Source organism: Cupressus sempervirens, chromosome 11, assembly GCF_028749045.1.
Source record: "Cupressus sempervirens isolate cs-2001-9-10 chromosome 11, ASM2874904v1, whole genome shotgun sequence".
NCBI classification, from domain to species: Eukaryota; Viridiplantae; Streptophyta; class Pinopsida; order Cupressales; family Cupressaceae; genus Cupressus; species Cupressus sempervirens.
Window position 1 is genome coordinate 801,844,482 of NC_143128.1, and position 72,089 is coordinate 801,916,570.

A 72,089-nucleotide genomic window follows, 5' to 3' on the forward strand; every position below is an offset into this window, starting at 1 on the left:
ACAAAGATTCCCAAATTGAATCGATACAATTTTTCAACATGGCAAGGAATTATGAGGTTACATTTGGCTACCATCAATAATTTAGGTTTAAAATATCTTGATACTGAATAGAATACTCCCACTGGATCATCATCATTTGAAGATATTTCTGGAAAGAAGAATGATAACATCATGATGATTGATATTGCATCTGCTCTCAGTTATGCAGAATTTGATGAAGTAGAATATTATAAAATTGCTCATGAAATGTGGACCAAAGTAAAAGAAATTTATGGAGGAAATGAAAATGTAAGAAGATATAAGGCTGAAATTCTTAAAGGTCATTTTGATCAGATGAAAAAGAGATAAGATGAGAGCATTGCAAAATATGTGGAAAGAATCATCAAAGCATCTGGAGGAGACATTCAAGAAAAAATAGTTGTAAGAAAGGTATTTAGAAATTTTCTTCCTATTTATACAATTAGATTGTCTAATATTCAAGAGATGAGATGTGATCCAAACAATAAAATATATTTGGATGCTCTAGTTGGAAGATTGACAACTTTGGAGTTAGATAAATTTGATAACTATGTTCCTAGCTCAAAAGGTATTGAGTCTACATTTGAAGCTAAACTCTCACTCAAGAAAAAGAGTAAGAAATAAAAGTCCAATAAATTAGGAAGTGAAGAAGAAGAAACAAAAAAATATCAAATAATGCTCTTGAAGTTGTTGAAGCCCTACTTACAAGAATGTATTCCAAAAGTAGAGGAAAGTACAAAGGTAATGTTCCTCTAAATTTTTTTTCTTGTGAAGAAGTTGGTCACATTGTTGCAAGGACTCCAAAAAAAGAAAAAAAAGATGAAAAGAAAATAATAATCAAAAAGGAAATAAGTTTTCCAAGAAATACAAAAACTACAAGGAAAAAGGTAGGAAATCTTGTTTTATGGTGGAGGTAGTGTGAGTTTTGGAAACAATGAACCTTGTAACATAAGAGGAAAAGGATGTATTTCTTTGGAAAAGGAACTTGTATGTGACAATTCTTATTAGGTTAAAGGACTAAAGCATAAACTATTGAGTGTAGCACAATTGAATAACATTGGATTCAAGGTAGAATTAAGGGATGGACAAGTCAAACTATTGGATGGAAAAGGAAATCTAGTTAGATCTGGCAATCAAACAAAAGGTAATCTATTTTATCTTGATCTCAGTGAAAATTCATGTTTTATTGCTCAAGTACAAAAAGGATCATTAGGGAAAAAAATATTATGTCATGCAAATTTTGACAATCTAGTTAAAATAAGAAAATATAAAAGAGTAAGAGTATTCCTAGTTTGAAGAAGCTTGATATGGGTGTATGTAAAAATTGTCAAATTGGTAAGATGGGAAAGACTAGTTTTAAGAGCACGAACTATCAGTCAAAAGAAATCTTAGAACCTATGCATACAAACTTATTTGGATCTATTGGAATAGAGTGTTATAGTGGAGAAAAGCTTTTCATTATTTTTGTTGATGATTATTCTAGAATGATGAGTGTAATGTATCCAAAAGAAAAATATGAAGGTTTTAAAAAATTCAAGTCATATTTGGAAAGAGTAGGAAAATAAACTGGAAAGAGATTGAAATTTTTAAGATTAGATAGAGGTGGAAAATTAATCTCCAATGAATTCAATAATTTCTAGATTGATAGAGGGATCAAAAGACAAGTATTGGCCCCTGGTACTCCATAGAAGAATGGTATAGCTAAAAGAAGAAATATATCCATAATGGATTGTGTAAGAACCTAGGTGATTGAAAAGAATATTGCTATCAAATATTGGAAGGAAGCTATCAACACTACAATTCCTACCTTGAACAAAGTACAATTGAAGAAACATTCAAAAAAATATCCTTATCAACTATGGTATGGCTACAAACCTATGTAAGTTACTTGAAAGTATTTGGCAACAAATATTATATCTTGAAAGAATCTAGAAAAGAAAAATTTGATGTCAAAGCTAATGAAGACATATTCTAAGGATAGTCCTACAAAAGTAAAACATACAAATGTTTGAATCTATTTACTCATAAATTCATAGAAAGTACACATGTGAGAATTGATGAGTTTCTAGATAAGAGTGAAGAAGAAAACAAAAAAGAGCCAGAGGATTACAAAAGATTTATTTACTATGAAACTAATACCCTACCAAATCTATCTAAGAGAAAGGAAGCTTCACTGCTCGCATCTCCAAAATTTCCAATAGTTACTGAGTTGTAAATAGCTCAACAATTTAAAGTAATAGTTCACCAATATAATCAAGAGGGGGGGAGAGGTGAATTAGTTATGTATCAAGCTTAAACAATTATTACTTTACCAACCAAAGTAAATAGAAATAATAAAGAAATGCACATACACACATACAATAGATATGTTGACTAGGGAAACCCTTAATCAAAGAGAAAATCCTGATGGGAATGATGCCCATAGAATAATGTACTAATCTAAATATTCCTTGTTAGAAGATACACCTTGTTAGGAGTCTATTACAATTATTAGTACAAAGAGTCCATATTTGGAGACTTTGAATCCTTCTTTGGAGCTTCCAAACCTATTAAGAGTTGTATAATGTAGCTAAACCCACTATCCAATTGATCTCAGTACTATTAATTTAAAAATAATAGGTGTTGAACAATCTCATTTCTCTTCCTCTATCTAGTATGTCATACTTATTCACCTTTAGATCATGCAAATAGATCTGGAACTCATTAGTAACCCTTAAGGTCACTTACATGGATTAGCAGATTACTCTGCTCTTCTACTTCATAATTCACAAGTCTCCTCTTCTTCTCAACCACACATTATGGTCTCTAGAACTCAAAAAACACCTTTCCTTTATATCATTCTCAATTATTAATCTTTTTAGTCAGCTTCATACACTTAACATTCATTTGAGTTGGCTCCATATTTAATTAAAAGAAATACACATTTAATTAATGACATTGGCTCATAGTTGTTCCCAAACTTCCACATGTGCAACTTTCATACCTGTGCACTTGCTGACATCATCAATTGTTATTGTACTTCCTCTAGTTAAGTGCATAACCTTTCATTCCGAACACAATGTGTTATATTAGTCATATAACAAAGATTTTTTTCCCAATGCTCTATCACCTTATAGATCTCTATAAATCATTAATATATTTCATATGATGTCAATTTAGGTTCTGTGCACTTGACCACATGTCAAATACATGTTGTAGTATATGCTATTAATTATGAGTGGGTAGATATGCAATGTGATGATCTCAATACATAAATCTTAGTCTATTTGATTGTCAGTCTTACTATGTTGTCATCAATGACAAACACAGTCATAACACTATTTTGTGATGTTTTCTCATAGCATCATAATTCATGCTAATGATCTCCTCCTTTTCCATTGATGGAAACATAGATGAAAAACACTAGTTTGAATAATACCAATGATTTTTCTTCATCAATCAAATCTTTCTTCATCTAATCCTTCAACACTACTCCCCCATAGTGCAAGTACTTTTTTTTTTAATATATATTAGTCTCTCTCCTTTTCTAATGTAATATTTTCTCATATCACTTTTTCTCGAATCTAATGTTTTTTATATCACTTTCTCTCCTCCATTGACATCAATTTCAAAGGTAGTACAAAAATTAAACATATAATAACTTATTGTCATGACCACAAGCCAGAATGTTGCTTTACAATTTTTGCATATAATTTTATAAACAAGTATCTAAAGATACTATTGTATACTAATTACCTATTACCAAGAGTCCTTTATTGACTCTATTCATCATAGATACTCTCCCATTGAGGAAGCATCAACATTCAATCTAGTCTAACAATGGTGTTCTATACCTTGGACTAATGTACTTTTGCAGCTTCTACTCTGAGCTAGGTAGGGGCATAACCCCAAGCATACCATTCAAGTATTCAAATGTATCCTTTGGTAAGGCCTTTGTGAAAATGTATACAATTTGTTCCTTAGTGCTGATGTATTCCAATCCGATTTCTTTTTCTGCAACCTTTTCTTTCAGCACATGATATTTAATAGCAATGTGCTTAGTCTTAGAATGCAAAATAGGATTCTTAGACATGTTGATTGTACTTGTGTTATCATAGTAAATGACAACAAGCTCTATGAATGTGATTCCAATATCCTCCATCATCTACTTCATCCATATAACTTGATTATAGTTGTTTGCTACTGCAACATACTCTGCCTTTTTCGTACTTTGTGAGGTACAATCTTGCTTCTTGCTAAGCCAAGAAACTAATCTTCCTCCAAGGAAAAATGCTCCTCTACTAGTGCTTTTACTACCATGCCTGTCTCTTGCCCAATCAACATCTGTATAGGTGCAAAGAGTAAAGTCACAATTTCTATTACACCAAATATCATAATCTATTGTTCTTTTCAAATATCTAAATATTCTTTTCGCTTCTACGTAGTGATATTCCTTAGGGTCAGCTTGAAATATTTCCATAATTCCAACTGCATTGACTATATCTTTTCTACTATGAATCAGATACTACAATACTCCAATCACAGATCTATACATATTTTTTTCAATAGTAAGCATCTCATCTTTGCTAGATAATTTATGACTAGTTACCATAGGAGTTCCAATAGGTTAACAACTTTCTAAACCAAATCTTTTCAACAAAACCTTTAAATACTTGGTTTAATAAATAAAGATAACTTCTTTGTTCTAAACAATCAAAAATCCTAAGAATTTTTTTTTTTTCACCTATCATACTCATTTCAAACTCAATCTTCATATCTTCAAAGAATTTGTTATTGGCTTGATCATTTCCACCAAAAAAGATGCCATCAAAAAATACAATGATCATTAGCAAATCATCTTCTATTTTCTTCAAATAAAAGTTACCATCTATTGCTCCTTTAGTAAATCCAAGCTTTGCTAAGTATTTTTCCAGCCTTGCATACCAAGTTTTTGATGCTTGTTTTAATCCATACAATAGTTTCATTAGTCTAAAAACTATATATTTTTCCTCTGTTAAAGGAAAACCCTCTGATTAATGTAAACTTTTTCTTCAAGCTTTCCCTTTAAGAATGCTTACTTAACATCCATCTGATATACCTTAAAATTCTTGTTTGCTGCATATGCTAGGAACATTCTGACTACTTCCATTCTTGCTACATGTACATATGTATCTTCATTATCAATTCCTTCTTGTTGAGAGTAACCTTTGCATACAAGTCTTCAATTTGTTTCTTATTACTTCTCCCTATTCATTTATTTTATTTCTAAACACCCATTTAGTGCCAATCACATTTATGTCCTTGGGTCTAGGAACCAATTCCCATGTGTCATTCTTGATTATCTATTGGAATTCTTTCTCCATTGATTTTATCCAATGATCATCTTTGATTGCTTCATCTACACTTCTTGGTTCTACTTGAGATATCAGATGTAGTTCTTCATTAATTCTACTCCTTGTCATCACTCCTTTTTCTTTACTCCCTATTATCTGATCTATTGGATGGTTTCTTATCAAGTTCCTATTTAGAGTAGGATTTTTTTCTTCAATTCTTATTTCTAGTGTTTTGTTCTATTCTTCTCTCACATCTTCAATTTACACACTATTCTGCAAGTCATTGTTAGTCTTGAAAAATAACTCATTACTTTTGTTAGCCATTCTAGAGTAATCATCCCCATCAGAGTTATAGTCCATTATCTTTTCTTTGGTACCAAAATTTTCATCAATTTTAACATTTTCACATTGTACTATAGTTTTTGTTCTATAGTTGAAACATTTGTAAGCTTTAATATTCAATGAATAACCAAGAAACATACCTTCATTACACCTTGGATCAAATTTACCAATATCATCATCTATTCTGATGTAAAATTTTCTTCCAAATATCTTAAACTACTTGACTAATGGTGAGTGACCAAATCATAATTCGTAGGATGTTTTTTCCATACCTTTCCTAATATGCACTCTATTAAGTGTGTATATTTTTGTATTGACTACTTCTCTCCAAAGGTCTTTGGTATATCATTGTCAAATAACATAGCTCTTGTTGCTTCAATAATTGATTTTTTTTCTTCTATCAACAATCCCATTCTACTCAGGTGTATCAGCTAAGGATAGTTGTCTCCTGATGCCATGTTCCTCAAAATAGACATTGAATTCTCTAGAGGTGAATTCTCGTCCTCTATTTGATCTTAAGCTTTTGATCTTAACTCGAGATTCCTTTACAACCTTGTTCTTAAATATCCTAAATTTCTCAAATGCTTTTGATTTTTCTTTAAGAAAACCTACCAACATCATTCTAGTAAAATCATCAGCAAAAATCATAAAGTATCTTTCTCCATAGAATCCTCTTGTTCTTGTAGGACCACTCAGATCTATATTTACTAGTTCCAGCTTTTGTGTAGTACAAAACTACTTGCTAGGAAATGAGATTCTTTTCTACTTAGCTAAATACATTCCTTACAAATAGTGTTAGTGGGCTTAGAGATCTTGGGAAAATCTCTCACAAAAAGTGTATTACTAGCCTTCACAATGTTATCAAAGTTAATGTGACAAAATCTTCTATTCCATAACCAACTATTATCAATCTTTACTACTAAACATGTTATTTTAGTGGAGTTTAATTAAAATACATTACCTCTAGTTTTTGTGCCAATTCCAAGTAGTTTCCCTTCCTTGTTCTTGATAATGCATGTATCATTGCTAAACTACAATTGATAGCCTTTGTCCATAAGCTATCCAACACTCAACAAGTTATGCCTTGGTCCATAAAAAAATAAACACCATCTGTATATGTTTTTCCATCAAGTGTTATAGATCTAATTCTTGTAATATGATAGGCTACATTATTCCCTACTCTAACAATTCCTCCATCATGGCTCCCAAATTTGAAAACCTTGCTCATATCACTAGCATGTGATGTGCACAACCATTATCAATGATCCAATATTTCTTTTCAACTTGTGAAATCAATGCACTTTCTTCTCTAATTTCTCTATCAAAATCATCCTCTTTTATAGCTACAAATCCTAATTCATCTTCACGTTTGCTTTGATCAAATTCTTCTTCATCCTCTTCTTCATTAGCACATAACCAATTCCTACGTCTTCTAGATTTCAATACACCATTAAGCTTCCTTTCTCTTTTAGGAGACTTAGATGCATAATGACCATATTCAGTACAAGTCCAACATTTAAAGATATTCTTACCATCTTTTTCTCTTTCCACAAGAAGAGCTACTCCTTCTTGGATCTTTTCTTCAATGGATTTGCTACTACTAGAAATGTCTCCTTGTGTTTTTGTGCTCCTTACTAAATCAAGTTTTGATATTTAATTCACTAAATATTGTCTCAACTTTTTCCAATTCTCTAGACTATTTCAAATCAAATTCTACAACTTTAATCTACCAAGTAATGTCTTTTTGGTGAAATTAGTAGTGCAAGGTATCATTAGTTGAACCATTTGTGCTATTGACTTGAAAGGTGGTGTCAAACTTTTCATGATCTTCCATATCACTTCATCATCAAATTTATTTCCATCAAGAGATGTGATTCCTATAAAAATCTCAGATATTCTCCCAACATAGCTTCTCACATATTCATCTTCCATCATTCTAGCATCTTGAAGTGTGCAATACAAATTTTGCAATCTTACTCTTTTTGCATGTGTATCACCTTCATAATTAGCCTCTATAGCTTTCCAAATTTCATGAGATGTTTTAAGTAGTTTTACCTAGCTATACTCACATTTAGGTAATGCTGACAGTATTGCTTCTATTTCCCTTATGTTGCACATAAACAGTTCTCTCTATTCTTCAATGTAAGTTTCAAGATCGTTTTCTTCTAAATTTTTTTTAGATATCTTGGTCAATAGCAATATCCTAGATGCATGCACAAGAGATGAGTCTTCATTTTATCCTTCCAGCTATTTTATTTTGTGCCATCAAATCTAGGACTTTCCTTTCCTAACATATTTTCCATGGATCTCCTAAGGTTGTTAAACTTTTTTTTAAGGACTTGACACTTTGATACTAATTTTTAGAAGTAATAGTTAACCAATATAACTTAGACTGGGGGGGGGGGGGAAGGGGGGCGAATCAATTATGTATCAATCTTAAACAATTCTTACTTTACTAACCAATGTAAACAACAATCATAAAGAATTGTGCATACACACATACACTGGATATGTTGACTAGGGAAACCCTACTGGGAATGATGCAAATAGAATAACGTACTAATCTAAATATTTCTTGTTAGAGGATAGACCCTGTTAGGAGTCTATTACAATAATTAGTACAAAGAGTCCCTATTAGGAGACTTTGAATCCCTATTAAGAGATTCCAACCCTGCTAGGAGTTGTAGAAGGTAGCTAAACCCACTGTCCTAACAACTTCAGGATCAGATCAATGAACCAACTATCCAATTGATCTTAGTACTATTCCTTTTAGAATAATAGATATCAAACAATTTCTTTTATCTTCTATCCAATACATTGGACCTCTTCACCTTTAGATCATGCAAATAGATGTGGAACTCATCAGTAACCCTTAAGGTCACTTGCACAAATTGGAAAATTACTCTACTCTTCTACTTCACAATTTGCAAGTCTTTTATGCTTCTTGATCACACATGATGGTCTCTAGAACTTGGAAAACAAATTTCCTTTATACCATACTCAATTATTAATATTTTGTGTCAGCTTCATACACTTAACATGCATTTGAGTTAGCTCTATATTTAATTAAATGAAATACACATTTAATTAATGTTGTTAGCTCATAGTTGTTCCAAAACTTCCACATGTGCAACTTCTATACCTGTGCACTTGCTAATGTCATCAATTGTTAGTTTACTTCCTCCAATTAACTGTGCAACCCTTCATTCCAAACATAATGTGTTATATTAATCATACAACAGAGACTATTTTCCCAATGCTCCATTTCCTTGTAGATCTCTATAAATCATTAATATCTTCCTTACAATGTCAATTTAGGTTTTGTGCACTTGACCACATGTCAAATACATGCTATAGTATATGCTATTAACTATACATGGGTAGATATGCAATGTGATGAACTCAATATATAAATCTTAGTGTGCTACTTTGTCAGTCTTACTATATTGTCATTAATAAAAAATAAAGTAATAACATTATTCTATGATATTTTCTCATAGCATCAACATTCTTGCTAACAACAACCTGCTTCATAGTCTAAAGGACCCAAGTCATAGTCAAAAGCTAAAATTCATGATGAAATCAATGAAACTCAAGATGAAATTAGTAAAACTCATTCCAAATCCAAAGAACCTATGTTAGCAAGATATGTTAGTAGGAATCATGCACCTACTCAAATCATTAGAGACAAATCTAATGGAATAATGACAAGAAGAAAATTAAAAGGTACATGTTTAATTTCTAAATTTGGGCCTAGAAATGTTAAAGATGCTCTAGCTAATGAAAGTTGGGTTGAAGTAATAAATGAAGAAATAGAACAAATAGAGAAAAACAAAACCTGGATCCTCATTCCTAAACCTAAGGATAAAAATGTAATTGGCACAAAATGGGTATTTAGCAAAAAGTTGAAAGAAGGTGAAAAGGTTTCTAGAAACAAAGAAAGATTATTGTGCAAAAGCTATTCTCAAGAAGAAGGTATTGATTATGGTGAAACTTTTTCTCTTATTGCAAGATTAGAAGGTGTTAGAACTCTACTAGCATATGTAACACACAAAGAATTTAAAGTGTATCAAATGGATGTTAAATCTACATTCTTGAATCAAATTCTTGATGAGGAAGTCTACATTAAACAATCAAATGGTTTTGTAGATTCTAACAAAAGAGGCACGGTCTTCAAATTACACAAAGCATTATATGGTCTCAAGAAAGCTCCTAGAGCTTGGTATGAAAGAATTCATAATTACTTGATATAGATTGACTTTCAAAAACCAAATGATAATAGTATTCTATATATAAAAAAGAATTAGACAAGAAGATTATGTTGGAACAAATATTTGTTGATGATACGTTACAAGAAATGAAGACATATGCAAAGAATTCTCAAAAGAAATGAGAAAAGAATTTGAAATGTCGATATTTGGTGAGATAAAATTCTTTGTTGGGTTGCAAATTCAGTAGAACAAAAATGGTATCTACATCACTCGATCCAAATATATCAAAGAGATACTAAAGAAATTTAGAATGAAAGATTCAAGACCAGTTGGAACCCTATGTCTACTGGACATAAGATTTCCCAAAATGATGATTACAAGGAAGTAGATTAGACCACATAGATATCAATGATTGGAAAATTATAGTATGTAGTACATAGAAGGCTTGATATTACATTAGTAGTTGGTATGGTGGCAAGATTCTCAAGAAATCCTAGAGAAGATCAAATGATGGCAATCAAGAGAATTATGAGATATTTGAAAGGTACTGAAGACTATGGCTTATGGTACAAACTTGGAGGTAATCTAGATTTAAAGGTCTGCACTGATGCTAATTGGGTAGGAAATATTTATGACAAGAAAAGAACTAGTGGTGGAGCATTCTTTCTTGGTAAAAGACTAGTGTCTTTGACAATCAAGAAAAAAAATTGCATCTCTTAATCTAGAATAGAGGTAGAATATGTGGTAGCAATAGTTAATTGTTCTCACATTGTTTGGTTCAAATAACTATTGTAAGGAATGAAGATAGAGATCAAAGATCTAGTAGTCATATACTGTAATAATGCTAGTGTAATCAATATATCAAAGAATTTAGTGATGTATACCAAATCAAAGCACATTCCTATAAAATATCACTTCTTAGGAGAATTGGTGCAAGATAAAGAAGTCAGATTGGAATATGTAAATACAAAAGAATAGATTACAGACATATTTACTAAGCCATTAAATAAGCACAGATTTTTGTATCTAAGAGGTAAGCTAGGGGTCATTCCCCTATTTGAAGCTCACTAAAGTTTAGTGATACATCAACCAAAACCTATTAAAGATCAATCAGTTGGTGCAATATTGAAATGGGCATATTGTAAATGAATTGGTACTTAAGGTACATTTATATTTATGGAGTTGTTGTCTTTGGCATGTGTTGTCAAAGAGGGAGAACTTTACTATTGTATCCGATAAGAAATGTTAATTAGAAAGAGAAGTTTGCTATAAGAGGGAGAAGTATGCTATCATAGAGAAACTAAGGAAACTAAGGATATGTTCCTTACTTTATTCTTATTCCAAAATTTTATTGTTTTATGACATGTTGTGTTGCATCAATGCTAAAGAGGGAGATTGTCAGATAAAATTGAGCAATTGTGTATTGTCTTTGATATTATAAAAAATGTAATATCATTATAAGATAGTGCATGAGAAGCTCACTCAAGTAGTGAAGATAGTCTTTCTGTGTATACTTAGTGTTCTTGTATTTTCCTATTTTAGAAGGAAATGTCTACCAAATTAACTCAGGCATCAAAGGAAAGTCTACAGAAGATGATTGTTAATCAAGCTCACTCAATTAATAAAGGAAATGTTGAATGGAACCAATGTTAACCGAGCTCACTTCACTACCAAAGGATCTTCATGACTACGTAGTGTTAATCAAGTTCACTTGGTTAACATAGGAAAATCATTTCTAAGTTAGTGTCTACTGAGTAAGGTTGGCTAATAAAGGATTTTCTTATTTTGGCATATTGAGTTTAATTGATTTATCGACTAGTTCTAGCTAATTGAGGAGATGAATATTAATTATTCTAAGTTGTACATGAGCTAAATTGATAACATGAATTATATAAGTATAAGGTCAAGTTGAGAATTTGAAAGTGTGTAAGAGTGTGAATGCATGGAAGAATTTCAAGATATAATGATGCAGTAAGGAAGTGAATCAAAAGGATAAGAAGAATATCCTTGTGAAGTTAAAAAGAGATATTTAATTAGGAAGGATTAAGTAAAATCCAGAACATAGATCTATAATTAGCAATTCACTTGCATCTAAAATTAGGTCATCTCATTTTTACTCTCTAACCATTGTAGTAGTAATCTAAATCTCTTGACTGTGTTGGCTTAACAACTATTTGTAAAACCTCTAACAAGGTGGTAATTCTATTGAATTGTCTAGAGATCACTACCAAGGCCACTCCTAATAGGGTGATTAAATATTCTAATATGGTAACACCTAACACTATGTTTTGTAACCTTTAACAAGCTTGGCTCCTAAGAGGGTTCTCTTCATAAGAGTGAAAATAGTAACTAGTTGCAATTGGTGGTTTTCCCAAACTAGGTTTCCACATTAAATCTTGGTGTCAAATGTGTTTATGCTTTTTTTTTTTATGTTTATACATATAAGTTAAAATAATGGTAATCAAACATAACATCTAATATTTGCATGTTAAGTACTTATTGAGCATATTTAGTATTTACTAAGTTACAATATTTTATGTAGGTTTGTGGAGCATCATTAGTGTTTATTTTTTAGACATTGTTTTTTACTAACATCTAAAGGGATCTAGGACTTATTTTAGTGGTAATTGATTCACCCCTCCCCTCTTAGTTAATCCTCTTACATTTCTAATAGGTCAACTCTATCTAAACCTTAGTACCCATAGTCTATGACTTGGGTTCCCCTATCTTAGCTAGAAAATATTTAGTTTCAATAAAATCTAGCTAAAACAAATTACTTTCTATCTGATTTCTAGTTCCAAATAGGTTTCATTTCCCATCCAGAAACTTGGGCCTTTACATTCATAAATTTTGCATTGAATCCAATATTGTTCAACTATGCCACACTAAGTAGATTATATTTAATTCCTTCAATCTAGTAAAAACTATCATATCCAACTTAATTAGTCAATGTAATGCAACCATTTTCTTTTACATAACAAGGTTCATCATTTCCAAATATGACACTCCCACCATTATAGTGTTTCAAGTGCTCAAATTTTGATTTATCACCAGTCATGTGGTGAGAACAACCAGTATAAATAATCCATGTGTCATTGTTGCTAATATGATAAATGAGGGCCATCTTATCATTTGATTCATCTTTAATATCAATGTAAACAATTTCATCTTTATCACTACTAATAGAGTCTTTAATCATGTAAGAAGATTTCTAACCTTTTATCCTTGTAGTCTTTTTATCTTTTGGAATCTTTCTTGGCTTTGTACTTGTCAAGCTTCTTTTCTTCTTTGACTTCTTTGTTTGGACACCTTCTAGCAATGTGACCAATTTCTTCACAAGAAAATAGATTAGGGATATTTTACCTTTGTACTTTCCTTTGTGTTTTAGGGAATCTTCTTGCAAGTAGAACTTCAATGAGTTCAAGGACTTTATTAGAATTATATTCATCTTACATATTAGACTTTTTCCTTTTAGAATTTCCACCTTTCTTCTTGAGTGATTTTTTAGCTTGAAATGCAGACTTAGTGATACCAGAGTTAGGAACATAGTTATCAAATTTATCTAACTTAAAGGTTGTCAACCTTCACATTGGTATATCCAAAGTTATATCATTTTTAGGATCATATCTCATTTCTTCAATAGCTGAAACTCTCATTGCATAAATAGGAAGAAAAAATCTACGTACCCTATTGACCACTGTCACATCATCTATTTTACCTCTTGAGGCTCTGATTGCACTCGCACTTGCTTTGATTATTTTACTATATTATGAAATGTTTTTATCTTCTCTCATCTTCATTTGATTAAACTATCCTCTAAGAATATCTTCCTTATCTCTACTCACATTGGCATCTCCTCCATAGATATCTTTTAGTTTGATCTAGATTTCATGAGTAGTAGGACAATCTTTGACTTCATCAAATTTAGCATAATTAAGAGTAGAGGCAATGTCAATCACCATTATGTTGCGATTCTTATTTTCCATAATTTTACTCATAGTCAAAGGTCTAGAAGGTGAAACATAATTGTTCTCTAGGTATTTAGGCTCATGTATTGAATGGTTTCCAAATGAAGCTTGATGAGTTCCTACCATGGTTGGAAATTATCTATGTTCAACTTACAAATTTCCCTTTTATAAGACCTATTGATATTTAATTTAGGTCCTTGAAACCTTATTTGTAAGTACCAAAATCTTTGATACAAATTTTTGGAAATGGAAAGGTGTAGCTAAGAGGGGAGGGGTGAATTAGTTACTACAAAAACAAAAAAAAGGACCTCATTTAAGATGTCAATGCAATATAAAATCAAATCCTATTGTAACTTGGTTAACATTGAATATTCTTTTGTAACTTGGTTAACACAAAATATACTATTATCACTTGGTTAGGATAGAGATAATTAGATCTTAATATATTAAGGTAATTAGCATTATTAACTTAGTTGCATAAACATAAAGGAAATAAGATGAACACAATAGACACCAAGATTTAACATAGAAACCCAATTTGGAAAAACCACCAATTGCAACTAGTTATTGTTTTCCACTCTTATGAAGTGATCACTGTTAAGAGTCAAACATGTTAAAGGTTAAAAAACACATTGTTCAGTGTGACCCTATTATAGGATTTAATTCATCCAATTTTGAGTGGCCTTGTTGGAGGCGTTTAGACACTTCAATCTACAAACTCTACCTCGTTAGAAGATTTTATGAATAGCTATTATGCTAACACTATTAGAAGTTTTGATTCAATGCTACAACTATTAGTGAGTAACAATGACTATTAGACCCACAAAGAATTTAATCTCTCCAATATGGATATTTTAAATTATTTCCTAATTTCTTTAGCAAATAATTTGCATAACATCTCATATTGTCCAAATATGATATCATGTACAAAAATTTCTATGAGCAATATCATGTCTTATGGTCCTTCTTTAATATATAAATTGTTATTATCCTTTTTCTTTTCAAAACTAATTCATACCAGATATCCATGTAGTCTAACATACCATGCTCTAGGAGCTTCCTCCAATCCATATAAATATGTTTGAAATAATAAAATTGAAATGAACTAAAAATAAAAATTTATAATTTAATCCAAGAGAATTTGTGATGAATATAATTACCTACTTTATAAGAGCTTTCCAATATCAACACACAAAGAAGACAAGGATTTTGAAAGGGGAAAGCAAAGAGAACCCCTTGTGAATTATATGAATGAGGCAAATGCCTAAGAATGAAGAAAGAGAGAAAAGGAGATAATGTGGAGCCATAGGGCTCATTACATGAACTACATTGTGATTGTGTGTTTAGAATGAGAGAGAAATATCTCTTACAAAGAGACAAGAAGAGGATTTATTTGTAACTCCCAAGTGAATGATTTCCACATTGATAAGTGTGTGCATAACAAGTGGCATAATCCTCTTAAGGAGGAATAAACTATTTTCCTTAATAAAGGAATTACAAAAAGACTTGTCTTCACATGTGGACTAGAGGACAAACAACATAAGGGATACCTTGGTTTATCCCACTTAATAAATACAACCAAGAAAAGGTTACAAGTTCTAACACCCCCTTTTAATCTTTACTTGGGGAAATTACATCAAAGGGTACTAAACCCAAATTTTTATAATGAAATTCTAAATAATAACAACTTGATCTTTGAGAATGTCCTCAATTATGCAAAAGGTCTCTTGTGAATGTACGTAGATCTTCGTAGATCTAAGAGATAAGTGGATAGGTAATCTAAATGTACACCAAATAATACTATCTTGTAAGGATTACCTAAAAAACATAGATACAAGAAACAAGACAACTATCCACAAGGAGCATTTCATTTTATATTCAAATTAGAAATCCTTTTGAATAAGGATAAGAAAATTTTCATAGAGAAATAGAGAGAAAAATACAACATGTTACCACAAAGCAATGAACTTAACTTAATATTATATGCTCAAAATATTATCAACAAGGATAAAAAAGGTTGATCAGTGTTCTCAAGAAAAGTATATTATATAAATGTACTAATGACCATATACAAGGCCAACTAATAATACTTGCATCAACATTGCATCAATCACATGGATATAGACAATCCACTAATGAATCATCCTACTACAAGCTAATAGGATGCAACACCATAACTTACATGACTCACAATCTAAGCAATGAAGTATGTAGATCATTATCACATTAATATATTGAAAATAAAGTATAAGGAGAGACATGCTGATCAAATTAGTATTATCATGATTTTTGTTAAGATATTAATAAGGAATGGATTATGAGGATTTAACAACATATTGCCTTCAAATTGGATCAAATAATCTAAATTTGTAGGGAAAACTCCAATAATAACATTCTCTTCATTGAGGAACAAAAATGGAACAACATGGAGGGAAACTCCATAAATATCAACCTTTCAAAGTAGAGCATATAGAATCAAATGGAGGGAAACTCGATATAAATATCAATCTTTCAAAGTAGAACAAATAGGATCAAATGGAGGGAAACTTGATATAAATATAAATCTTTCAAAGTATAACAAATAGGATCAAATGGAGGGAAACTCCATATAAAATGAGTGCACACCAATATAGAATGGAGGGATACTCCTTGGGCCAGATAAGGAGACTATGTATCAGTTATACTGAGGGGACCTACATAGTTAACCTTGAAAAATTGGCTCCCTATGCAACTCAAAAAAGAATATCATATAAATCATGTAAATCAATGGTATAAAACCATAAAGTTCCAACATGTGCATAGAATGATGCTATCAAAGCATAATAGTGCAATTACGTGCACATCAAAATATCACAATAAAGTTGAAGGCAAATGTCTAAGATAACTCATAATCTAACTAGAATTAAGGTAACTACAGAGATCCAAGGATGATCAATGAAAAAAAACTAAAAAAAATATGTATATCAAGTATAAAACTCCATTGAGGGTAAACATGAGTACTTAATTCTCTTTGTGAAGGTATATATCAATTTATGAATCATTATAGTCATAAAATTATATATTTATCTGGGTATATATGTGTGCACCCATATATACTTAAATAAATATATGTAAATGATAAGTCACAATATTCAGAGGATCTTTCTAAAAAGATATATATCAAGTAGAATGAACATTTTGAATAAAGAAAAAATGTCTTAAATGGTAATTTTTGATAAATTGAAATAATAAAATCTAATCACAATTATTAGGAATGGTAGCCAAAGAAAAATAGAGTACTCTTTTTTTGTTAAAAATAAATAACATAACCGAATTTTTAGAATGATGAAAGCCAAAAAAGCATCTTACATGAACAATTAAAAAACCCTTAATTTTGTGCATACATGAATAGAGATGTTAAAGCAATGATAGAAAAGTTTAGAAGTTACAAAAGAATATAACTAGAATAGATAGTTGCAAGTAAGCCAAAAAAGAATCCACTAACATGCATTGGGCAATCAACAATGTAATCGAATAGAAAATGGAAAAAAAATTTATATAAGTTGCAAACAAAGAGAATGAAGATGAGAGAAGCATTTTACTCAAAAAAATTTGTCAAGTTGATTCTAGGTGAAGGTAAAGCATATGAAAGTAGAGTATGCAAAAGTATCTTTTTTTCATGAAAAAAAAAATTATATTTATTATGTATTTTGAATGCAGGTTGTAGAGAGGAAATGGATCACAAAATGTTGAATCTTTGAGTGATGATTCCCATTTTAACATGGGAATTTCCACTAGAGTCAACATACTTGAGGAGAGATTCTGATGAACTATTTCAAGCAATGCCTAGAGAGGTGGAGCATGCAATAAGGAGCATAATAGGAGATGGGATGTTGAGGCCAAGGTCACTATGACCTCTCTATTAGACTCAAGTGTTGTCCATATTGTACTCAAACATATATGATATGTTACCTGAGTACAAGCCATTGATGAAGATTCAAGAGATCTATATTAATCCATCTTTTGTGAATGCAATCGTATTAGATGAAGCAATCAGTGGTTATATGTTGCATGGTTCAAAGGCATGGGTGAGAGGAATTATTCCCATCAAGAAGTTTGATGATGATATGGTAAGAATGACCCTTTTGGATACTATGAGGATAGGGTTGTGGCTAAGGAATCACATGTATTTTGAAAGGGAAATGACTCATATTGTAGGGCTACTACCAATAGATATGGTGGCTAGGACATATGCATTATTTGACACAATCTTAGTAGTGGTTCGATATTGTGAAATTTGAAGGGTTCATCCTCAAATGAGGGCCTCTTCAGGGGATGATAATATAGGGGTTATTGTGGAGTCAGTGGGTTCTACAAACCAGGTGTAGGGAGTTGGGTCTAGAGGAAAGGGTTAAAAGGTTAGGCATTCAATAGGTTTAGATTTTAATTATGATAGAGAGAGAAAGAAAAGAAACATTTATGTACTTATTTTTATTTGAAATAGACTAATGAAAAGATAAAGAGTATTGTATTAATTGCCTACATGAATTCATTTTAACATAGGAAAATATGTTTTAACTTTGTTAATTAGCAATGACTTTTCTTGTTAGTAGTGATTTCTATTCATGTAAGGCAACGTTGCAAATGAAAGCATTGATGATGATAATTATTCTTTCCTCATGAGACTTTGAATAATATTCTATAAAAAGTTAATCTAGAGTTTAAAAAACATTGTCAGAGAATAACTTAGAATAGATGTTGTAGTAGGCAAATAATAATGTAGTCCTACAAGAAAATGTTAGAGGAATAATTCTTTTGCAACACAAGGAAGCATAACTGTTACTAAATCATTAAGGAATCTGCAAAAAAAACCTTAAAAAAGAAACTTAAAAGATTATTTTAAAAGACTTGAAGTCAAATGTATCTAAGTATAAATATGAATTATAAAAGTTAAACATATACGTTATAAATGAATTTTATAACTTGCAACATAATTAACTTATAAAAGAAATGAATTAAACTAAAGTAAATTATAAGTAAAAGCACAAACCTGTGTCACCTTTTATAAAGAAATGTGATATCAGAATGTGACAATTCAACATTAATGACAAAAAAAATGGTATTTGTGTTTAAAATATGAAGATAATGTAAACTGATGAAATGTGTAGAATTGTATGAATTTTATGGCTATAATTTTTATTATTATTTTGACTAAGAATTTATTCATTTTATTTTATTTTGAAGTCCCTTTTTTAACTGTAAAAAATATAGGATGTAGTTCCCGTCAAACAAGTATGTGCAAATCATCTTTTTTTGTTCTGATTTGAAAATATTTTATAGATGACATGTATAGCTAGTGAACAAAAAAAGAAATAATTATTTTTGATGTATATTTTCTTTATTATAAGTACTCAAGTTCGACCTTTTTAAAATCCAACAGTTTTTTCCTCCCGTCAAAACTTCCCTATCAAATCTATACACTCTTGAAAAAAAATTACATATTCATGAAGAGGATTCTCTCCTCTAGTGATAAATATAAATTTTTTATTTTTTTGTATATGATTTAGTATTTTTTTTAATTTTTTGAGAGAGTATCTTCTAAAATGTTGAAATATCAACTTATAATATTTTGATATTATAACATATTATAACTAATCAAAACACTCAAAAATTTATATAATAATGATATTGAATCTAATATCTATAAAAGGACATTTTTAGTTTTTTTTTAAAATTGAGTTTTGATAGAGAAATGAGATTTGCCCAAAACAGGTTTTTGTATCACAAACAGTGACACAGATCTGTGCTTTTACCTACCAAACTTATAAATTAATTTTATAACAGAGTTCTAAATGTCATCAAAGGCCAAGTATCAAGGTTATAAATTAGTTTTATAACCTACTATATGACCATTTGAAATTTAGAAATAATTTAATAAAAGAAAACAAAATATAAGATTAATACTACAACTTGATTAATAAAAGAATTGCTCAAGATTTATTAAAAAAATTATTTCTTTAGAATAAGGAAAAACTAAAAAAGGCTATATAAACCTTACAAGCACATAAAAACTATAACAAAGAACAACTATAAAATAAATGTTATATTAAACTTTGAGAGTTTAAATTAAATCTGACTTAGAAAATTATTTTCATTTTTAAAAATAGATAATTAGAAATATCTAAGAAAAAAAGCTTAAAAGGTCATGTGGAAAACTCATACATGCAAAATATGAGTAGCTCAATTATTAAAAGCAGTCAACAAGGCAAGCTAATGGCATACCCATCTGAATAAAAATAACTGCCAATGTCTAATAGTCTCCATTACAGAGCATAGCAGAGAAGAAGTTTAGTACAAGATAAATAGAAGAATGCCTTCTATCACAAGACCTACTCACCAGATAGATTATGCATTGGAAGGCAAGCTATATTATGAAGTCTTTTTAATCAAGAATAATTAAAAACAAACTACTCTAAATCTATTTAGGTTGCAAGTAAAACAAAAAAAGACATGGGAACTAAATACAAATTACTCTAGACTTGATTATTTATGCTGTGAGTACAACAAAGATCGGTGCCATCTTTAGGAAAATGATTTCCACCCACTAGGCCTTGCTAAAAAAGCTTAGTGACTTTTAGCAAAGGTCACAAAACTTAGTGATGAATTTTCATCGACTTCTCCAGATCCATAAGTATAGCTGGAACAATATATTCCTTCATTGGAAAGGCTAAATAGTTTGAAGGTGAACATCAGGTGTCTCAAGTGTATCAAACTATGAGAAATGGGAATTGAGAGGGCAATAGAAGACCTACAATTTATGTAGGGATTAGTAAGGAAGAGTTTAAAAAAATGCAAGGAATAAGGAACAATACCTACATGTATACTTCAGCTCATACAATACAAAGAGGCAGGACTAGATAGCGATATAGAAACCAGAAAAAAATGAACAAGGGCTCATGATGCTTCCGCTATGCAAAAGGAGAGGGGTAGAAAGAAATTATCTCTACCGATCAATCTAACTCCCATTGAACTCATATTGCAGCAAAATGATAGAAAGAATCAGCTTCAAAATATTGTGAGGTCTTAAAAAGTAAATGAGAGAATCTAAATGTTTATAGAAATCAACATAGAAAACCTAAATAATCTATCCAGTGCAAAAAAAAACAAAGTACTCTTTGAGTGAAAAATAGAGTAGTCTCAAGACTATAACCTACAAAGAAAAAAAGTGAATCGTGGAGAAGTAAAAGAACATTACAAATGCAACCTAAAATCAATCTTTAAAATAAGAATAATTCAGAAGTAAAGTGCATAGTTTTACAGTGAAATTTTTTTTGTTTCCCTTCTCTATTCCCTACCACATATTTTCTTATGGCACAAGAACAATGAAGGTTAGAAAACAAATGAACTCAAATAATAAAACCAAAATACACAAAGAAAAAATGGAGCGAAATGAAGCAACCTAGGAATGGAAGGCAATCGGACCTAAGTAGATGAGAGAAAAGGAAAAAATAGATTTACAGAGAAAGATTCTAAGAAAGCAATGAGAAAATGAGAGGTTCAATTTTGATAGAATATAAATCTAAAGAATTTCAAAAAAAAATATTATAAAGTATTTTAAAAGATATTAAAAAAAAAATGAATAGAAAAGTGAATAAGCATTTAATCAAAAAGGTAAATAGAAATTCAAAGAATTTCTAAAAAATAGATGAATAAGAAGGATTATATATATATATATATATATATATATATATATATATATATATATATATATATATATATATATATATCATAGATGAGAAAGAATTATTATTTTATTAAAAAATAAATTATGAATAGGATTAAACCTAATTGACTATAGTGAAAGACATAAATAACTTTAATTATTATTATTTAAATATTATGTATAATAAAATGTCAATATAATAACATGTCACTATAATATTACTAGTTTGCTCTAATTATGTTATAAAAATCATAATATATATTTTTTATTTTAAATATTTAATGGAAAAATATTAAACTCAAATTAATCAATGCTACTAAGAGTAAAAATAATGATTTATAAATAGAGTTACCTAGGTCGAAATAAGGTGAGCTCTAATCCATCATCACAAAACTCAAAACAAGGATTAGTATGCTCTAATACCATGTTAGAAATAATAAAATTGAAATGAACTAAGAATAAAAAATTATAATTTAATCCAAGAGAGTTTGTGATGAATATAATTACCTACTTTATAAGAGCTTTCCAAGATCAACACACAAAGAAGACAAGGATTTTGAAAGGGGAAAGCAAAGAAAACCCCTTGTGAATTATATGAATGAGGCAAATGCCTAAGAATGAAGAAAGAGAGAGAAGGAGATAATGTGGAGCCATAGGGCTCATTGCATGAACTACATTGTGATTGTCGGTTTAGAATGAGAGAGAAGCATCTCTTACAAAGAGATGAGAAGAGAAGTTATTTGTAACTCCCAAGTGAATGAGTGCCACATTCATAAGTGTGTGCATAACAAGTGGCATAATCCTCTTAAGGAGGAATAAACTACTTTCCTTAATAAAGGAATTACAAAAAGGCTTGTCCTCACATGTGGACTAGAAGAAAAACAACATAAGGGATACCTTGGTTTATCCCACTTAATAAATACAACCAAGGAAAGATTACAAGTTCTAAAAAAGTCTTTGTGATGTTTACATACCTTGTCTATTTTTCTTGGATCAATAAAACCTTTGGGTTTTTTAATATAGAATTATTCTTCTAGGACTCCATTCAAGAAAATTGATTTAATATCCATTTGATATCATTTGAATTTATTTTGTCTAGTATATGCTAGAAGTTTTTTGATTCCATCATGTTTTTCAATAGGGGAAAACTTTCCCCATAATCAATAGCTTTTTCTTGACGATCACCTTTGCATACTATCCTTTACTTATTCCTTGTTAATTCTCCTTTCTCATTCAACTTACTTTTGAATATTCATTTTGTGCCAATTAAATTTGTATCCTTAGGTCTACGTACAAGGGACCATGTCTTATTATTTTTTATTTTCTCAATTTCTTCATTCATTTCCTGTATCCAACCTTCATTTTCTAATGCATCTTTTACACATATAGGCTCAAATTCACTAAGAAAATATGCATCTTTTAATTTTTCCTTCTTAGTATGACTTCTATCTCTTCTCCAACTATTTTTTTAGGTGCATGATGTCTTCTAAAATATTTTGAAAGTCTTGGATCTTTCTTTCTTGACTTTGAACTTGGTTCACTAGTTTCTCCATGATCATTTACCTTCTACTCAAGATCCTCTGGCTTATCTAGCTATAATTGGGGTTCCTTGAATTGTGACTTAGGTTGTACTACTTATGAATTAGGTTTTACTACTTATGGCCACAGCTAAAGTTGAATCACCAACTACTAAATGATTACAATTGATTATGGTAAAGTCTTAGGTTCCTTCCCATAGTAAATAAACATTATGTACCCTTCAAGGTCCCTACTGCTCTATTCTTTACTTCTATTTGGAAACTCATCAATCTTCACTTGTGCATTTTCAATGAATTTGTGAGTAGCAAGATTCAAACATTTTTTTGCCTTACTTTTATTAACCTAGCAATATACCTTCATCACTTTTTGAATCAAGATTTCTTTTTCTTACATCTTTCAAGATATAACATTTTCTTCCAAACACTCTAAGATAACAAAATAAGGCTTGTTGGTGTGATTTTTCATAGTATAGGAAAATTTCTAATATTTGGGTGAAAAATCAGTTGTGTCTTTGTTTTGTGGTGCCCTCATTTTCAATTTTTAAAAAAAGGTATTTTCTTCAAATATTTTGGCAGGACTTTTTATCCTAATATTTTATTTATGTCATAATGCCTTTTGAAAACCCTTCGTGTGCCTTTAATTATGATATTTGGTTTGAAAGGATGCCAAGTTGAAGTGTTTTTCAATCACCATTGATCTATCAGAGATCAAGGGTCAGTGCGTCCCTGCATAATAGAGTTGAAGATTTTTAAGTAATGCAGGGAAGCGCGATGATGACACGTAGCCCCTTATGTTTTATGAGATCCAGTATGCTGCAAAAGCTCTTGTATGTCAGATTTTTTAGTACTTTTGCACACGTTTTGTTTTTTCGTGATATCATTGGTGGATTCACTGGCAGAGCTATGAAGATTACTTACCAAGCAGTATCACCATTGATCCTATCTTGATCAACGATTGACGCATCCTAGCATAATTAAGATGCAGGTTTTTAAGTAATGCAAGGAAGTACAGAAATGACGCGTGGCAAAGTGGGGTCAGGTATTTGTATTTCAGTATGCTACACTGCAAACGACTGATGACATGTAATGCTAGGTATGCACAGAAGGGTTTTTGGTTGCTTAATTAATAAGAAGTAGTATCACCGTTGATCCTGTCTTGATCAACGGTTGACGCATCCCAGCATAATAAAGATGTAGGTTTTTAAGTAATGCGAGGAAACGCGGTGGTGACACGTGTCCGTGATGACATCAAACACTTGCTTGCTCAAAAGAAGATACGGTATCCACCAGCGTGAAGTGTTGTTAGACAATATAAGCTAAATGGCAATTTCCTACTGGTTAGTACAACTAGCTGGTCGTTAATACAAAATGGATTATTCTGATCATCGATCTTGTCTTGATCGATGGTTGATGCATCCTCGCAATATAAAGATGCATGTTTTTAAGTAATGATGGGAAGCGCAATGATGACACCTAGCATTTTAAAAAAAAGACTTTAAAGACTTGTTACTTTTAAATCAGGACCGTGCGATCTGATGAAATCTACGAATGGGATTCAAATTTGAGTGCAAATTGCAAGCAACAGTTATTGAGAGTAAATGTGATCCAGACCTGGTGCATGCAGTTTTAATTCATAAAAAGAGCCCACAATTTCACCATTAATGAATCACCAAAGTATAGAAAGAAAAGGGCATTCAAGATTTTAGAGCTAAGGCATGGAATTTCTCAGTTAATACTCCTATAAAATTGCAGAAGACATCATATAGTGCAGAAGTGCAATTTCTGGCGGGTAAGTGCTCTGTGACTATCTGACTAAAATTTGAAGCATCTGTTGTTGTGAATTTTCCAAAGTTTTATTAAAAATTCCACCATGAAAAGAGTTTACTAGACAAAAAGATTATCTCAAATGTTCAGTGCATGATGATTTTCTCGAACAATTCTTGTTATCAGTGCATGAAATAACTAAGGGAAGGGAGCTCATTCCAAAAAACCCTAAATTGGTTGTGACAGAAGGATTTTATGACAAAGCTAATTGGATAAGGGATGCCCAAGTTTCCATGGAAGGTTTGGAGTGGTTTAAGAAATGGTTTTCAGAGCAAAAACCGGACACTCCTATGAGCAATGTATGAGAATTTGACATTGGAAAATTAGTAGTCCCTAGTGTCTTCTTTGATAGTGATTTATTGATGGACTTGGCAAAGAGGTATGATCCTATCACAGGGTGGGTAAAAAATCATTTAGGGGTCAACCTTTTTAGGGTTTTCCCTGAATTGTTCAGTGAGGTTTTCAACCTAAACCCTAACCACGCTATGCATGAAATCATTGATCTGGATGATTTGCAAGCTAGATATAATGTACAACGAGTGTACTTGAGAATAGGGCCACTATAGAAGCATGTTGCTAGGGTTGGAAATTTTCCTGTGATCACAGCCAGTACTCTAGAGGCATTGTTAAGAAGACATTTAGATCTGAGAGCTCAAGCACTATATTTTTCTCTTTGCAAGATCTTGGGGATAGATGAGGGTGATCAAATTCCAAGTTTTGTGGTCCTTATAATTGCTCAAACCCTTCAATTTGGAATGAGTACCATTCTGGATTTTTCCACTTTCCTAGCAAAAGAGATTCACAATGGGCTAGTTGGAATAGCAAAGGGGAAAGTAAACAAACCATTCTGTTGGTATTCATTGATGATGCATGTATGTTTATACAAAGGATTTACTTTCTTCTCCAAAGGTATGGAGTTAGAAAGAACAAAGGATGGAGAAAGAAATCCAGTGTAATTATGGAGTGTGGATATGACTTTAGAGGCCACTGATGCTAGTTATGTAAGATTTGACAGGTATTTTGCATCAAAGCTTAGAGTGCTTTTAAGAGGAGATAGCCCTAGAATCCCACAAGAATTATTAGAATTGATCAGACCTAAGGACCATGCTAAAGGGTTACTTGTCAGTCACAACTAGGGGGATATAATTCCCTACAATGTTTCAACAATAATAAGAGTTTATGGTTTCTTAGGAAAACCTCATGTGTTACCTTTTCATGTACCTTTGAAGATAGGGATAACTAAGCTCTTATGGTAGATAGGTACTATAGATGAGAGGGAATTGGTCAAGAAGGGCACTTTCTTTCCAATGGTTACTGTAGTGCATGATTTTATTTTTGCTAAAAAGGGGTGGACGCATTTAAATTTGTTTTTGAATAAATATAACATGGTAGAATCTCATGCCAGATTCATTGACCATGAAGGATTCTATGATCTATTAAGAGAAAGGGTGAGAGCTTCCCATATGGTACATCAGGTTTACTATTCGGAGGATATAATCAAAAATATTTTCACATTGCAGGAGCAAGAATTAAGGAAAGAGAAATGGATAGTTTTCATTAAAAACCTAGAATTCACTAATGCTTTTGACCCCCAATACGACCCATTGAAAGATAAGAAATACTCGGGAGATAAAATGAAGGCATTAATGAATAATTTTGCAATAATAATTCAGGCTATGAATGAAAAGAAAGATATATTTATTAAGGCACACCTAGACAAGGTAGCAGAAATACAGAGAAGAATGAGTGGTAGAAATGTAGTAACTCCTGGCCAATATACATTGCAGAAAAGGGTAGGTTATGTCATGGTTAAAAATGTGCAACAGGTACCCACTCATGAGAAGCCATGGCCAAGAAGTCCATCTACAACTAGCTCTCCAAAAAGATAAAAATTTGAGCAGGGGTCTTCTTCTTCTCAAAAAGAACTATACTCCCCAAGCCAGTCTCCAATCCAGATAGATGACAAGGCATCTCTAAAGGAACAAGTTAGACAAATGGGAGGAGATGGGGATGTGATTGTCACTTCTATAGACCTAAAAGTTGGAGAGCCACAAGAACCTTCTACACCTTCCTTGGACCTGACCATTGCTGATTACCAACGTAAGGAAATTGACCCAATTTTTGCCCAGGCTTCTGAAAGATTTATTAATGATGAAAATTTTGTAAGATCTAGGGATTTTGCTCAATTTTTATGGAGATTAAATATAAAGAATTTTGAGAAGGCCTGTGAGAAGATGAAGGTTGAGCAACCAAATAAATTTGACCCAATTATCAAGGAAGAGGTAAAATCAAAGTTTTTGAGTGATTTTGCCCGATTCACTCCTGAAGCTGGAAGGAAAATAGTTAAACAATTAGGAGTCCTCCTTCTGCCAGAATGGGATATAGCGAATGCTATTATTTTTGATTCAATAAGGAAGCAGAAGGATGTTCAACTGACAACTACTGAAGAAGTCTTACAGGCTCGTAGAGGGATCAAATTTAGTGATGACCACCAAGCCCCTTTTTTGTGGTCCATAGATAAGAGAGAAAGTACCAAGATGCATGAGTTTCCCACTGCAGAACATACTGGTACATTGACAGTATACAGGACTGGTGAGGTAAGTAGTAAACAAGTAATGGGAATGGCTTCAGAAATGCTAAAATTGGGTGGTGTTGTATCTGGACAAGAAGAAGATAAGTTTTCCCAACTCACTGCTAGGTTTGAAGAAGTTTTGAAGGCATATGAGGAAAGGGGTATACAAATACAATCATTGGAAAACAAAATTTCTCAAACGGAGAGGATACTGCGAAAAAGAAAAATGGAAGAATCCAGTGCACCTACAATTGCATACCCTTCATAGCCATTGGTTGGATCTAGATCAACCCCTATTATTGAAATACTTGACACCCCTTAAAGGCCCAAATTCTATCCTGCAGAGGAATTTGAAGAAGAAAAAACAAAATTGCATGAGTTGCAGATAGAATTGAGAAATCAATATGACGAAAAATTAAAGTAGGGTGTAATATATCTGAGGGATAAATTACAATGGTCAACTCTTTTTGATCAGTTGACAAGAATTGCAGCCCTCATGGATGAGTTGAACAGGGACAAGGATAAACTGATTCTTCTTGCACAGAAATGGAGGGAGAGAAATAATGATATTACAATCATATGTATATCTGTAGTCCAAATGCCTTATCATCAAGTTGAGAAGATTTTTGATTTCTTAAATAAGCTAGAGAATTTTGATGATGAAAGAGATTCTTTACAGAGAAGATTAACACTCTGTTTTTCCCAATACATTGCTGAAAAATTCACCCTATTTCCTTGTGCTTTAGAATCTATTGATACAATAAAAGAAAAAGAAAAGTAGAAAAGGGAGATGGATGAGTTATCAAATGAAAGAATAATAAACATCATAAGTGAAACTAGCCACTGGTTCTGGGCAAAGACAAATGAAGAGCTAGTAAAAATATAGTTATTTTATATTGCTATGAGGAAAGAATTTGATGTTTTAGAAGAAAATGAAAATTCTTTAATAATGATACAAAGAGAAGCTCTGAGCTTTGATTGGCCAGATGATGATGCTTTTAATAAATGGAAAAATTAGTTTCTAGAACAAATGTTAGAAGATGATGAGGAGGAAAATGTAAAAGTAAAAGTCACCCTTGAAGTTAATAATGAGGACATGGAAAATCCCCAGGTTGAAGTAAATTTATAGGTAACTGAAGACGATACATCAGTTTCAAACCTCATGGCTACTTACTCTGAGGATGAAGAATAATTGGAGAATCAGATCCTATCTTCTTGTTAAAACAAATGAAGTATAACAGAAAGGGACCCACCCAGGATTGTTTGATGTGTTAGGTTTTCTGTTATTTGTTTTTTGTCTTTTACTACAGACATTCGTTAGTATCTTTTAGGGGACACATGTCACTCTCTTTAGCCTAAAGCTTGTTGCATCTCACATTATTTAAGTTAGATTCCAAGGCTAAAGGATGGTCCAAATTCTATTTCTTCTAAGTATTGTGCTTAGTCTAGTTTTTGGTCCAAATTTTGAAAGCAAGTTTGTAATGTATTTTTCTGTCAAATTCTCTAAGAATACATGAATATAGGATGACCTGTGTTTCTTTCTGAAGGCCATTCTGAGTCTATTGTAAAGGATATACCATTTTCAAAGGAAATGAATACAACTTATGAACTGTCCCCATATCAGTTCTTTCTGAATTTTGTCTCCTTTTAAATACTTAGCTACCTTGATGTGGTATGAGTAAAAGCTTGTGCAATGGAATGCAATATAGTTGAGTTGTATATCCATTTATCATTGTTGTTAATTCAATGGATTAAATAAAGGCTTTGATGAATGTGATAAGATTCCTTAGGTATTGAAAAGGATTTTTGAATGATAAGCTCTGATAACAATTGCTGATAGAATTTTTTGTAAGGAAACAAATTAGATCTAAGAATTTGCTATAGACTCTGAACTCAAATGGATTAGGCATTGATCAAGTTATTTCAGCTGAAGGAGAAATATCTTACAAATGGTTTTTCAAATGCATCATCAAATCAAATTTTACTTTTATTTCTTGTAGATCTTCAAAGTTGGCCAGCACTTGTCTACATGGAATGTTTTAGCTTCAGTTAGCCATTGTTGTTGAAAACATCTGTAGATCTATAGAAGACTTCTTGGCCGTATCTGTTTATGGGATGTGTTTATCAAGTTAGTAAGAATTATGTATATGTTTGAGTATCTTGAAATGAGAATCAGAATGAAACTAAGAATAACCCTCATACAGATGTTTCAGTTTTGAACCATCCCTGGGTACACCCACCCTAGTTTTGTAGAGCCAAAAGAGTAGAAATCCATTTGTAGTTTTGTTGAAGTTGGGTCCAAATACCTTACATATGCCATTGTTAATAAGAAAAAGTTGGTCTTTAGATTGTGTATGTACTATCATTTTGGTATTAAGCATTTTGTCACTTAGTAGTTTTAGTACTTTTTAAAACACCAACAAAATGGTGACTCTACTGGGGAATTGTCCAACACATCTATGAAAAGTACTGCAATTTTCTTTGGTCCTGTTGTGTATGTGTGTGTCATATGATGTATGTTTTGTCTATGGTTATAAGGGAATATTTAGTGTCAAACCTTGAGAATTTAAATAAGATAGAGCCCAAGTACTATTTCTACACACTAACGTATCCAGCCTATCAAAGTTTCTTATCTAACAAGCAAGAGTTGCAATCTTACTTCATCAATGATTGGTCTGTCTGTGCCATATATTTTGCTCCTACTTGTGTATTTGTTTCCTTTGGTCAGCTAAAGTGTCATTATATATTTTCCCAAAATAGGGTGGCGACTCAATCAAGGTTTTGAAGCTAGTGCTTATTGTAACAAAAGGTGAATATGGCTGACAAGAGAAAAAACACAAGAGCTTACATGAGAGCCAATCCCGATGTATCAATGTATACTAATTTACCCCAAGGTGGTAGGAAGAAGCAAAATAAGAAAAAGACAGATCCAAATCCCACTTGGAAACCCAGAGGTAATGCATCCGTCAATTCCCATTATCAACCAGTAATAGGAAGAGAGTCTTCTTCACTTAGCTCTGAATTCGAAACTATAAGACTCTTAGGAGGCATTTTCAATACCCCATTACCAGATGAGAGAGTTTCTCAAGACAAGGACATGTCTACTATGGGAATTGCTTCATTAAGACTAGATCCTATAGTAGATATGAATTATCGGCTAGGATTTAGGAGTTCATTTGATAATCCTTTTAATCCCAGAGTAGCCCCATATGTAGAACCAAACCTTATAGATTTGGATGACCTTGTTGATTCTGAGGCACCTTCTACAGACCCTAAAGAAGTGCAGTCTAAGATAGAATTTTTGAAGAAATGGATTGCTGAGGAAGAAGCTAAACGCATTCGTCTTGAAAAAGAGAAGGAGCAAGCCACCTTAGATGCCATAATAGAAAGAGATGCTCTGCTAAGAAGGATGGCTACTTTGAAAGAGCAAAATAAAAAATTAGAAGAGAATACCACAACTCTCTATAAGGATTTTTTTGGAGATGTTGATAATCTGAGAGCTAAATTGCAAGAATAGGAGAAACACCTAAATCAAAGGCAAGAACCAGTTATTGCTCAAGTTCAAGCCTATAAACATGTTCAAGTTGATCCTGTAGAGCCCACTGTAAAAGCTCCAGATAAAGGGAAAGGCAAGGCTATAGGAATCCAAATAAATGAGCCTCAAGCTATACCAAGCAAACCTATACAACCCTCCATGAAAAAGTTAGATCTAGATCTTGAGAAGGCTCAAAAAGAGAGGGAAGATCTTGCAAAATAGCTTGAGAAGGTTGAGAATGAAGCTCAAGCTACAGAAACTAGAAGGAAAATCCAATTCATAAAGTCTAATTCTACATTGTATTCATGGCCCAATTTGTCTATCCCACCTACAAATCCTGCACCAGTTAGTGCTCCCACAATTTCAACTCAGGGAATACCCCAATCTGCTCCTACCTCATCTTCCATTATTGGCACCCAAGTCCCATTTGTCCCACCACAAACATCCCAAGCTACTCCACTGAGTCAAGCTAATATAGCTAGTACCTCAAATATTCCTGGTTTCCAAAAGAAACCTATATACCTAGAAAAGTATAGACAGATATCATTTGCTAGTATTCCTAGTGCCCCCCATCCCATATCATTTGATTTAAGGGATAAAGTGGTTAAGTTTTCTAGAAATAATGTTGTTACTAGTGAAGAGCATTTGAGGATTTTCATTGACATGTTGAATGATTATGAAGTTAAACACGAAGACATGGTAATGAAATTGTTTGTGTATTCACTAACAGAGGATGCAAGGGATTGGTTCAGGAGGTTGCTTGATGATAGTATTACCTCATGGAGTGATTTGGAGAAGTTGTTCAAAGAGCAATATGGGGACAATACCAATGCAGGATTCATGTTGAACGAGTTCAACAATATCAAGAAGAATCCAAATGAGTCCACATTTGATTTCAATGTAAGATTCCAAAAAAGTATGTACAAACTTTTTCAATTCATGAGGTTAAATGAAGATGTCTGTCTCACAAACTATTTCAATGCTTTTGATAGAAAAATGGCTTATCAATTGAGGGATAAAGATCCTAAAACATTGAGAGATGCCTATAGAGTTGCAGTAAATATAGAGAATAATAGAAAGGCATCTGGCAAACTAGGTAGGAGGGATGATCCTAAGCTTTTTAATCCTAAGAACAATAATAAAAGGGAGGGTAACAAAACTCCTATAGGAAAAAAGCCCAAAGAACCTACTATAGTCTAAGTTTTAGAAATGCTCAAGAAGATGAATCCCACTAGTTTCAATAAGCCAAATGTTGCTAAAAGACCCCCTATGAATAACAACAATTTCAATAGGTAGCCTAGGATGCAGAATTACCCTTATACCACTCAGTCGAAAGATGGTAAACTAGTTCCCAACCAGACCCAAAATGTGAAGGATAAGGGTACTCTAGACCCCCTGCAAAGAAACACTGTAAATATGAATGATGATGTACCATGGTGCATTATATGCCAATCACCTCATTCTGCTGATTATTGTGTTGTTGCTCAGTCATTTGCCCAAGCCCAAGGAGTGCAAGCTGAAGAAGAAACTGAGGAGAAAAGCCATGATGATATAAGCTGCAATATGGTGAGTATGTGTGATGATTTGATAGATTCTAATTCAAAAGGGCCTGAAAATGATGTTACTAGCCAAAGAATTGCTTACCAGCTACATCATCAGCAAGTACTTTCAGATGATGAAGGATATGATATAGATAAGGTATGCAGTACATTTTCTAATATAGGTCTCACAAGTTTAAGAATGCCCTCCAAGGAGGAAATTGACAGAATTACAGCTGAAATGATTTCACAAGTCCATAGTAATTATAATTTGAGAAATAGAGCAATAAATAATGATGCAGGAAGGCCATCTAGTATATTCATCAAAGACATCACTCATAAGATGAATGATCAAGACAAGAAAGTCAATGTAGATGTGCCTAAAATCAAGGAGAACAAGGGTAAGAAATGGGAACCAAAGAAGAAGGTTCAATTTCAGATAAGTGAAGCAACAAAACAAGTTGTGCAACCAAAGAAGTCAGAATCGGACGTTATCAAGCAAAATGTGGTGCCCACTACTCAAAAGACTCCAATTCTAGGTACTATTGTAAAACCTACAGTGGTTGAATCTATTGATATGATATCCATGTTATCTCAAATTACTGTAAAAGTGCCCTTGTCTAAACTTTTTAGAATTGAAGAGCATAAGAATAAGGCTTTGTCATGGTTGGGTGGAATAGCAAACAATAATATTACTGTAGATCCAACTATGTCCTAATAGACTCCATTAGTAATAAAGGACAGTGGTATCATATCCCAGATTTCTCAAATGTTTCTAGATGATTCCTCAGTGGCATTCATAGAAGATATTGATCCTTTTTTCCTCAGTCTAATCATAAACGGGAAGACCTTAAAAAATTGCATGATAGACTCAGGAGCTTCCAACACGATAATGCCTTTCAAGGTAATGGAAGCCTTAGAATTGAACTTAGATACCAAGCAAGGTAGATGCAGAGGGATGGATGCTAGAGAAGTCCCAGTCATAGGTACTATAAATGCCCTACCATTCAAATTGGCTGCATATCCTAAAGTAGAATTGACCATGTCTCTCCTTGTGGTAGATATACCTCCACACTACGGAATGTTACTCTCTAGAAAATGGAGTTCTGCCATGGGGGGGAAGCCTACAATGTGATCTTACTTATGCCACCTTTCATATAGGGGACAAAGTTGTCAAGGTAAATAAGGAACCAAGGGTTAACCACATCTTAAGTGAAGAAATTGACAAAGATACCACTTGTTTCCTAGATAGTGGGATTAATTCTTTTAGGGCTGAATTAATTATTTAGGAAGTTGAAAATTTACTGGCTATCATTGAAAATGAAGTTGAATGTTGCATGAATTCACCAAAATTATGGACAATGTTCTTTGATGGGGCTAGTTCTAAAGAGGGTGCATGGGTAGGTGTAGTCTTTGTGTCCCCCAAAAATAACACTTTTAGGTATTCATTCACCTTAAAGTTTGTCTACACTAATAATATTGCAGAGTATGAAGCATTGCTGCTAGGACTCAAAGTTTTCATACATCATAAAATTAAGAAATTATGTGTCATAGGGGATTCTAAAATAATTATCTCTCAGATCAAAGGAACCTACTCATCCAAGAATAGGAGATTGAAACAATATAGAAATGTAGTCTGGAATTAGATAGATTTCTTTGATGCATTTCGAATCTCATGGAGAGATAGGACCCAAAACAAGATGGCTGATATGTTGGCAAATGTAGAAATCAAGCCAAAAGAAATATCATTTTGCAAGAATTTCCCAGATTGAGGTGCAAAATAGACCTTCCATACCTAACAACATTGAAAATTGGCAAGTTTTCAAAGATGACAAAGATATTACAAATTTTTTGTTAAATGAAGACAAGTACCACGGTCAGGAGATGGATTGCAGTGGACTGATTGAAACCATAAATGGGAAGGAAACCATTTTTGGTCAAGAAATAATGCAGTTGAAAACAAATAAGATGCCGAAGGGGTTAGTAGTCTTGGAAAATATTTTTGATAGCCAAGACAGAGTAAAATCAGGAGTAAACAACCCAAAACCCTAGGAGTTAGAAGAAATAAACTTGGGTACTAATGAAATTCCAAAATGGGTCTATATTGGCCAAAATCTGCCTGTTGAAATCAGGAAAACGTTGATTGACCTCCTTAGAAAATACAGACATGTTTTTTCTTGGTCATATGATGACCTTAAGGCTTACAGGGAGGATCTTTTCCAGCATGTCATACCATTGAAGGAAAATGTAAGACCTTTTCGGCAAAAACAGAGACCAATCAATCCTACCCTTGCCCCAAAAATGCAAGAAGAACTAACAAAACTAATAGATGGTGGGATAATCAAATCAATCAAGCATTCCACCTGGGTTTCAAACTTGGTTCCTATTAGGAAGAAGAATGGAGATATTAAGCTTTGTGTTGATTTTAGAAATTTAAATATTGCATCTCTGAAAGACAAATATGGCTTACCTAATATGGAAGCCATGTTATAGCAAGTGACTGGCTCTGAATTGATGTCAATGATGGATGGTTTCTCTGGATATAATCAAGTTCTAGTAAAAGAAAGTGAACAGTTCAAGACAGCCTTCACAACCCCTTGGGGAACATATGTGTATGTGAGGATGCCTTTTGGCTTGATTAATGCAGGAGCTACTTTCCAAAGAGCCATGGATGTAGCATTTCATGAGTATATTGACAAATTTATGGTTGTGTACTAGGATGATCTTACAACGTATTCTAATAAGGCTGAAGATCACTAAAAAAATTTGGAAAAAACTTTATAAAAGCTCTAAAATATGGAGTATCTTGAAACCCAAAGAAATGCACATTCGGGGTCATAGAAGGAAAATTATTAGGACACATAGTGTCTAAGGATGGGGTAAAAATAGATCTTGAAAGGGTAGTAGCTATTGACAAAGTCCCCAAACCAAAAAATGTGAAAGGAATTCAATCCTTTTTTGGCCAAGTCAATTTTCTGAGGAGATTTGTTACCAATTTTGCTGAAATCAGTAGACCCATCTCAAAGATGCTCAAGAAAGGAGCCGTTATACATTGAAATGGTGAACCTTTAGAAGCATTCCAAGATATAAAAATTGCAATAAAGAATGCTCCAGTATTGAGGACCCCAGATTATGCAAAGCCCATGCATATTTTCTCTTTTGCATCATTCCATATTGTAGCAATAGTCTTATTACAGAAAAATCAAGAAGGATATGAGCAACCTATTGCCTTTCTCAGCAAGTCACTACAGCTTGCTGAACTGAAGTATGAAATAAATGAAAAGCAAGCATATGCTTTGGTAAAGGTTTTGAAAGCTTTCAGAAGTTACTTGGTAGGTACTACTGTTATCGCTTTTGTACCTAGTGCTTCAGTCAAGGATATATTCTCTCAACAGGAAGTTTCAAGTAGGAGGTGTAGGTGGATCAATAGAATCCAAGAATTTAACATTGATATACAAATAACAAAATTAGTAAGAGGTCAAGGTTTGGCCAAACTCATGGCTGAAACTAATCTAGAGGCTAATCAGATAAATATGGTAAATGATGATCTCAGAGCTGACTTATGTGACATCGACCAATGTGATTGGTACACCAATGTCATATATTACTTGCAACATATGGAAGCTCCTCCCCATCTGTCTGAAAATGAAAAGAGGAATACTAAATTGCAAGCCATCAGGTATGTAATTGTCCAAAATAACCTATGGTGGAGAAATTTTGAGGGAATTCTGTTGAAGTGTGTTGATAAAGAAAAGGAAAAAGAGGTTTTGAAAGAAATGCATGCTGGAGTATGTGGTGGACACTACATGGCCAAAACTACTGCACATAAGATAATGAGAGCTAGATTCTGGTGGCCTTCTCTATTCAAGGATGCTCAAGTTATGGTTAGGAAATGTGATCCTTGTCAGAGGTTTGCTGGAAAGGTGAAATTCTCAGGAAATACTCCATTGAAGCCAGTTGAGATTCAAGCACCTTTTCAACAATGGGGTTTGGACTTCATAGGAGAGATTTTCCCCAAGTCTAGCACTGGCTATTCTTAGATTCTAGTTGCCATTGACTACTTTACAAAATGGGTAGAGACTATCCCCACAAGAAATGCAACAAGTAAAGTGGTAAATAATTTCTTGTTGAATAATATTATTTCTAGATTTGGATGTCCACAGAGAATTGTTATAGATAATGCTATGTGCTTCAGATTTGAGGAGTTCATCAAGTTTTATGACAAATATGGAATGACAAGGTCATCATCTACTCCATATCATCCACAAGAGAATGGAAAAGCTGAGTCCACAAATAAGAGCCTGTTGAAGGTCATTAAGAGAACCTTGGATGATAATAAAAAGGCATGGGATTCCAAGTTACAGTTGGCAATATGGGCTGACAGAGAAACTGTAAAGAAAGCAATTGGTGTAGCTCCATTTGATTTAGTGTATGGGATTCAAGCTAGAATGCCTCAGAATAACTTGATGGGACTATATAATTACATCCAATTATATGATGAAGATACTATAGATGAAATGCAAGAAAGAATGGATGAATTAGTAGGACTGACCGAAACCAGAAGAGAAGCATCTTTAAGGAACCAAAAGTTGCAATTGCAAGTCAAGACACTCTATGATAAAGGAACCTGTAAGCAAAATATTTGAAAATGGAGATTTAGTCTTAATGTGGAATGCCAGAATTGAAGATAAAGGAAAACATGGCAAATTTGATCCTATTTGGTTAGGCCCATATCTCATTGAAAATACTTGGGGTGAAGATTCTTATATACTCAAAGATATATTTGACAATATTCTTGAATTTCGAGTTCATGGACAGTTCTTGAAGAGGTATTTTTTTTGAAAAATACTTATTTTCTTCCATGAACAGTAGTTTTAGGGTTTCCTATTATTTTGTGCATGTTGCAATTTCTGTAAATCCTTGTAAATATCCTTGTGCAGTCTGGTTCCTTGTTTTTGTGTGTTGCTTTGTGCTCTCTGAATAAGTTGTCATCTTACCAAATATGTGGTTTGCTCTCCTAGAGATTCTGAATTCTTGCATAGACTCAGGTAGTCTATCATCCCCAAACAGAGCCACTGTTGGTGTGATTTTTCATAGTATAGGAAAATTTCAGATATTTGGGTGAAAAATCAATTGTGTCTTTGTTTTGTGGTGCCCTCATTTTCAATTTTTCAATAAAGGTATTTTCTTCAAATATTCTAATAGGGCTTTTTATCCTAATATTTTATTTACGTCAGAATGCCTTTTGAAAACCCTTCATGTACCTTTAATTGCGATATTCTATTTGAAAGGATGCCAAGTTGAAGTGTTTTTCAATCACCATTGATCTATTAGAGATCAAGGGTTAGCGCATCCCCGCATAATAGAGTTGTAGGTTTTTAAGTAATGCGGGGAAGCACGATGATGACACGTAGCCCCTGATGTTTTATGAGATCTAGTACGGCGCAAAAGCTCCTGTATGTCAAATTTGTCAGTACTTCTACACACATTTTGTTTTTCCGCGATATCATTGGTGGATTCACTGGCAGAGCTATGAAGATTACTTACCAAGCAGTATCACCGTTGATCATGTCTTGATCAACGATTGATGCATCCCCGCATAATTAAGATGTAGGTTTTTAAGTAATGTGAGGAAGTGTAGCGGTGACGCGTGGCAAAATGGGGTCAAGCATTTGTATTTCAATATGCTACACTACAAATGACTGATGATGTGTAATGCTAGGTATGCACAGAAGGGTTTTTGGTTGCTTAATGAATAAGAAGTAGTATCACCGTTGATCCTGTCTTGATCAATAGTTGATGCATTCCCACATAATAAAGATGCAGGTTTTTAAGTAATGCGGGGAAGCACGGTGGTGACATGTGTCTGTGATGATGTCGAACACTTGCTTGCTCAAAAGAAGATACAGTATTTGCTGGCATGAAGTGTTGTCAGAGAGTATAAGCTAATATGGCAATTTCCTATTGGTTAGTACAACTAGCTAATCATTAATATGAGATGGATTATTTCAATCATCGATCTTGTCTTGATCGACGATTGACGCATCCCCGCAATATAAAGATGCAAGTTTTTAAGTAATGCAGGGAAGCGCAATGATGACACGTAGCATTTTTCAAAAAAGACTATAAAGCCTTGTTATTTTTAAATCAGGACTGTGCAATCTAATAAAATCTATGGATGGGATTCAAATTTGAGAACAAATTGCAGTCAATGGTTACTGAGAGTAAATGTGATCCAGACTTGGTGCATGCAGTTTTAATTCATAAAAAGAGCCCATGATTTCACCATTAATGAATCACCAAAGTATAGAAAGAAAAGGGTGTTCAAGATTTTAGAGCTAAGGCATAGAATTTCTTGGTTAATATTCCAATAAAATTGCAGAAGACATCATATAGTGCAGAAGTGCAATTTCTGGCACGTAAGTGCTTTGTGCCTATCTGAGTAAAATTTGAAGCATCTACTATTGTGAATTTTCCAAAGTTTTATTAAAAATGCCACCCCGAAAAGAGTTTACTAGACAAAAATATTATCTAAAATGTTTAGTGCATGATGATTTTCTCGAACAATTCCCCTTATTAGTGCATGAAATAACTAAGGGAAGGGAGCTCATTCCAAAAAAACCCTAGATTGGTTGTGATAGAAGGATTTTATGACAAAGCTAATTGGATAAGGGATGCCCAGGTTTCCATGGGAGGTTTGGAGTTGTTTAAGAAATGGTTTTCAAAGCGAAAACTGGACACTCCTATGAGCAATGTATGGGAATTTGACATTGGAAAATTAGTAGTCCCTAGTGTCTTCTTTGATAGTGATTTATTGATGGACCTGGCAAAGAGGTATGATCCTATCATAGGGTGGGTAAAAAATCATTTAGGGGTCAACCATTTTAGGGTTTGCCTTGAATTGTTCAGTGAGGTTTTCAACCTAAACCCTAACCACACTGTGCATGAAATCATTGAGCTAAATGATTTTCAAGCTAGATATAATGCACAATGAGTGTACTTGAGAATAGGGCCACTATAGGAGCATGCTGCTAGGGTTGGAAATTTGCCTGTGATCACAACTAGTACTCCAGAGCCATTGTTAAGAAGACATTTCAATCTGAGAGCTCAGGCACTATATTTTCCTGTTTGTAAGATCTTGGGGATAGATGAGGGTGATCAAATTCCAGGTTCTCTGGTCCTTATAATTGCTCAAACCCTTCAATTTGGAATGTGTACCATTCTGGATTTTTCCACTTTCCTAGCAAAAGAGATTCACAATGGGCTAGTTGGAATAGCAAAGGGGAAAGTAAACAAACCATTCTATTGGTATTCATTGATGATGCATGTATGTTTATACAAATGATTTAGTTTCTTCTCCAAAGGAATGGATTTAGAAACCACAAAGGATGGAGAAAGAAATCTAGTGCAATTATGGGGTGTGGATATGACTTCAAAGGCCACTGATGCTAGTTATGTAAGATTTGACATGTATTTTGCATCAAAGCTTAGAATGCTTTTAAGAGGAGATAGCCCTAGAATCCCACAAGCATTATTAGAATTGATCAGACCCAAGGACCATGCTAAAGGGTTACGAGTCAGTCACAACTGGGGGGATATAATTCCCTACAATGTTTCAATAGTAATAAGAGTTTATGGTTTCTTAGAAAAACCTCATGTGTTAACTTTTCATGTACCTTTGAAGATAGGGATAGCCGAGCTCTTATGGAAGATAGGTACTATAGATGAGAGGGAATTGGTCAAGAAGGGCACTTTCTTTCCAATGGTTACTATAGTGCATGATTTTGTTTTTGTTAAAAAGGGGTGGAAGCATTAAATTTTTTTTTTGAATAAATATAACATGGCAGAATCTCACGCTAGATTCATTGACCTTGAAGGGTTCTATGATCTATTAAGAGAAAGGGTGAGATCTTCCCATATGGTACATCGGCTTTACTATCCAGAGGATATAATCAAAAATATTTTCACATTGCAGGAGCAAGAATTAAGGAAAGACAAATGGATAGTTTTCAGTAAAAACCTAGAATTCATTAATGCTTTTGACCCCCAATACGACCCATTGAAAGATAAGAAATACTCGGGAGATAAAATGAAGGCATTAATGAATAATTTTGCAATAATAATTTAGGCTATGAACGAAAAGAAAGATATATTTATTAAGACACACCTAGACAAGGCAGCAGAAATACAAAGAAGAATGAGTGGTAGAAATGTAGTAACTCCTGGCCAATATACATTGCAGAAAAGGGCAGGTTATGTCATGGTTCAAAATGTGCAATAGGTACCTACTCATGAGAAGCTAGGGCCAAGAAGTCCATCTGTAGCCAGCTCTCCAAAAAGTTAAAAATTGGAGCAGGGGTCTTCTTCTTCTCAAAAGGAACTATACTCCCCAAGCCAGTCTCGAATCCAGATAGATGATGAGGCATCTCTAAAGGAACAACTTAGACAAATGGGAGGAGATGGGGTTGTGATTGTCACTTCTATAGACCTGAATGTTGGAGAGCCACAAGAACCTCCTACACCTTCCTTGGACCTGACCATTGCTGATTACCAACGTAAGGAAATTGACCCAATTGTTGCCCAGGCTTCTGAAAGATTTATTAATGATGAAAATTTTGTAAGATCTAGGGCTTTTGCTCAGTTTTTATGGAGATTAAATATAAAGAATTTTGAGAAAGCCTGTGAGAAGATCAAGGCTGAGCAACCAAATAAATTTGACCCAGTTATCAAGGAAGAGGTAAAATCAAAGTTTTTGAGTGATTTTGCCTAGTTCACTCCTAAAGCTAGAAGGAAAATAGTTAGACAATTAGGAGTCCTCCTTCTACCAGAATGGGATATAGCGAATGATATTGTTTTTGATTCAGTAAGGAAGCAGAAGGATGTTCAACTGACAACTGCTGAAGAAGTCTTACAGGCTCGTAGAGGGATCAAATTTAGTGATGACCACCAAGCCCTTGTTTTGTGGTCCATAGATAAGAGAGAAAGTACCAAGATGCATGAGTTTCCCACTGCAGAACATACTGGTACATTGAAAGTATATAGGGCTAGTGAGGTAAGTAGTAAACAAGTAATGCAAATGGCTTCAGAGATGCTAAAATTGGGTGGTGTTGTATCTGCACAAGAAGAAGATAAGTTTTCCCAACTCAATGCTATTTTTGAAGAAGTTTTTAAGGCATATGAGGAAACGGGTATACAGATACAATCATTGGAAAACAAAATGTCTCAAATGGAGAGGATACTGGGGAAAAGAAAAATGGGAGAATCCAATGGACCTACAATTGCATACCCTTCATAGCCATTGGTTGGATCTAGATCAACCCTTATTATTGAAATACCTAACACCCCTGAAAGGCCCCAATTCTATCCTGCAGAGGAATTTGAAGAAGAAAAAACAAAATTGCATGAGTTGTAGATAGAATTGAGAAATCAATATGAAGAAAAATTAAAGCAGGGTGTAATATATCTGAGGGATAAAATACAATGGTCAACCTTTTTTGATCATTTGACAAGAATTGTAGCCCTCATGGATGAGTTGAACAAGGATAAGGATAAACTGACTCTTCTTGCACAGAAATGGAGGGAGAGAAATAATGATATTACAACCATAAGTATATCTGCAGTCCAAATGCCTTATCATCAAGTTGAGGAGATTTTTGATTTATTAAATAAGCTAGAGGATGATGAAAGAGATTCTTTATCGAGAAGATTAACACTCTGTTTCTCCCAATACATTGCTGAAAAATTCACCCTATTTCCTTGTGCTTTAGAATTTGTTGATACAATAAAAGAAAAAGAAAAGTGGAAAAGGGAGATGGATGAGTTATTAAATGAAAGAATAATAAAGATCATAAGTGAAACTAGCCACTGGTTCTGGAAAAAAAAAATGAAGAGCTAGTAAAAATACAGTTATTTTATATTGCTATGAGGAAAGAATTTTATGTTTTAGAAGAAAATGCAAATTATTTAATAATGATACAAAGAGAAGCTCTGAGCTTTGATTGGCTAGATGATGATGCTTTTAATAAATGGAAAAATCAGTTTCTAGAACAAATGTTAGAAGATGATGAGGAGGAAAATGTAAAAGTAAAAGTCACCCCCGAAGTTAATAATGAGGACACGGAAAATCCCCAGGTTGAAGTAAATTTACAGGTAACTGAAGATGATACATCACTTTAAAACCTCATGGCTACTTACTTTGAGGATGAAGAATAATTGGAGAATCAAATCCTATCTTTTTGTTAAAACAAATGAGAAGTATAACAGAAAGGGACCCACCTAGGATGGTTTGATGTGTTAGCTTTTCTGTTTTTTGGTTTTTGTCTTTTACTACAGACATTCGTCAGTATCTTTTAGGGGACACATGTCACTCTCTTTAGCCCGAAGATTGTTGTAGCTCACATTATTTAAGTGAGATTCCAAGGCTAAAGGATGGTCTAAATTCTATTTCTTCTAAGTATTGTGCTTAGTCTGGTTTTTGGTCCAAAATTTGAAAGCAAGTTTGTAATGTATTTTTCTGTCAAATTCTCTGAGAATACATGAATATAGAATGAACTGTGTTTCTTTTTGAAGGCCATTCTGAGTCTATTGTAAAGGATATACCATTTTCAAAGGAAATGAATACAACTTATAAACTATCCCCATATCAGTTCTTTCTGAATTTTGTGTCCGTTTAAATACTTAGCTACCTTGATGTGGTATGAGTAAAAGCTTGTGCAATTGAATGCAATCTAGTTGGGTTGTATATCCATTTATCATTGTTGTTAATTCAATGGATTAAATAAAGGCTTTGATGAATGTGATAAGATTGCTTAAGTATTGAAAAGGATTTTTGAATGATAAGTTCTGATAAGAATTGCTGATAGAATTTGTTGTAAGGAAAAAAATTAGATCTTAGAATTTTCTATAGACTCTGAACTCCAATGGATTAGGCACTGATCAAGTTATTTCAGCTAAAGGAGAAATATCTTACAAATGGTTTTTCAAATGCATCATCAAATCAAATTTTACTTTTATTTCCTATAGATCTTCAATGTTGGCCAACACTTGTCTGCATGGAATGTTTTAGCTTCAGTTAGCCATTGTTGTTGAAAACATCTACAGATCTATAGAAGACTTCTTGGCCGTATCTGTTTATGGGATGTGTTTATCAAGTTAGCAAGAATTATGTATATGTTTGATGATCTTGAAATGAGAATCAGAATGAAACTAAGAATAATCCTCATACAGTTGTTTCAGTTTTGAACCATCCCTGGGTACACCCACCCTGGTTTTGTAGGGCCAAAAGAGTAGAAAACCATTTTTGGTTTTGTTGAAGTTGGGTCCAAATACCTTACATATGCCATTGTTAATAAGAATAGGCTGGTCTTTAGATTGTGTATGTACTATCATTTTGGTATTAAGCATTTTTTTGCTTAGTAGTTTTAGTACTTTTTAAAACACGAACAAGGCTTATACCTATACCTTAGTTCATAAGGTGTTTTGTTTGTACCTTTTTTAATTGAACTCAGGTACGTTAATGAACAAATGTGTTTGATACTTCTCTCTAGTATTTTGTTGCAACATTCTTCTCAAAAATTAGTTTCCTTTCACTTTCCATGATGGATTTTCTCCCTCCTTTTGTTATTATATTTTTCTCTAGAGTTATTATTAGATTTTACAAGTGAGAAGATTTATTTCTGAGAGGGGGGGGTGAATTATAAGTAAAAAACTTTAACCTTTTCCAAACCTCTTAGCTCAAATCATTCATATGCATCTAATTCATCTAATAAACATGAAAGTAAGGAGATGCATGAAAATATATAACACAAGATTTTGTAACCCAAAAACCCTCCAAAATGAGAAGGTAAAATTAGGGTGGGGATGACACCCACAAAGTATCACTACAACAATATGAAACTATTCAAGGTTACAAAATTTGACCACTTCCAATGGTCTACCCTATGAAAGGTCTATTGTATCAAAGAATTTATACCCTATTAAAAGTTACTTGGTTAAAGGATTTACAAACACTCACTTGGAATGTTACCCTGTTAAAGGATTTAACACCTTGTTGAAAGGCATACAACATGGCTATTAAACTAACCTATCATCATAGGATTTTCATTCCTAATAGAATTGCTATAGAGTATTAGAAAGTCTTGACCTGATGACTTGCAATCCTCAATTGTTGATTCTAGATCCTCATTCTACTTTGTCTATTCTAATCCTTACTTAATCTGATATGTCTCTTCTCAAAACTTTGATACTCTATTCTTGATCAACTAAATTATGCAATGTTGTTCTACTCTTTCTAAGTCTTTACACCCCTTTGCACTTTTCCAATATTCACCCATAATCTCTTACTAATTCATGTATACAATGGTGTTTCATCCTCCTTTTAAAGGCTTCAAAGACTTAGGGTTAGGTATGAATCTATGATCAATATTCATTCTTCATTTCTCGCTCAATTCAATCACTTTTCCTATTGGTTACATGCCTTCTTCATTTTTCTTGTTGGCTACATGTTGATTACATAGGTAATGCAAAAGATTCAATCTTATCTTCAAGATCCTTCAAGATTCATCCTAAGTTGGCTCGAAAAATTGTTTACACCTGATTTTGTGAAGGCAAAAACTCATATGCTAATTCTATGTTACTCAACACTTACTAATTGCTAATGCTCAACACATTTAGGAATTCTATCTCACTCGACTCCTATAGCGATTCTTTTTTTCTCATCATCTATACTTTAATTGGCACCTATAGTGACTTGGCATCACTTATCACTTGGCACTTTAAGTTCACTCAGCACCTATTGGATATTTGGCTTGGCACACACTGTATTATACTCGGCATCAACTTAAGAATTGGGTAAGTGTGTTGACACTTAATATTCAAAACCAACATTAGACCAAAAATCTCCCCCTTTGACATGAGTGGCAAAAACACTTAACTAAGTATTATGAATCTAATCTCTATGATTATACTACACATTCTATTCAACATATGTAGAAAACTTCAAAAACTTGTTCAAAATTTTGTAGAAGACTATATACCTCAAAAATTTGTAAACCCCCCTAAGCTGATGTTTCATTTTTGTAACCAAAATTCCCTTAAGCTAAATTTGTCTCATGCCGGTATTTCATTATCTACCTCATCATTCCTTTCCCTCTGTTTCTATGTACCCTATTTCTACTTTTGTTTTTTCTCCCCCTTTGTTTTTGCTTTTCTTTTTACATCTTCTTGCAGTTTCTACATCCTTTTGGATTTATTCCCTTATTTCTTCTTCAAAATTGTGTTACTTGAATATCTCCCCCTTTGGATATTCTCTATTACCTCCATCAAAGAATGATTAACTCCCCCATTCTTATTATATGCAATATCTCAAAAAATGTAATTTCTCCCCCTTTCTGACACTTATGTCAAAGGGTCCTTGGAATGAATAGAATATTTATCCAAAAATGTTTTATTTACCTCCATTATCATCCTTAGAGAAGCATCAAAATTATCTAAGGAAATATCTAGTGCTTTGTGTTGGTTGGTTATCTCTGTTGCAAGATGTACTAGGCCTTCTAGGGTAGAAAGATTGGGGTCTTTCTTTAAGACATTTTCTGCATAGGCTATTTCCTTATGTAGTACTTCCAGGTGTGGGGTAATAGTAGATTGAATTTGTATAAATTTTTCCTTGACATTGGTGTCTTCTATTGTAAATATAGCTAACTCCTTCTAAGTGTGAAGTGTTGTTGAAAAATGCTTCTCAGTTTGAGTTGGATCTTTATGTAGCTATGTGCTAGATATCTTATGATTGTGTTCCAAGTTTAGTATCCTTGGCTAGTTTCTTGTGTGAAGTATGATGAGTCACACAATTTGGGGTACAATAAGAATATGTTCTAAAGTACTATTTTCACTTTCTCAACTTTCTTGGCTAGATCAACTTGTGACAATGCTATCTCACTGGATATCTTCTCATTAACTTTCATTTGAAATTTCTTTTCACACCACTCTAATAATTTAACATTTGTATCAAGATCTTCATTTTGTACATATTCCATTATGTTGGAAAATTTCTTCATGATGGGCATTGTTTCATCAAGTATAGACATGCTAAATGCATAAAGGAATATGTCTTTCATTTCTACTAATGCTTTCTTTTGTCTATACTCATTTTTGAGTATATCCTGCTTCTTCTTTCTCTTCAATGCCTCTTGCGCTTCATTTATCTATGCTATTTTTTTTTTTTTGTAGTCATAACTAGGTATGACTATTTCCTCATCAAGTGTAGGGTCTCCATAGTGAAGTACCCTTGTTGCTTTTGTAGAGCTCGATCCTGGTGTTGAAATTTGTAGTGGTACTGCATCAGTGCTTAGCTTCTTGGTAGGAGTCCCTGTAGTAGGAAAATTTACCAGTGTCTATATTACCTCCTACTCTCTTTCCTTGGGGGTTTTCTCCTCTTCCTTATCTTCTTCTCTACTACCTTGATCAATGATAATGATTTGAGGAGGTGCACCTCAGCTTTGTGCTATAGGAACATCTTGTCCTATCTACTCCTTTGCTAACTCCTTGATAGTTGTTGTTTCTATTACTATGGGATCAACCTTAGTAGTTGTGTCTTGTGCTACTTACTCTTTTTTTTTTTTTTTTTTTTAAGCTATGCAAGGTTGTGAAGGTGGTTCTTGTGTGTTCACCTTCTCTGTAGTAATCTCTTCTATAACTTTTTGCAATTCTTTCACACTCACCAAAATAGGATTTGTGCACAATTGTGATTGCAAGGTGGTTTGGTGAAGGATCATTTTGGGATCCTCTAAAGTTAATGGATTGATGTTCTAACCTAATGTGTTCGGAATATCCTTTACAATAATAGTTTTTGTAGGTGTTATATGTGGAGGACTTGGTGGTGGTAATTGGGTGTCTTAGACAATATGTTCTAGTTGTTGCTCCTTAGTTGTTACCTCTTCATCTTGTTGTGTCTTCTCCACTATTACCTCTTCTTTTTCTATCTCTCCCTCTTCATCCTTTTCATTCTCTTCTTCTTCTTCATCATTTCTTCTCTCAAAGGGATCTTCTTGTCCTTCCTTGATAGTAATCAATCCATAAATAAATTTCCACATTTGTGTGGATTTCTTTACAACATCCTCTATTTTATTCTATAAGATGCTAAAGGCTTTGTATTTGAGTATAAATTTTCTCCCACGTTTCTCATTGGCCTTGCTTATTTGACCTTTTCTAAAGCCTAGCATGATACAATCTACTATGGACTCCCTTATTTCTTTTTCCATATTAAGGAAATACGACCATTTATTCTCTACAATGGAGCTGAGCTCCTTAGGCATAGAATTGTCTAGTTCAAGTGGGGTGGTCTTGAACTTGGCCATCATAGTGTAGATGGACTCTTCCACTATTTTTTTTCTTCTCTTGATAATTTATTAAAATCAATGTTCTTTAAACTAGTTAAATCTACATTATCTCTAATGTTATCACAAAAAATTTTGACATTAGACTTGATAAAATGTCTTACCAATTTGAATTAATCATTATCAAATTCTTTCTTTTCTTCTTCTGACTCTAGGGCTGCAACATATTTTTTTCTTTTCTTTTGTTCTGCAAGCCCTCCTTGCTCTATGGCTTTTTTCATCCCTTGTTCCTTTTCTCGATGTCTTTTTTCTTCCCTTGTTCCTTTTCCACTTGTGTTGTTTCCCTTGTATCTTCCCTTGTAGTTGGCTTAGCTAGGCTCAACTTTGTTGCTTTCTTCTTCTTCTTGGACTACACAACTAGCTATTTATGTGCCTTTCTTTTCTTTGGTTCAACCATGGGTGATTCCTACTTGGCACCTTCATATTCTTTTGCATCCTCACCCATTCCTTGAGTCAAAGAAAGTGTTTCCTATCCTTGTTGTTCTTCATCATCTTCTGATTCTTCACCTTCTTCTTCTTCTTTTGTAGTGCCCTCACAAAATTTGGCCTTTAACTTCTTTACAAGTTTATCCTTCTTCTTTAGTGTGGAGGTAGCCATCAACTCCATATCCAACTTTGACCTTACCACATCATAGTTTCCAAAATGTGGTGCACTTTTGTCCACTTTCTCAGCTAGTAGTGCAGTTATAGCTACTGATACCTCTTCTATATTTATTTCATAGACAAGAGGTCTTATCCATCTAACTCTTGGTGTAGCAACTTAAACATAGGTGTAGTCAATATCTACAAGAAAGCATACATCATTTACACTCTTCTCTACCAATGAAATAGGTATCCTTAGCCTTTTCTTCATGGTTTTCTTAAAGTCTTCAAAATAGCTAGTCATTAGGGTCTCAAAATTAGCTACCATTTTTTCTATATATTCATTAACTTGAGCTATGATAGACCTATTTTCTTTCTAGATAACTTTTCCAAAAGATGGAAACTCATTCTGTACATAGAATAATATACAAATCAAAATTACATCAAACTTGGACTATGCTCCCTTGGTTCTTCTTATTACTGCTAAATTCTCATTGATTTGTTGCAGTTACAATTCTCCAAGATCATAAGTATGATCCTTTTTCACTAATTTGTAACCCACATCCACTTCAATACAAGGCACACTATTAAGTCTTCTAGATTGTTAGAATTTTTGTGCAATAAATCTAACAACAAAGTCAACAAGAGGGTCTTGAATGGTGTCTATTTTCATTGCTCTCTTGTTCCACTTAGCATCAGTGTTATTTTCAATTTCTTCATTAGAATTACTCCTAAGGGTCTTTGGCTGATCTAGGGTTGCATACCCTGTCACTCCATGTACAATTCTCTTTTTTATTTTTACTGGACCATCTTCCAACCATAAACTTCCATAATGTATCCTACTAACTAAAATATTGATCCATTCAGTTTTGAAAACTTGAATGATAGCTATACCTAGTGTTGCAGTGCCAATTGTAGTGATGTCCATGGTTATTTCCTTTTGCTAGCTGATTATTTGTCCACATAGCCTTTGATCTACACTCAAAAGCTCTATGTCCATAATTCTTGTAATTGTAGTAGTGATCTTCAAATCTTGGTGTTCTAATAGTCCTAGTCCTATAGTCATGTGCTTGATGTCCTTGCTTGTTGCACTTATGACATTGATTCACATTCTTAGGTTTTTCATGCTGATGAGCATTCTTGCTCCTACATACATTAGAGGTATGTCTTTTTTTACCAAATAAATGACAAGTAGATTTAGTGTTCTTACCTTTCTTACTTCTTTCTTCTACAGTCTTGGATGACTCTCCTTGTTTAGTGCTAGTGTATCCTAGTCTTCAAGCATCATTGCTAGCCGTTGGTGATTTTAGTAGCTGCTCAAAGTACTTGATGGCCTCATTGGGTTTTTTGAAGCTCTCTATAATTTCTTTCTCTCTTTTTAAGTCATTTTTTAGTTGTTCATTTTGCATCTTCAATATAGACATCTCAATGTCCTTGACATTCAGTTCATGGTGTGTGTTTATCATCTGACTTAGGGTGTCTAGCTGTGTGTTTGAAATTCTTGTAAGCTCAATTGATTTTTCTTCCACTCTATTGGCAAGGTTTCTCTTGTCTTCTTCTAGCATAGCCTTATATTCAATGGCTCTTTTCTTCTATTCAGTCATCTCACAATGCATTATGGCTTGTAATTCTTTTCCAATCTTGAGTGTTTCGATTTCCTTTGCTTGAGCTCTATTCTTCTCCATCAGGTCTGCTATTCCTACATCAACCTCTTTGGAATCTCAATTAGAAAACAATTTTGAGGTGTCAATCTCCTTGTATTGTGTATCATTCTCAACTATGGCAATCTCTCTTCTTCTCTTTAAAGATTTTGTTAGTTCCTCCCTGGCTCCTTCCAAAGTTTGTATAACAAGTTGTATATCAATTTCTTGATTCTCTATGATCTTCCCATGTTTGGAAACTTTCATTTTCAAATATTTTCTCCAAGTTGTAAGGCTCCTTCTTGTTAGAACTTGGCTCTAATACCAATTGTTAGATTTTATGAGTGGGAAGATTGACTTCTAAGAGGGGGGTGAATCAGAAGTAACAAACTTCAACCTTTTCAAAATCTCTTAGCTGAAATTATTCACATGCATCTAATTCATCTAATAAACATGAAAGTAAAGACATGCTTGAAAATAGATAACACAAGATTTCAATAATCCAGAAAGCCTCCAAAATGGGATTGGAATGACACCCACAAAGTATCACTGTAGCAATATGTAACTGTTCAAGGTTACATAATTTTACCACTTCCAATGGTCTACCCTATGAAAGGCCCATACTATTAAAGACTTTACACCCTATTAAAAGTGACCTAGTTAAAGGATTTACAAACACTCACTTGGAATGATGCTATATTAAAGGATTTAGCACCTTGTTGAAAGGCATACAACATGGCTATTAAACCAACCTATCATCATAGAATTTTCATTCCTAATACAATTTCTAGAGAGTATTAGAAAGTCTTGACCTAATGACTTGCAATCCTCAATTGCTAATTCTAGATCCTTTTTCTACTCTACCTATTCTGATCCTTGCTTGATCTAATATGTCTCTTCTTGAAACTCTGATACTTTTTTCTTGATCAACTAAATTCTACAATTCTTTTCTATTCTTTCAAAGTCTTTACACCCCTCTACACTTTTCTAGCATTCACCCATAATCTCTTACTCATGCATGCATACAATGGGATTTTGTCCTTCTTTTAAAGGCTTCAAAGACTTATGGTTAAGGATGAATCTATTATCAATATTCATTCTTCATTTCCCATTTGATTTATTCACTTTTCTTATTGGTTGCATGGCTTCTCCATTTCTCTTATTGGCTACATGTTGATTACATTGGTAATACAAAAAATTTGATCTTATCTTCAAGATCCTTCAACATTCATCTAAAGTTGGCTGAAAAATGGTTTACATCTGAGTTTGTGAAGGAACAAACTCATATATTGATTATGTGTTACTCAACACTTACTAATTGTTGATGATTGGCATATGTAGGAATTTTGTCTCACTCGGCTCCTATAGTGATTCTCTTTTTCTTAACATCTATACTATTCTTAGCACCTATAGTGACTTGGCATCACTTATCACTTAGCACCTAAACTTTTCTTGGCACCTGAAGTTCACTTAGCACCTATTGTATCTCTACCTCAGCACACACTATATTACACTTGACATCAACTTAAGAATTGGTCAAGTGTGTTGACACTCAATTGTCAAAACCAACCTGAGATGAATAGTTATAGATGTTTATAGCTATCATTTTGATTCATCTTTCATTCTAGAATGCATTGAATTCATCCAAGTTGAATTCTCCTACTCTATCTAATCTTAGTAATTTCATATTCTTCCTTTTTCCTTTATCATATCTAGCAAACCATCATTTCAAATTTTGAAAAGGATTAGATTTATCTTTCAAAAATATTACAATCATCATCCTATAACAATCATTAACAAATAGAATGAAATATATGTCTCCATAGTATATTTCCATACTTATTGGCCAACAAAGATCTGTATGAACTAGTTCTAAAACTTCTTTAGAATTATATGAGTTACTTCTAAAACATGTTTTACTCATCTTGCCAATTTGACATTGTTTCCTTTTGTCTGACTCCTAGTTACAAGTAGGTTTGCTTTCCCACCAAATAGTTGAACTTTGTGATTTGAGAATTTTACCTTGTATTCTATGTGGCTTCATTGAGCGACACTGAGTACATTATATTCACATTTTATTCTGATTATTAATGTTATAATTCCTTTTCCTTTAACATAAATTTTTTCATTATTTCCAAATCTAACACTTCCCATCATAGTGTTCTAAATGTTCAAACATAGTTTTGTTACAAGTCATATGATTAGAACAAGCACTATCTATGATCCATGTATCATGTCTTCTAACATTAAAGATAAGTGGCATATTTTCATTTTCCTCATTATAAGATTCATCTTTAACAATAATATAAACTACTTCTTCATTATTGTCACTATCAGAATATTTAGCAATGTAAAATGATTTCTTACTTTTGTCTTTGCAGTCATTGTAGCTTTTGAAGTCTCGGTTTCCTTTGAAACCATTATTCTATTTGTCATATTTATCTTCTTTTTTTGGACATGTTGAAGCAATATGACCAACCTCTTCACATGAGAAATAGATCAATGAGATTTTTCCTCTAAATTTTCCTTTCCCTTTTGATACTCTTTTTTTAACTATGACTTCACTAACTTTATCGTCTTTATCTAAATAATCTTCTTCATCACTATCAACCTATTTACCTTTTGATTTTCCTCTTTTTCTACCAAGGGTTAGTTTGGCTTTGAATGTGGATTCAAAATTGCTGGAAGTAGGAGAAAATTTATGAAAGTTATCCAACTCAAAAGTAGTCAATCTTCCTACAAGTGCATCTAGGGTTATATCATTTTTATGATTACATCCCATACTTTTAATTGCTGAAACTTTAATTGCATAAGTATATAGTTGTGTTCTTAGTGCCTTTTTTACTACCTTTTCATCATCAATTTTCGCTCTTGTAGATGTAATTACACCCACACTTTCTTTATTAATTTCACTATATTGGACAATTTTCTCACCTTCTTTCATTTTTATTTGATCAAACTTGCCTCTCAATATTTTTGTCTTGGCTATTTGTACATTTTTATCACCTCCATAGAAACTCTGTAAATTTTGCCACATATGAAATGTATTAGGACAATATTTGACCTCATCAAATTTAGAATAGTTCATAGAGGAAGCTATATCAATCATCATTATATTATGATCCTTTTCCTCTTTCATTTTCTCCATATCCATAGTTTTAGGTGGTGGCACATATATGTTTTGTATGTAGAAAAAATCAATATCATTGATGCTTGATAGGTTCAACTTCATCAATTCTTTCTATGCTGAAAAGTTATGTATGTTGATTTTAGGAATCTCCTTTCTATAAGACATATTTATATTTATATTATGTCCTTGAAACCTTTCCTACAAGTACCAAATTTTCTAAAACCAAAATTTGGAAATTTTAGAGTGTAACGAAGAGGGGAGGGGTTGCATCAGTTACCATAAAAACAATTCCTAGTCCCTGGATGTCAATTCAAACTTTCCTTGATCATGTAATATTGTTCAACCTAGATAAGAATATAATATTACTTAGAACTAGTTAAAAATAAAATCTTATGATTATTAATCTAGTATATCCTTTAGCAACTTAGTTGTAGAAAAATAAAGCACAAGAAAATAACATAAACATAGATGACACCAAGATTTAACATGTAAGCCCAATTTTGTGTAAACCACTATGCAACTAGTTAATACCTTTTTTCTACTCTCAAGTGAGCCCTATTAGGAGCCAACACTTTTAAAGTTTAGAAAACATACTATTAAGTATGAACCTAGATGATTTAATTCACCTTGTTAGGAGTGAACTAGTTAGAGGTCTTCAACCACTTCAATCTTGAAATGTTACCTTATTAGAGGATTTAAAAAATGATTGTTAAGTAAACTTTATTAAGAGATTTCTTTTCTACTATAATGGTTAGAAAGTTACAACAACTTGACCTGATATATGAAGAAACTATCTTTGCAAATTTAGATATTTGTTCTGGTTTGACATCTAGATCCTTTTTTATCAGATGATGTTTGCATCTTATCTTACACACTTTGCTTCTCTTTCTTTTATTTTTCTCACTTATTCATCTTATTTCATATATCACTTGTACATTTTTTCCTCATTACTTGACAATTCTTATATATTATAAAATGGGGCAACTTGGCTTGAATACCCTCCCAAAACATTAATCAACATCCGAATAGTTGACCTCAATTAATTAACTATTAGACAAATGATTTCTTCTCTCACTCAATCAATACAAGGATTGAACACTAGGTCAACACTATGATTCCATTGATGCTTGACCACTCAGTCAATACTAGAAGTAGGATTCTCTTTATTAACCAACTACTCAATTAATACTAGAAAAGTACTTGATTTCTTGGTTAATACTGAGATATACAAAGTAAATACTACAAACTCTACATTTATCAGTTAGAACTAACATTTGTGTAACATCAATGACAACATACAATTGAAGAATTATTTCCAACATACAAGGTAAATATAGTCATGAATGCAACATGTCAATCATGCTAAAAATCTTCCCAACTATTATAAAAATGCCTACAATACTCCCCAAAAGGAATACCATCATTATTCATGCTAACACTTTGTAAGAGAAGAAGTGAAGATATGCATTTCTTTATTGAAAAAAATTAAGTTTTATCATATCTTTCTCTTAAAAAGTAGCCCTATGCTAAATTTAAAACTTTTATTTAATTGTCTACACATAGATGTGTTTGTAGTTATAAATAATGTAAATCATATGTGAAATAATCATAATTAAGTGGTTTTTTCTTAATGTTAAGAAATCTGTATTCAAGTTAGAAATATAAAAGGACCAAATTATTTTGAAAATGAATGATACCTAAATATGAGCTCTAAAGATATGTAACAATTTAGTTCCTTTTAGGATAGTAACATTAAAAAGAATCCTAATTTAGATACATTTTTATCTAATAAATATGATTTCTAGATTTGAAGGGTTTGACATAGATGATGAATTCAAATATAATTTATTTTCATTGTAAAAGATCCATGAGATATTTTTTTCCAAATTGTAAAGAAACCTCAAGTTGTAGATGAGAAAGATAGTAGATGGTTTAATATCTTAGGGCCACAAAACTTATTGGTCATGGTTGATCATATGTATATTTATATCACACTATTTTATAAAAGATAGAAAAATAAATATGGGATGGTCTTAATGGTTTTTTTAGTTCACAAGACTCGAGTGTTAAAATATCTATGCAGAAAAAACTACTCATGTTGAAGATGAATAAGGAGAATATAAATGAGGAGGATAATATTGTTCACCATATAAGTACACCTTTTTCTATCCTTAATCAAATTTAAGGTGTACAATCCACTATTGGAATTAAAATATGAAAGGTGAACTTCTTGGGGGGGGGGGGGGTGGGAGCAGATGGGGATGCGGGGGGTGTGAATCAGTGCTTCAAACTTTGACCCATAAAATATTCACCACAAGACCATCTCACATATTCAAAAAGTAAACTAAAATTCCATGCAAAAAATATACATATAAAGAATTTAAACAAGTAAGTATTTACACATATGACATAAGATATGATTACCCAAAAACCCTCTAATGGGAAGGTAAAACTAGGGTGGGGCTGACACCCACAAATCATCACTACTGTAGTAATAAAGTGTATCTAATGAAGGTTACAATATTTGATCATAAACCATGATCTACCCTATGAAAGTTCTGCCCTATTAAAGGCTTACAAAGACTATTAGGGTTTACCCTATTAAAGAATTTCAAAACCCTATTAAAAGTGTTCCTAATTAAAGGATATCAACTCACAATTAAGTAAACACCTTGTTAGAGGATTTCAATATAGCCTATTAGGACTACTTTATTAAGATATTTAATTGATTCACCTATTAGAATGTTAGCATTGATCCTATGATTAGCAGTCTTATGTTTAATGATAGATCACCTCTATCCTATTGTGTACTTGATCCTTCTTGATCAGATGTCTCTTTGCTATTCACTATTTACTTCCTCTATTCTCCTTTAATTAATTCTACAATACAATTTAGCTCATGATACCTTGGTCACCATGAATTTCCTAGTTTGCACATGCAAAACACTCCTTGAGAATTCATTCATTCCCTATCTCACTCATAAAAAAATTAGGGTTTGTCTTCCATAAAAGAGATAGGTGACTTACAATTAGCTATGAATCAACAAATTATGATTCATCCATATCACCACTTAAACTTCTCTTTATCTAATTGGGTGCATGTAATACATGGGGATTCTACTTAAGATTCATCCTTATCACTAAAATATCATAATTCAATCTTTAAGTTAGCTCAAAAATGGTTTGTACATAGTAGTTTGTGCCATTACAAACAACTATGAATTTTTTTTTATTACTTAGCAACTAAAGTCCCTACTGCTTGACACATACTGACTTTAGTACTATCATTCAACATCTGAATGTCTTGGCATGCACTACTTGCTCAACTTCTGAATCACTCGACACATACTACCTACTTGGTAGTTGAGTGACTCAGCACATGAGTGACTCAACACTCACTATTTACTTAGCATGCTCTAAGTTATACAACTCAACATATGTTACTTATTTGGCATCAACTAAGTAAATGAATCAAGTGTAAAAAAACTCTCTTGTCAAAACCAATCTAAGATAAAAAAATCTCCCTTGTTGAAATGAGTGTCAAAAATACTTGTTGATGTAGTAATACTTTTATTGTTATGAGCATAACATAACTAATTATTTGGCTTCTATACCAAATTTCAAAATATCAAAATTTTGCAACTTATACCTCAAAAATCTCACAACTCCCCCTAATTTGTTTGATCTATTATGTTCTATATTCTATATCAAAATCTCTCCTATTAAGTAGATTTACCTCAACTACTGATACTCTTTCTCTATGCTAAACTCTTTCTTTGTCTTTTACTCTGATACTCTCATTCTTGCTCCCCCATACTTCCTCCCCCATAGATCTTACTCCCCTTTTTTGACACTAATGTTAATGGGTTATGCACTAATAGTGTATTTGTCCAAAAATGATTTATGGACCTTAAGAATAATCTTAAGAGTGGCATCCCAATTGCCACAAGCTACCTCCAAAGACTTGTTTTGGATGGCCAGCTCAGTAGCAACATGTACTAGGCCATCTAATGTAGAAAGATTGGGGTATTTCTTCATAAGAGTTTCTACATAGCCTAGGTCCTTGTGTGGAATCTCCATGTGAAGAGTCAATGTACTTTTGACACTTATTAGTTTATCCCTTATGTTGGCTTCATTTGTAGATAGTGCTATTAACTAACTTTGAGTTTGCAAGAGGATTCTAGAATGTTTGTCACTTTGATCTAGAGTCATGGGAGATTTAGCTCTAAATGACTACATTTGACTTTCCAAGCTTAGTATGTGATTCCTTATTTCTTGTGTCAAGAGTTTAGGATTAAATAGTTTTTTGTACTAAGAGAAGATGTTCTCTAGTACCTTCTTCACTCTCTCTATCTTTGTTGCCAATGTGGCTTGTGTAAGTTCTATATCACTAGATGTCTTCTCATTAACTTTATGTTGAAACTTCTTCTCAAGCCATTCTAATAATTTGGATTTGGTATGAAGGTTTGCATCACTTACTCTTTCTACTATGCTGGTCAGTTCAACAATTGGCTTCATTTCATCTAGATTAGGTGAATGCATCAAATAAAATGTCTTTGATAGCAATAAAAGCTTGCTTCTACCTATGCTCCCATCTGAGAAGTTCTTAATTTTCTTTTCTTGCTAGGGCTTCTTGAAGTATACCCATTTGCTCAATTTTTATTGCTATAAGATCAAACTTGGGCAATATAATTTATTCATCTAGGCTAACATCTCCATAAGTGATTACCTCTTCTTCCTTTGATGAACTAGGACTCGACATTGAAAATTGCAAAGGTGTTGCATCTCTACTTAGCCTCTCATGAGTTTGAAAGGAAGGAGTGCTAGATTCTAGTAAAGTTACTAGTGCTTGAATTGTTGCTAGCTCCTTTTTCTGGGGTGTCAAATTAGTCTCTTCAGGCTTGTCCTTTTCTACCTAACTAATTTGAATTTTACCTTGTTGTTGTGCTAGAGATGTAGGTGAATCTACTTGACCTATTTGACTCTATGTCTCATTGGTGACTGGTGTTTCCACCTTACCCTCTCCAATTGTCTCAACATTATTTGTTACAACATCTGGTAGATTTTCTGATATTGGAGTTCCATTTGTGTGTAAATTGATATTGCATTCTATTGTCTCCTTCCTCTGATATACAACTAAGGTTTGTGAAGGTTGTACACTAGAGACTTGACGATTGATTATAGGTAGTTCTTGTGTTTTCACCTCCTCTCTTGTAGTTATAGTCATTGATTTCTGAATTTCATCTACACTTACCAATACAGGGTTGTTACATGTTTTGGCCTATAGTGTAGATTGGTCAAGTATCATTTTTAGATCTTCCTCTATTAAGGGATTGATGTTTTGAGTAGTAGAATTAGAAACACCCTTTACTGTAATAGTTTTAGTATTTATACTTATTACCTATGTAGGGATCACACTCAATATTTGTGTATCTTGTACACTTTGTTCTTGTTGCTGCTCTTCATCAACTATTGTCTAATCATCTATGTTCATATCAGTGTGTCCCTCAACTATGCCTACTTCATTGCCATCATCTTCATCATATTTTACCTTAATAGGTTCTTGTTCACCTTCTTTGATTTTGGCTAGTCCATATGTGATTTTCCATATTTGTTTGGACTTCTTTACAACATCCTCTATGTTGTTCTATAGTATGCTAAATGTACTATACTTAGGAACACATCTAACAACACATTTCTTTATGGATTTAGATATTTGTGCCTTTCTAAGTTTTATCATAACATGAGTGATTTATGTCTCTTAATTTTCCTTTCTAAGTTAAAACAATAATGTCATTTTTTCTCAACTCTTTCATATAGACTTTTAGATATGGAGTTGGCAATTTCTAGAGGAGCCTTCTTAAAAGTAGCCATCATGGCATATATTTCATCCTCCACTTAATTATTCTCAACTTTTTCAATATTTTCAAAATAAACGTGAGAGGAACCTGATAGATTAACATTCTTAATAACATTCTCACATAAGTTATCTAGATCTGAAGATGGATTATGACTCACCACTTGGAATTAGCTATTGTCATTAGATTTAGTCTCTCTTCATCAGATTCAACCTAAGCAACATATTTTCTTCTCTGTCTTTTCTATGCTCCACCTTCCTTTTCTATAGGCTTGGCTCTCTCTTTATCTTTTTGTGTAATGAATCATGTATTGGCCCTTGTGGTAGGTGTTGTTGGTTTGAGTTGGCTTGGTTTAGCAACCTTTTTATGTCTTGTTACTACTTGTGCCTCAGCCTTTCTCTTCTTTTGATCAATAGGAATAGGTTCTTCCTCAACTTCCTCTTCTTTAGCACCTTCTACAATCTCTATTTCTTCCTCTTGATGGTCCTCACCTTGAACTTGTGTCAATGCCAAAGGTGCATGAATCTAAGTGTCTTGTTCCTCTTCATCCTCTTCCTCTTCTTTTTCCTCCTTGGCACCTTAACCAAATTTTTCTTTTAGCTTCTTCACCAATTTATCATTCTTCCTAATTATAGAGGTAGTCTTCAACTCCATAGTAATATTTGATTTGACCAACTCATAGATACCAAAAGCTTTGGTAGCTTTGCCCACTTCTTCTACAAGTAATATTGTGATTGCTACAAAGGCTTCATCAACATTAATCTCATAACCTAATGGCCTTAGCTATCTCCAAAAATTTCTTCCTGAATAAATGTGTGATCAATATCAACTAGAATAAAAAGCATCATCATAATAATTTTCCACTAATGACACTGTAATTCTTAATCTCTTCTTCATGGATTGTTTGAAATTTTCAAAATAACTAGTCATTACAAACTCAAAGTTATCACCTAACTGTTTAATGAACTATACTATTTGAACTACAATAGACCTATATGTCTTCCATGCAATGAAACCAAATGTAGGAAATGTGTTATGTACACAAAAGAAGATACATACCAAAATAGATTCAAATTTACACTAAGAACTCTTTGTTTTCCTTATTGCTCCCAAATTTTCAATCAATTTTTGTAGTTGTAGCTCCAAAAGATCATATGTATGATGCTTCTTCACAATCATGTAGCCCATATCCATTACAATGCATGGTACACTATTTAATATACTTTATTGATAAAAATTATGTGCAATTACCCTTACTACAAAAGCTATCAAGGGATCTATGATTGTGTTTATAGTCATCCCTCTCTTGTTCACATGGCCCTTGTGTTCTTTTCAATAACTTCTTTGGACTCACTTCTCATAGTCTTTGGCTAATCTAGGGTTGGATACCATGTTACCCTATGAATTATACTCTTTGTGATTTTTATTGGTCCATTATCTAACCACACTGAGCTATCATGAATTTTGCTAAAAATAATCACAATCCACTCAGTTTTGAAAATGTTAGGGAAATCTAGGGCACAAGTTAACCCTTTCTTTTCTATAATCTTGAACTCTTCCCTTAACACACCTTTTTCACATCATTTTCCATATGCTTCTCTGATTTCCATGTCACCAGTACTAACAATCATTCAATTATAACACTTTTTGACATGTTGAATCATTAAAACTTGTGGTGGTATCATGGATAAGGCACTAGAGGGATCCTTCTTATATGTTATGTCTATAATAGCCTTGAAAATAGGTGGTTTTATCTCATTGCTAACTAACTAAACATTTAAAACCTCTTTTCCCTCTACACCTTTCATTTTTGGAGAACTAGATGCCATTATATAAATCTAGGGTTTACAAAATCTGAAGTACTATAGCTCACAATAAATAACTTGTAAATCCTAATGAAATGATGTCAAAGAAATGCTCAAATATCCTACAAATGATTCTAATGAAATTTCAAGATTCACTTTAGCTCTTCTTGTTCTCTCTCAAAATCAAATGATGTTAAATGAAAAAAAAAAAAACAAATAGCCCTTTAAAACACCATAATTAATGTTGTGTGCTTACATAGCGGTAAGCTCGACATCAACTAATTTATGGCTCAATCAGCATCTACTTGTATTTCCATTTGCTCAAAAAGCATTACGATCTTGACATCAACTGACCAATTTATTAGATCAGCATCCACTAGCATTTCACTCGGCAATCATAGGATACCTTTTATTCTTAGCAATAAAATGAAAAACTAACTAGACTTAAAAAAATTCCATGATTTCTAATAACACTTTGCATCTTTATTAATGCATATGTAATCTTTTCAAAACTAAATCCTTTGGAATTGATGTATGGTATAAATTTTAAATATCAGTGCCACATACCTCTTGATTGCTTAGTTTGATGAGGTATGATCACCTAACCCATTGTGTGAACTGTTGCAATATACATCTACACTTGATGTGTTGCAATTCTCATTTTTCTTCCATGTCTTGCTCATCTCATTTTTGACATTTTCAATATCTACCTTTCCTTTTTCTTTATTGAACTCACAACTTAGTACCTTTGACCTTTGTGGACAATATCGACTAATATGACTAGTCTTCAAACAACTAAAACATGTGGTTTGACTCAACCAACTTTTGTAGTAACTTCTGAAGTGTGTTCTAATATAGTTCTCAAGAATATGTCCATACTCTTGATAGTAGTGACAACTATTCCTTGTATTATAATCCCAATTATAAGAGTTTTCATTGTTCTTTACCTTTGTTTTCTTATTTAATGACCACATTAGGTTGGATCTACACTCAAAAGGTCATGTCCATACTTCTAATAGTTATAAAAACATCCTTCAAACCTTTGAATGTGCATGGTCTTGGTTCTGCATTCATGTGCTTGATGACCTTGCTTGTTGTAGTGCCTACCCCTAGTTCACATTTTTGCTCTCATTGTCAAACTCTTTTAGGGCTAGTTTTATGTTGATGATTATTAGTAACATTATTTTGAGATTATCAGATATTGTTTTAGATTTAGTTTATTATATGATGAGATTACTTGGTACTTTATAGTTCATGTGTGTGTGATGATTATTATAGTGTTTGCAGTTATTGATGATGATTAGTTAGATGATTTATTATCATATTTGTTTTTTTATGGATACTTACCCCATACTTGCATGTGTATAGTGTGTGTATTTGTTTTCTTTATGTATGGCATTTTTTATATGGTTAATGAAGGGAGTTGTAGTCACCTACTAGTTAGGATCTACACAATGCACCACTTCCTACCATTGCCTATTTAGCTTAGTATATATTGTGCTTGTACATGCATGGATTTTATGCAAGTTGTAGGTATTGGGTATTGACTTCCTTGAATTGCCAAGATGAGCATACCCTGAACATTATCTCAATGGTAAGAGAGGGGAGATAAATTGTCAAGTCCAAATCCCAACCCCTTAATCCATTTTTTCTAATTGAAAATTAGGACAAGTATCTAAGTCGAGTACCACCCGAATGTGTCAGATGATGTAATTCATGATATTAACCCTTTTGGTTTGATTTTGTATGTGTTTTTCTTTGATGAATTTTTATATTTTACTTTATGAGTCTTTGCTGTATTTTCTATTAATTAAGTCTAATTAAAAGATTTAATTTAATGGAAAATTATTATTATGATATTTTAATATTTAATTTTATTTAATTAAATGGAAAATTAATATGATATTTTAATATCAAATTTTATTTAATTAAATTTAAGATTAATTAAATAAAATTAATTAAATTTGAAGACAAAAGTTATGAGTTTAAATTTGGAACGTGACAATAATTATTTAATAATATTTTAGAGGTCAATTTTAATAAGTGCTAAATAATAATATTATTTAAGTTAATAAATATTTTATCAATTAACTTTTGAAAATAAATTTTAAAATGGAAAAGAAATTAATTTATTAATAATTTCATGATAAGTGCATGAGATTTAAAATTAATAAATTAATTTTAAAAGGATTCAAGTGAATATTAAATAAAGAAATTTAATTAAATAAATTAATGTGCATTATTTTAATATTTATTCACACAAGAGTATGTGAACTCTTGTGAGTTGTCATGTTGATGACATAGGAGTTTGCACTCTAATTATGCATGTGTTGTCTACACTTCGGAGTTGGCATATTATTTGAGCACATGGTGTTTACAATATTCTAGACACCTCATCATGTTTATCTTCTTATCATGGAAGTTATGTGCTTAGTTGTCATGCTTATCTCCTAGTTCTTTCTAGACACATTTTAGATGCATCTTAGAGGCCTTTATATAGAGGCTTTCCTAGTGTGTATGGATATCCTCATATGCTTCTACAAGCACTCCTAGTCACTTGGGGGGCGGGGGGGGTGAGGTTCGATTGTTGGAGGAATTGTGAATGTTGGGGAAGGAAAGAAATTTGTGAAAGGAAAAGGTTCTAAGAGGAGGAGCTTCTCTATAATTTTTTGAGGCATAGCGAATTAGCATTAGTGTCCAAGTAGGCACTCGTGATTATTTCACATATTTTATTATACTCTTTCTCTTCCTATCTTCATTGTGTCTGTTATGTGTGTTTGAATAATTCTCTATGAATGAATCTTCAATTTTGTAATTTGGAATTTGGGCATGCATATTGTTTCATCTACTTATGGGAATTAAAAATATCATTGCAACCTTCCCTTCGTAGAATCAAGATTTAGAAATTGATTTGGGTTTGGGTTCAAATTAAAATAGAATCTTATTATTATGCATTAGTTTTATATGATTTAATTAACTAATCTAATTAAATTAAATTTAATTAAGATTAGTTAATAGTAGAAGGAGTCTAATTAATTATTAGTCAAAGTTAGTAAATGGATTTTTAAATGAGACAAATTAAAAGAAAAGAGATATTAATATGTGTTTAGTAGAATTAAATAATTGAATTATAAATGAGATTGATTTTACTTAAAATCAATGAAGACTATTTTAAATAAATGATTATCCTTGAAGTGTTTTAAGGAAATTGTAAAATAATTATTTGACAGTTGATAAGTATTATTCTAATAATCTGAATAATGGGAGACGCTTCTTGGAATTATTAGTAACATTGGTTTTTAGTGAAATAATGCATACAATTTTATCTAAAAGTCAATGTAAATTAGTTTAATGATTTAAATAAGTAAATAATTATCTTTTGACTATTTTAGAAAATTGTTTTAAACTAATGGAGGGCTAATTCTATCTTTTATTCAAAAAGATAAATGGGTTGACTTGGAGATTAAATGAAGAATCTTATACAGTTGAAGTATACTTGAAATAAAAACTAAAACCTCATATTTGAATTAACCATGTGATTGCGAAAGAAAACTAAAATATGTGTTTGTATCTTGTTCTTTATGCTATGCATGTTTTTGGGTTTCGAGGTTTTCCTAGTCTTGACCTATCTTATGTTTTTACCAAAGGCTCGGGGGTTATGTGATTGCGATGTCATGCTAATTTGATCTCAATCTTTCTAAACCCAACCATGGTAATGTGATGGTATGCTCTATGAGATGTTTGTGTTTGCTGATTGCTATTGCTTTCCAGGCTTCTTGTGTGAAGCTGAGGTGTATGTATTTGAGATACTTGACTTAACCATTTTTGAGTCATCGATCAGTTATACTTGGGTTACTTTTCAGTTGCCTTGATGGGATTGAAGTGTTTTTTTTTATCTTGATGATGTCATGTTGTGACATGTTTTGACTTGACCATTTTTGAGTCTTCGATCAGTATTACTTTTAGATACTTTCCAGTTGCTCGTCGAGAATTGATGGATATTTTTGATTTATCATTGATGCTTTTAGTTTCTTATAGAGAACTATTGTGATTATTATGATTATCATTGGATGCTTTTTAGTTGCTAGTGGAGAATTCATGTGATTATTTTGATTTTTTTTGGTATTTTTCTAGTCTCTTGTTCAGGACTGAGGTGATTTTTTGATTTGTGATTTCTTGAGCCTAGGGTAGGTACCTACTTGTAGTGTCAGAAAGTGGCTTGCAATGGGGGCTGGGGCCCTAAGTGGCTGCCAGGGTAACTCATTGTAAGTTATTTAATAAGTGAAAACATTTACACTAGATGGGGATTAAAATGAACCTAATAAGATAATTGAATGTTCTCATCCATGCCTTGAGTGCTAATATATACTAGGATGGGAGTAGAGAGAACACTTGGTTGTGACGTTACATTCCATAGTATGCCTCGTCAGTACGAGAGGATACTAGTGGCCACATGGGGATCACTAGGTAGCTAGGGTCTATTGAGAGACTACCAGGGCAACTCTAGCATGATCCCTGTGATGACACTTTCCTGCTTACATAGTAAGTTTCCTATGTGTCTTGTGTGCCTCTAGGTATAGGTGTCAACCCTTTTATGTTGGAAACTTTGAGTTAGTATACTTTAGGATTTCTTGGACTTAGAGAGTACTTGTGTTATGTGATTTGATATTTGTGATTTGATATCCTATTTGGGACTTGAGACTATCTCCTTAGCACAATGAGAGTGGGCCATTTAGGTTTCACATAGTCGGGTGGTAGTGCTTTTTCACTCTTACCATTTGAGATCCATCTGAGACACTATGGCTAGAGCATTCTTGGTTGGTATTTACCTTCTTTCTTTTCTTGGATCATTATGATGGATGTATTCACTAACATGTTTCTTTATATTGATGATTAGCATGTGATAGATGATGTTATCTACTTTGTAGGATCATCTTATGCTTTATTCTTTCATGTTAGATTTCTTTATGCATATGTTGTAGCATGTTAGAATTCTTTATGCATATGTTGTAGTATGTCTTAGCAGTGACATTCCTACTATGATAATACCAATGATCTCTTTGGTGACTTGGGATGTTACACATGGAGGGATGGCTAGGGCCCACAATGGTCTAATGATGCTACTGACGGTTGGGAGGAATCATGCACTTAGTTACTTGTGTTTTATGATGGATGGATGTATCATGTATGTTAATGGTTTCATTTACTTTATTGCACTTGTATCATGGGTTCGATGAGGATGATGTATCTTTATTTTTACATATGTTTGATCTTTTAAGCTTTTCATACCCTATGACATGTATAGTGGATGATTGAGCATTCTGAATAGGCATTTGAAAATGAATGTATATTATGGACATTGGACTTCTTAAATTATTCTTTCATGTGGATGTGGTAGTTGTTAGACTTAGTACTAGTTAGATTAAATGTGACTCAACATCTTGGGATCCTTAAGGAATGTAACCTATTATGTATGCTTATAGTTGATTGTATGTTATTACTTCTACTACTATGTGTTTCATATGAATGGTTTATCTTTCTTTTTAAAGAAAAAAAAAATTGTTTGGAAAACATAGTAAAAATTTAAGTTAATTCTTTTGGATCCCTTGGTGGGGTGTTACACTTGTTGCACTTATGGTAGTGACCCATGCTTTTCAACTTAACATTCTAATTTACAATCTTACTCTTACACACATTAGCAGTATGTCCTTTCTTACCACAATTATGATAAGTAGGTTTTGAGTTCTTACCTTTGTTACTTCTTTGTTCAACACTTTTTGATGATTCTCCTTATTCAGTACTTGTGTAACCTAGTCCAGATGTATCATTATTAGATCTAGGAGATGTCATCAATTTTTTAAAGTACTTGATGGCTTCACTAGATTTGTTGAAACTTTTAGTAAACTCCTTTTCCCTTTTCAGATCACTAGTTAACTATTCATTCTACAACTTTAGTGTTCTTATCTTGATGTCTTTGGAATTTAGTTCATGATTTAAATACATTAGTTGACCCAAAATTTGTAATTGCATGTTAGCAATCCTAGATACCTCTGATGATCTCTCTTCCAATATGTTGGTCAAAATTCTTTTGTCATCTTCAATCATGGCTTTGTCTTCTATAGTTTTCTTTCTCTATTTGGTCATGTCATATAGTAATATGGCTTGTGATTCTTGTTCTATCTTGAAATTTATGATTTCTTCTACTTGGGTTCTATTATTTTCCATTAGATCTATAATTGTTGCATCAAATTCATTGGAGTCTCCATTTTTAAATAGCTTAGTAGTGTCCATCTCTTTGTATTATGTGTCATTCTCCTCAATTTTGATTTCCTTCCTTCTCTTCAGTGATTTCTTTAGATCATCTCTTGCTTCATTCAATTGATGTAGAATGAGTTGTATTTCAATTCCCTGGTTCTCAATGATTTTTCCCATCTTGTTGACTGCCATTTCCAAGTTCTTTCCTCAGAGTTGTAAAGTGTCTCCTTTAGAGAACAAGGCTTTGATACGGGTGAGTCAGTACTTCAAACTTTGACCCATAAAATATTCACCACACAACCATCTCACATATTCAATAAGTAAACTAAAATACCATGCAAAACATATACATCTAAAGCATGTAAACAAGTAAGCATTCACATATATGACACAAGATATGATTACCTAAAAACCCTTCAATGAGAAGGTAAAATTGGTGTGGAGATGACACCCACAAATCTTCACTACTATAGTAATAAAGTATATCCAATGAAGATTGCAATGTTTGATCATGAACTATAATCTACCTTGTGACAGGTCTACACTAGTAAAGGATTACAAAGATTGTTAGGTCTTACCATGTTAAATAATTTCAACACCTTATTAAAAGTGTGCTTGATTAAAGAACATCAACTCATAATTAAGAAATGAATTTGATAGAGGATTTCAATATAGCTTGTTAGGAATACTCTATCAAGAGATTTAACTAATTCACCTATTAGAATGTCTCAACATTGACCTTATTATTAGCACACTTATGCTTGATGATAGATCACCTCTATCATGCCGTGTACTTGATCCTTCTTGATTAAATGTCTATCTACTATTCACTATTTCCTTCCTTTATTCTCCTTTAACTAATTATGCAATACAATTTAGATCATAATACCTTGGTCACCATGAATGTCCTAGTTTGTGCATGCAAAATTATCCTTGATCATTCATTCATTCACTATCTTAGTCATAGAAAATTTTGGGTTTGTCTTCCTTAAGAAGACCTAGGTGACTTAGGGTTAGGTATGAATCAATGACTATGATTCATCCATATTGCCACTTAAACCTTCCCTTTATCTAATTGGGTGCATGTAGTATGTAGGGATTCCAACTTAATATTCATCCTTATCAAAAAAAATCATAATTCAATATTTAAGTCAGCTCAAAAATAGTTTACATAGTAGTTTATGCCAATATAAACAACTATGAAAAAACTATGTTACTCAGTAACTAAAGGCCTTGATGCTTGGCACATACTTACTTAAATATTATTACATGAGATCTAAATGACTCGATTTGCACTATTTGCTTGACTCCTAAATCACTCAGCACATATTATTTCTTTGGTACGTGAGTCACTTAGTACATGAGTGACTTGGCACTCACTATTTAATCGGCATGCTCTAACTTATACATGTGCTCAACATAAGTTATTTGTTTAGCATGAACTAATTAAGTGACTTAAGTGTATAGAGACTCACCTGTCAAAACCAATTTGAGACCAACATCCACAATTCATGATGATGATGTGCAGGTTATCTTTCATATTTTTCTTCCCTTGAACAAAATGATTCCTATCTTGGAAACAATAATGTCTTCTCTAAATAATGAATTGATAAGGGTTTAAAAATGTCATAAAATTATTAAGGAATGCAGTTTGGCTGCTAAAAATATTAACTTATGAACTAGAAAATATTTCAAATATCTATCTTTTCAAAAGAATGGGCATTTAGAAATTGATTATATTTAGCAGGCAAACTATCTTTTTGTAGAAAAGTTAGAGAAAAATATATCTTTTTTTGTAAATGAAGGTGGGACAAAATTTTGTATGTTTGTAGTACACATAAATGATTCATTTGATTGTGATAGTCCACCTCATTGTCTAGGATTTGATGCATGGTTCTCATTTTAGAAAATAACATATATTCAATAAGGCATGAGGTAATAGAGGGAAGAGGTTTTCTATCATCTTGAGATAGCTTCAATCTTAGAGGTCATTATTACATTAGAATAAACTATCTATATCTTCCCCACATGATTTTCCTTCCAAGGAGCAAGGGGCAATATCTTTGAATACAATTTGTTGAAAAACAATTGAGAGGGTATGTGGACCTTAAGATGAAAGATATATTATGTATAGACATATCCATGATTATTATTTACACAACCATTAAGGAGTCATTAAACACTCTTAGAGGAGATGTGGACTTTCAGAGGAATGATGCTTTACATGCAACACTAGAGGAGGCATTAGAAAATTCAAAGTAGGTGTACAATTTTGGAGGAACTATGTCCGATTGTGCAAGGGATGTGGGAAAATTCATATTATGAAGAAGACATTTGGATTTATAGTTAGGAGCTCTTCTGGTGTGATTATTTTGGTGTATCTTGAGTGAGCAAGGAGGAATGTTGAAGGAACTTCATTGAAGTCTTCAATTGTTTGGGTTTAAATCCTTATAAATTCCACACTTATTTATATTAATGTAATAAGGAATAAAATCTTTGTATTATTACATGAATATTTAGATTTATTTTAATAAATGAATTATTTATTTAACCATATTACAACTATAACCACTTTTCACTAAAAATAAATATTTTATAATCCATTTGAAGTATTGAATTATATCCAGTTTGCATGAAAGTAAAATTTATATTTTTGGGTAAAATCACAAACTTGTGTCACCCTTTTGTCAAGGAAAATGCTAACAAAAGTATAATTGTTCACCTTTAATGACATAAAGCTAGTATTATTATTTAGAATTAGAAAATGATGTAAACTAATGAATTTGTAGAAATGGGTGAAGTTTGGGATTATAATTTTGAATAAGGATTTGGAATAAGAATTGATATATTTTTCCAATTTGTATAGGTAATTTTTTAGTGGCTAGAAAATGCTAGAAAATAAGGGGTTTAGTTCCCACCACAAAACTATATGGAAATAATTGTATTTCCATTTGAACTAAAAATATGTTATAGATAACATATATAGCTAGAAAAGTCAAAAATATAAATTGGCTTTAGACTTATATTTTCTCTTTTATAATGATTCAAATTTCAACACACATGGAATCAATAGTTCTCATCTCCCACCACATATTTCAAAATAAATCTATTCTAACTAGAAGAAAATTTATACATTCTAGAAGAGGAATCTCTCCTCTAGAATGTCATATAATTTATAAAAAAAACTTATATGATTTAATATTTTGTTTTTCTCAATATCAACACCTTTTGGAGTGTTAAAATATGTGCTTGTAGATTTTCTTAATTATAATATACTATATCTAATTGAAACATCATAAACTCTACATGAGAATATTCTTGACTTTGAGCTCTATAAAATGGAATTTATATGTTACTAAAAATATATCATAAAAAATAGTAAGAGTTATTGAAGCATCAATTTTATGAAATAATATTATTTCTTTAGTAATTGGATACAAACTAGTATAAAATATGCATCTAATAGACATTTCAAATTGGAAAAGTGTGAGACCATATATTGCAAGGAAAATTAAGTGTGGAAATAATTTCTTACACTAATCCCTTAAGAAAATTATTGTGTGAATTCCTATTAAATCCTTACAATTTCAGATTTGATATTAAGTAAACAATAATATTCCAATCAACCATGAATATAGAAAACAAATAGAGAAAGAAAACACATAAACACAAAGATATGTTGGTGGGGAGATACCTTTTGGTAAAACAACTCCACCCCTCCAAAACCTACACAATGTATTATCTTCAACACAAAGGTTACAACAAACTTGCAATGTAAGTTCTTTTAGGACACATAAGACAAATCTAGTAGTAACCAATAACACACTTTTCACACTCTCCTATCTGCAACCTAAACAATCTTATATCATGCTCTTTCCATTTTTAGGGAAAATTTGAAAGAACAACCATATTATATGGAGGCTTGACTATATATTACTCAATGATCATTTGCCACATGTCTTCACATCTTCACCCATCAATAAATATTCTAGAGATATGTCTTATGCATCATGAGAATCTATCATAACCTTGTCAACCATGATCTCCTTATACACAATTTAAGATGCTAACACATACAAGTGGAGTGACACATCAACATTCCAAATAGACATGTACACTTGTTGGAAATGAGAATAGAGTAAGTGAGAGGGGGAGGGGGTGAATCCGTTACTACAAAAACTTTCCACAGTCCCTAAGATGTCTGAATATACCCTTGATCTAATTAATAAAATATTGAATCTTGATAATGAAAAAAATGATAAATATTAAGAACTGATATGATATCATGCACAAAGTAATTTAGCAATTAAGAACACAAGAGACACCAGATTTAACGTGGAAACCCAATATGGGAAAAACCACCAATGTAAATTTTTCACTCTTCTGAAGTGAGCCTTGTTAGGAGCCAACCCTGTTAAAGGTTACAAAAACACACTGTTAGGTGTGACCTTGTTAAAGGATTTAATCACCCTGTTAGGAGTGGCCTTGCTAGAGGTATTTAGAAAAATTCAACTGAACTGTCACCTTGTTAGAGGATTTATTGAATGGCTGTTAAACCAACTCTATTAAGAGATTTTGAATACACTGTTACAATGGTTAGAAAGAAACAATGAAATGACCTTATATAATGTGCAACTTATCTTTTCTGATTGCAGATCTCTATTATGCTCGACTGGATCCTTACTGATCAAATACAACTTTGCAGCTCCTTTAACACATCTAATCCTTTATTAGACTTTTCTCAACATACACCTCTTCATACTATAATTCACATTCATCACCTTTTTCATAATCACACACTTTAATCCATAACTTGAATGACCATATATACCTTTCAGATTATCTAAGTCAGCTTGAATTACTAACTAAA